This window comes from Grampus griseus (genome assembly GCF_964374135.1).
Source record: "Grampus griseus genome assembly, chromosome: X".
Classification (NCBI taxonomy): domain Eukaryota; kingdom Metazoa; phylum Chordata; class Mammalia; order Artiodactyla; family Delphinidae; genus Grampus; species Grampus griseus.
Window position 1 is genome coordinate 31,019,478 of NC_138999.1, and position 72,089 is coordinate 31,091,566.

The following is a 72,089-nucleotide window of genomic DNA, read 5'->3' on the forward strand; positions in this document are numbered from 1 at the left end:
AAAACAGTCAGCAAGAACATTTAAGGAGGAAAGCAATTTTTTTTCTTAAAATAATGTATAGAAAAACTGTTGATAAAAGAATAAAGCTGGATAATTTATTTTAGAAAATCTAAGCCTTTTAATAAGAACTTTTGCAAATAAGAACACTGACATATGAAGGGAAACAGAATACACCACCCCCAAAATATGCCACTTTGGCATGGGGATTATTTTGAGCTGAAAGCAATCAAGACACTGCAGGTTCAGGAAGAGGTTTTTAGCTCTCCTTTAACATCCTAAAAGTATTTAAATAGGTGGCCTGTACCAGAAAGAGAACTATTACCAGAGATTTTTTTTTTTTTTTTTTAGAAATACTTACCTGCATGGCATGGCAAACATTTGTATACCAAACATTTACTCCTCTCATCTTCTTGTGAATTGTCTTCCTCTCCTTTGAAGTTCTAAAACCCTACCCCCCTTCTCCATAGCTCAGGATGGTATGTAGGCTTCAATTACCAGACTTCCTGGGGGTCTTATATCTTTGTGGGGCTCCCATAGGTACATAGTTAAATTTATTTTTCTCCTGTTAACCTTTCTTATGTCAATTTCATTATTAGACCAGCCAATGAACCTAGAAGGGAGGAAGGGAAAATATTTCCTCCCCAACACATGTTATAAAATCCACAAAAGCATTTTGGGGCAAGGGGAGTTAGTCTGGAAAATAACTCCTTTCAGTTTGACAGTTCTCCTAGCTCAGCTCTAGAAACAACTGCAAAATTCTTCTCTCTCTGACTGGCTCTACCAAATCCTTATACTGGTGGAAATTTTGACTAACCTATGAAGGCCTAATATTCACACATGATTTGAATGGGCAAATGACTATTGAATCTGCTGGCTTTCCCTTCTTTGTCATTCATTTTTCAGATGATACACTCCAAAACCTCATAGTAGTTCTTATCCATTCTCTTTGTTGTTACAAAAGCCTTTCTTGGTCACAGTGTTTCCTCATCAAAGGGCTGTGACATGGACTTAAAAAGTCTTAAAAGGCACAGGAAGGCATCTAGAAGCAACTGGTACCTAAATAACTTAATCACTTCTGTGGAATTAGGACTCACGAGCATCCCTGAAAAGTGTACTTTAAAACCCTCCTCTTCAGCTTTTCCTTACAAAGGACTGCTTATTGTGGAATGTGGGTTGTCATGGTGACTGAATGAGGTAGGATTTAAAGATTTTCAAGGCATTGTTAGTAGCTAAGAGCACTGACTTCTGACTTCAGAGCCAAGTTCCCTGAGTTTGAATCCAGGCTTAGCCATTTACTAGTTGTGTGACACTGATCAAATCACTTAATTTCCCTGTGCCCCAGTTTTCTCATCTGTAAAATGAGGATAACGGTATTACCTCAAAGGGTTATTGTAAGAATTAAATGAGTTACTATTTGTAAAACATTTAGAATAGTGTTTGGCATATAGTTAGTGCTGTATAAATACATATTAAATATTGATAAAAACTAAAAATTGGAAAAAACATACAAATATACAAAATAAATTGGAAAAAATATACCAAACTAAAAATTGGAAAAAATATACAAAGTTATATTCCTTCTCTGAATGTAACTTGAAATGGGGCAGAGCTTGATTTCATGGTCCTGGAGAGCATTGAGAGCAATAAAGCATCCTAAAATTCAGTGTGCCTAATGTCCGTTGTTTTTTTATTGGATATCATAGAACATTAAATGATGATGGCAAGGTGGGGATTGAGGAAATGATTTGGTCTTATTAAAAATTTATACCTTAGATTAGATAATAATATTTTTACAGAGAACATAAATTTCACTCCTACATTTACAAGTTATCACAAAGCATAAATTAATGGAGTCCAAATTAATGAGGTTTAGCTGAAATATTTTAAGCTAGCAAGATCTGACACATTAAATTGAAATTACACATAAAATTAAAGCACACAGAACTCCTTTGGGAAATGATTCATTCTTTTTTTGTGTGTTGCCAAGGTTCTATTTAGCACATCAAAGACGACTTTGCCAATTATTAGACTTTGGGAGAATTACTCAGATTATCTAAAGTCTTTTCTTCATCAGTAAAATGGAGTTGACAACAACTCCAGAGCTTGTCCCTCAATCCCCACCACACCCTACATCTCTCAGAGGGCAATTAGGAGCATAAAACAGTAGAACTATATGCATTAAATTGAGTGTGTATCTTAGTTTGGATCTTCCTAACAGCAGAGCATGCAGCAATTTGAGGGAATAGGATATTTATTTGGCAGGTTATCCATGGAAGGATAAAGGAGAGAGCAGGGAATGTAATGTCAGACTGGAAGACCAATAAGGAGCCGGTTTTCCCCATGAACAAATATGCTGTCTCCCTGTGTACCTTATGAGGAATTATATAGAATTCCCTATGGAACTGGCTTCCTGCATAGGAGTGGAGGCTGGAGCATTTCACTACAGACTCCCATCCTACGCTGGTTGATGTGTTTCCTTGAGAGCACTAAAACCCTGATTGGACTTATCATCAGTCAGGAGGAAACCTTGAGGCAGAAAAGCAGAGAGACAATGGTGCCCTTAAATTGGCATCCTGGGAGTTTGTAAAGTGTAGTCCACTATAGCTTTAGATGAGGTGAGAGGTGAGCGGAGGAGATGTGGTCCAGACAGTAACAGTATCTGCCACAGTGTGTATTACTATGCCCTTGTGAGTAGAATTAAATTTGAGGTATGGCATAGGGGGTAATAAGTCACTCTGGTCCATCAGTGCCTTTTTGTTTGCTGGGTTCTATTGCAACAAAGTGCTTACCCACTCTATTCTTCAGAGCAAGGCCAGGCTTCTCTCATCAGTTCTATGATCCTTTAATTCCTCTAACTTCTCAAGACAGATTCTTCCACCCTAACATGCAGGACACCAAATTTAACAAGTCCACGTCTGCTAGCATCTGCCTTGCCCTGGCCACCATTATTAAAACTGGGATTTGGCATTATGTATTTACCTAGCTTTCCTCTGTTTTCATGATATTTATCATATTCTACTGTAGAAAGATATTTGAATTTCTACTTTTTCTTTCCCAACCTCGATCCATATTAGACTGTGAACTATTAGAAAGCAGTATCAATTAATTTTAAATGCAACCAACTAAATTTTCTACAATCTTCAGAATATTTTAAAAATCTATGTGGTGGTTAATTTTAGCTGTCAACTTAACTGAGCCACAAGGTGCCCAGATAGTAGATTAAACATTATTTCTGTGTGTGTCTGTGAGGGGGTTTCTGGATGGGATTAACATTTAAATCAGTAGGCTAAGCAAAGCAGATTGCCCTCCCCAATGTGGGTGGGACCCATCCAATCAGTTTAAGGCCTGAATAGAATACAAGGCTAAGTAAGGAAGAATTCTCTCCCTCTGCCTGACTGTTTCTGAGCTGTAATATCAGTCTTCTCTTGCCTTGGGACTCAGTCTTGCACTCAGCTTGGAATTTGCACTATCAGCTCTCCTGGGTCTGGACTTCTCTGCTTCCATAATCAAGTTAGCCAATTGCTTTAAAAAAAAAAAAATTATACACCCACACACATTCTATAGGTACTGTTCCTCTGGAGAACCCTGACACATGCAGTCTACTTTAATTTCCAATAAGATTGAATAAGTTCCTCACTGACCTATAATCTTTTATGGTCCTGGTTTTATTTTGTGAAAAATACCTATGGGACTCTAAGTAATTCTGCTTTATACCAAAAGGAAATACGTCTATATCTCCTAAATACTCCTTGATTTTATGTTCTTTTTTACCCTCAAAATAGCCCATTCAGGGCTTCTCTGGTGGCGCAATGGTTGAGAGTCCGCCTGCTGATGCATGGGACATGGGTTCGTGCCCCGGTCCGGGAGGATCCCACATGCCACGGAGCGGCTAGGCTCGTGAGCCATGGCCGCTGAGCCTGCGCGTCCAGAGCCTGTGCTCCGCAACGGGAGAGGCCACAACAGTGAGAGGCCCGCGTACAGAAAGGAAAAAAAACAAAAAATAGCCCATTCAAAATGAATGGGGAGTGTTAGAGCTGCTTTTATATATTAGCTAAAATTCCCAGCCAACAACTTCATTTCTTTGAATAAACAAATACCTCTGGGACCTTTAGCAGGAAGATGGAGAATATATTTCTTCTTTTAATATTTTTATAGCACAATATTCTGTTAAAAAAGCATGATAAATATTCAAACAAATACTCTGAAGTTATAAACTCATGATGTAAGTGTAGAAAGAATTAAAATTTGGAAAATTACTAAATAAAATACAGTCATTAGTTGAAATTATTAGTGGACATCTACATAAAAGCAGGGATGCTATTTCGTGTTTCATAAAAAACAAGAGATGTCTGGCTGGTGACTAAATAAATTGAAGGTGAGTTATAGATGACCAGTGTCTTCTTTGTCTAATTTCATATTCATGTTGTATATTTCAAAGTATTACAGGGAAGTGAAACACTTTGGGATCAAAATTGTAAATACTTACCTGGAAATCAAATATTAATTTAAAAAAAATAAATGTCATATTTTAAAAGTATCTTCAAGACATATGGTAATGATTAAGATCACAATGTTAGCTGCATCCAGTCAAGAATTTTTCCTTTGAAAGATTACCAAATATTTCATCATTAAAATATGTTTAAAGGTAGAGCATCTATCTTTTTGTATGCTATATTACCCTCCAACAGATATGCAAAGTTTATAAACACTATAAAGTTTAGATTTATTACTCTTATCTTACCATAAACTGATAATTTTAAGCATATAAACATGAGTGAAAACATGGATTACAAAACCATTCAAATACTATTATCCTGGATGGTGTGGCAAGTGGAGTAATATTCCCCCAAAGATGCCTATGACTTAATCTCCCAAACCTGTGAATATGTTCCTTTATGTGGCATATCTTTCAGATATGATTAAGTAGAGGATTCTGAGATGGGAAGATTATCCTGAATTATCTGACTGGACCCAATGTGATCACAAGTTTCCTTATAAGAGAGAAGCAGAAGAATCAGAGTTAGGGAAGGAGATGTGATGATGGAAGTAGAGATTGAAATGATGCTGCCCATGCCAAGGAATGCAGGCAGCCTCTTGAAACTGGGGGAGGCAAGGGATGGATTCTCCAGAAGGAATGCAGCCCTGCTGACACCTTAATCTTAGTGCTATGAGACCTGTTGTGATTTCTGACCTCCTGAATTGTAAGATAATAAATTTCTGTCGTTTTAAGTAACAAATTTGTGATAATTTGTTACAGCAGCAATAACAAACTACTATAGATAGAGGAATTAAACCTTCCATATTACAGTAGCAGTTTTTAATATTTCTAAAGATATCTTGCTTAGCTTGATTCAGACCCTGTACAGATATGAAATATATAATTGTTAGAATTCTAATTAGCAATCACATGGTTATAAAAAACACTCACTCAAACTACTTAAAATAAATAGGGAATTTATTTTACTCTCTAGTAGGAGGAGAATCTTACAGGGCCCAATATTTGGAAGTGTAGCTGAATTTTACAGAAACTAAAAAATCATCAAGCATATAGTCTTACACTTACTCTTTCACTCTCTGGCTCTTTTTCTTGCTCACACTCCCTTATCATCTTCCCTCTCTCTCATCCACAGTGTGCCATACCTTTGTTTTTATTCTGCAAGCCTACCCCAGCCTCCTTTCTGAACACTGACTTGCCCTGAAGATACTTAGGATTTGCTACCCCATTACTTAGGTTTGTATAGAGCTTTAAACTTCTATACTGCCAAATCTAGTCTTGATTCATTATGGCAGGTCTGATATCTGCAGACACAGCCTAAAATGTTCTTATTCCAAATTCCCCAGAGAGGTATTCCGGTTGTCAAGTGTCCACTCTTGATCCAATCAGCTGTAGCCACAGAGATAGAATCATTTACCCCAAATATGGCTAAGACAGAATCTTTTATAAGAAGGGATGACAGTTGAGCCAATGGTATAAGTTTGACCTACAGATATTTTATAAGCGTATTTACACGGTAAGTATATTTTTATAGGTACAATGTGTATTGTGTTACTCAGCTACAGCTAATTCATTGAACCTTAATTATGTGAATTGATGCTAAGCTATTGTGAATAGCAGCAAGCACTGGCCTGCCAAGAATAGGACAGTAGTACATACCATAAATCTTTTAGTATAGAAGCTAGTCATCAAAACAATGGTGCAACTTTAATTGCTTATCATGTTACAAGTTATTCTAGTTAGATGATCCTCTCACAATGTCTTCTTCACTGGTAACAACATAAAACTATTTTCTAGGACAAAGGTAAAAGAATTATTTGGCAGCCTACAGTAAGCAAACCTTTGCTTCTGCCTGTAAAGTAGGGACATCCCCTGCAGATACAAAGTAATAATAAAATGACTCACTAATTCCATGATGGAAAGAATCTTTGATAATAGTAACACCCAGAACGTATACATCAGTGCCTATCATGGGTCACAACCAAGCAATGGAATCATTTATAAAATCTCTTTTAACATTCTCAACCATTCTTTAAGATAGCTATTTTTTAGTTCACATTTTATAGAGGATAAAACAAAGGCTTGGGAATAAAACAACTTGCTCAAAGCAAAATGAGTAAGAGGTATAACCCAGTTCTGAACAAGATCTGCCTGATTCAAAGCTAATATTCTATCCCGTATATTAAAATACTCAATGTTTGTCACTGTACTGATGAGAACATAATAGATTCTCCTTGTTGGTTATAAAAAATAACATACACAGCTTAAAATGTACAGATTGTCATTCAATGCTATTATAAATGTATTACAAAATGGACTAAAATAAAAAGTAAGATCAAGATCAACATTTTTACAAGATTTACTATGGTATAGTTACGCTACTCTCAAGTCACTTACTTAAATTATAGACTTAAGTACACCATCTCTCTTTGCTTTCAGCCTAGTTCCATCCTTGTCCCAGCAGTGGCAATGAAATGGCTGCGAGATGAAAAGCACAGTATGTATCTAGAAAATTGGCAGTTCTGTTTAGGAGCTTAACTATGCAGCGGATGTTATAACAAAGGTAAGTAAGGCTGTTCTCACACTTGTAATCAGGTGCACTCGGGGAGAAATTCAGGTTTTGTGGCGCTTGAAACTTGTATGATTTGCACAGCTTCTTTAAGAGAAGAGAATATAAAATTGAAACTAAAAAATTAGGTATTAAAAGGACTATGAAAATGGGAAAAGAAATCACAACGAATTATAAATTTTGAAAGGTGATAAATACTGCAAGTACCACAGAGTTCAGAAAAATAATATAACTTGATCAACTACTTGAGATACCTGTGAAATGCTTTTATATTTGTTATTTCTTATCTGTGTACTTTTTGATTCCCATGGCAATGGTTTTGTGGTATCATTTTCTAAACATATTCCACTTGTGCTGGTTAATTTTATATGTCAACTTGAATGGACTAAGAGATGCCCAGATAGCTGTTTCTGTGAGGGTGTTTCTAGAAGAGATCAGCATTTGAATTGGTAGCCTGAGTGAAAGAGATTGCTTTCACCTTTCTATGTGGGCATCATCCAATCCACTGAGGGCCTGAATAGAACTAAAATTTGGAGGAAGGGTGACTTTGGTCTCTGCTTGAGCTGGAACGCCCATCTTTCCTGCCCTCAGAAATTGGTGCTCCTTGTTCTCTGGCATTCCTGGAACTGAGGCATACACCACTGGCTCCTCTGGTTCTCAGGTCTTCGGGTTTGGACTGGAACTACACCGCCAGCCTTCCTGAGTCTCCATTTTGCAGATGGCAGATTGTGGGACTTCTCAGCCTTCATAACTGCATGAGCCAATCCCTCATAATAAATTTCTTTCTGTATATCTATCTATCTATGTATATCCTATTTGTTCTGTTTCTCTAGAGGATCCTGTCTAATACACCAGTCATTCCACTAGCATGACTAACTTGTCAAATATGTTTTAGTCAGGTATATTTCATGAGTATTGAATGCAATAGTGCTCATCTGTTTGGAGCCCCACTGCACTGTGGTGATGGCTTCCTAAGCTTCCATGTAAAGTTTTAAAGTTTCAAAATTGTTGAAGAATCTTCCAACCTTACTGATTCCAATAGGCTATGTTTAATTTCTCATGTATTAGGAAAGCATTTTTGAAGAGTGCTTTGAATTTGAAAGAGTATCTAAAAAAAGGATGATGTATGAATAAAATAGTTTATAATAAACCCCTATATCTGAGATTCTTAAGTAAATGCTTTACATCAGAAAAGTTTATCAAATCACATTTTCATTTAACTGTAAATAACTGGTCACAACATAAAAAATTCTTTTTTTTTTCAGATCGTTTTCTTTTACAGGTTATTACAAGATATTGACTATAGTTCCTTGGGCTACACAGTAAATAGTTGATGCTTATCTATTTTATGTACAGTAGTTTGTATCTGTTAATCCCATACTCCTAATTTTTCCTCCCCCCTTCCTCGTTGATAACCATAAGTTTGTTTTCTATGTCTGTGAGTCTGTTTCTGTTTTGTATAGAGATTCATTTGTATTATTTATTAGATTCCACACATAACTGCTTTCATATAATATTTGTCTTTCTCTGACTTCCTTCACTTAGTATAATATAATCTTAAGTCTAGCCATATTGCTGCAAATAATAATATTTCATATTTTTATGGCTGAATAATATTCCATTGTGTGTGTGTGTGTGTGTGTGTGTGTGTGTGTGTATTTTTTTTTTTTTTTCCGTAAACCAATCACCTGTTGATAGGCACTAGGGTTGTTTTCATGTCTTGCCTATTGTAAACAGTGCTGCTATGAACACTGGGGGTGCATGTATCTTTTCAAATTAGAGGTTTTGTTTTTTCTAGGTACATACCCAGGAGTGGGATTGCTGGATCATATGGTATCCCTATTTTTAGTTTTTTAAGGAACCTCCATACTGTTTTACATACTGGCTGCACCAATTTACACTGCTACCAACAGTGTAGAAATGTAACAGAGGGTTTCCTTTTCTCCACACCCTCTCCAGCATTTATTATTTCTAAAGTTTCTGATGATGGCCATTCTGACCAGTGTGAGGTGATACTTCATTGCAGTTTTGATTTGCATTTCTCTAACAATTAGCGATGTTGAGCATCTTTTCATGAGCCTGTTGGCCATCTGTATGCCTTATTTAGAGAAATGTCTATTTAGGTCTTCTGCCCATTTTTTGATTGGGTTGTTTGTTTTTGTGATATTGAGTTGTATGAGCTGATTATATATTTTGGAAATTAACACCTAGTTGGTTGTATCGTTTGCAGATATTTTCTCCCGGTACGTAGGTTGTCTTTTTGTTTTGTTGACAGTTTCCTTTGCTGTGCAAAAGCTTGTAAGTTTAATTAGGTCCCATTTGTTTATTTTTTGCTTTTATTTCCATTGCCTTGGGAGACTGACCTAAGAAAATGTTGCTATGATTTATGTCAGAAAATGTTTGGCCTATTTTCTCTTCTAGGAGTTTTATGGCATATTGTCTTATATTTAAGTTTTTAAACCATTTTGAGTTTATTTTTGTATATGGTATGAGGGAGTGTTCTAACTTCATTTGTTTCTATGAGGCTGTCCAGCTTTCCTAACACCACTTGCTGAAGAGGCCGCCTTTTCTCCATTGTATATTCTTGCCTCCATTGTCGTAGATTGATTGACTGTAGGTGTATGGGTTTATTTCTGGGCTCTCTATTCTGTTCCATTGATCTGTATGTCTGCTTTTGTGCCAATGTCATGCTGTTTTTTTTTTTTTGCTCTTCTCTTGGCGGTACACGGGCCTCTCAGTGTTGTGGCCTCTCCCGTTGCGGAGCACAGGCTCCGGACGTGCAGGCTCAGCGGCCATGGCTCACGGGCCTAGCCGCTCCGCGGCATGTGGGATCTTCCCGGACAGGGGCACGAACCCATGTCCCCTGCATCGGTAGGCGGACTCTCAACCACTGCGCCACCAGGGAAGCCCCATGCTGTTTTTTTGTTTGTTTTTTTAAAATTTTATTTTAACATCTTTATTGGAGTATAATTGCTTTACAATGGTGTGTTAGTTTCTGCTTTATAACAAAGTGAATCAGCTATATGTATACATATATCCCCATATCTCCTCCCTCTTGCATCTCCCTCCCACCCCCCCAACCCCCCCAGGTGGTCACAAAGCACAGAGTTGATCTCCCTGTGCTATGCGGCTGCTTCCCACTAGCTATCTATTTTACATTTGGTAGTGTATATACGTCCATGCCACTCTCTCACTTTGTCCCAGCTTACACTTCCCCCTCCCCGTGTCCTCAAGTCCATTCTCTATGTCTGTGTCTTTATTCCTGTCCTGCCCATAGGTTCTTCAGAACCTTTTTTTTTTTTTTTAGATTCCATATATATGTGTTAGCATACAGTATTTGTTTTTCTCTTTCTGACTTACTTCACTCTGTACGTCATGCTGTTTTGATTACTGTAGCTTTGTAGCATCATCTGAAGTCTGAGAGGGTTGTGTCTCCACCTTTGTTCTTTTTCCTCGAGATTGCTTTGGCAATTCTGTGTCTTTTGTGGTTCCATATAAATTTTAGTATTATTTGTTTTAGTTCTGTGAAGAATGTCATGGGTGTTTTGATAGAGATTGTATTAAATTTGTAGATTGCTTTAGGTAGTATGGTCATTTTAACAATATTAATTCTTCTGATCCAAGGACATGGGATATCTTTTCATTTCTTTGAATCATCTTCAGTTTCCTTTATCAATGTTTTATAGTTTTCAGTGTATAGGTCTTTATCTCCTTGGTTAAGTTTATTCCTAGGTATTTTAATTTTTTTTGACATGATTTTAAACAGGATTTTTTTTTACTTTCTCTTTTTGATATTTCATTGTTAGTTTAAGAAATGAAACAGATTTTTGTATATTAATCTTGTATACTGCTACGTTGCTGAATTCATTTATTAGTTCTAATAGTTTTTCTGTGGAATTTTTTGGGTCTTCTATATAGAGTATCATGCCATCTGCAAATATAGTGACAATTTTACCTTTTACCTTCCATTTTGGATACCTTTTATTTCTTTTTCTTGTCTGATTGATGTTGCTAAACTTCCAATACTATGTTGAATAGAAGTGATGAGAGTGGGCATCCTTATCTTGTTCCAGAGTTTAGCAGGAAGGCTTATAGCTTTTCACCATTGAGTATTATGTTGGCTGTGGATTTGTCATAACTGGTTTTATTATGTTGAGCTATGTTCCCTCTATACTCATTTTGATGAGAGTTTTTATCATGAATGGATGTTGACTTTTTTTTTTAAAGGTGTTGTTTCTTTTTTTTTTTTTTAATTAATTTATTTATTTATTTGGGGCTGTGTTGGGTCTTCGTTTCTGTGCGAGGGCTTTCTCTAGTCGCGGTGAGCGGGGGCCACTCTTCATCGCGGTGCACAGGCCTCTCACTGTCGCGGCCTCTCTTGTTGCGGAGCACAGGCTCCAGACGCGCAGGCTCAGTAGTCGTGGCTCACAGGCCTAGTCGCTCCGCGGCATGCGGGATCCTCCCAGACCAGGGCTCGAACCCGTGTCCCCTGCATTGGCAGGCAGATACTCAACCACTGCGCCACCAGGGAAGCCCAGATGTTGACTTTTATCAAATGCTTTTTCTGCATCTGTTGAGATGTTCATGTGGTTTTTGTCTTTTCTTTTATTAATGCGGTATATCACATTGATTAATTTGCGTATGTTGAACCATGCTTGCAACCCTGGTATGAGTCTAACTTGATCACGGTGTATGATTCTTTTTATATATTGTTGGATTTCGTTTGCTAATATTTTGTGGAGGATTTTCACATCTACATTCATCAAAGATATTGGCTTGTAATTTTCTGTTTTAGTAGTGTCTTTGTCTGGTTTTGGTACCAGGGTGATGTTGGCTTTGTAGAATGACTTTGGGCGTGTTCCCTACTCTTCAATCTTTTGGAGAAGGATAGGTATAAGTTCTTCTTTGTATGTTTGGTAGAATTGCCCAGTGAAGCCATCCAGTCTTGGACTTTTGTTTGCAGGGAGTTTTTTTTGGGTTTTTTGGGTTTTTTTCAATTACAGATTCTATTTCACTTCTAGTGACCTGTCTGTCTGTTCAAATTATCTGTTTCGTCTTAACTCAATTTTGACAGGCTGTTTTTAGAAACTCGTTCATTTTCTGTAGGTTGTCGGTTTTGTTGGCATATAACTGTTCATAGTATTCTCTTATGATTTTTTGTATTTCTGTGGTATCAGTTATTATTTCTCCTCTTTCATTTCTTATTTTGTTTATCTGGGTCCTCTCTCTTTTCTTCTTGGTAAGCCTGACTAGAAGTTTGTAGATTTTGTTTATATTTCAAAAAAACCAGCACTTGGTTTTATTGATCTTTAGTATTGTTTTCTTGATCTCTATTTTATTTATATCCTCTCTGATATGTATTATTTCCTTCCTTCTGCTGATTGGGTTTTATTTGTTCTTCTTTTTCTAATTCTTTTAGGTGGCAGGTTAGGTTGTTTAGATTTTTCTTGTTTTTTTGAGGAAGGCCTGTATCGCTATGAACTTCCCTCTTAGAACTGCTTTTGCTGCATCCCATAGATTTTGTAAGGTTGTGTTTTCAGTGTTGTTTGTCTCAAGATATTTTCGCATTTCCTCTTTGGTTTCTTTGTTGACCCATTGATTTTTTAGTAGCATGGTGTTAGTCTCCATGTGTTCATTTGGTTTTCCGTTTTTCTTTGTGGTTGATTTCTAGTTTCATACCATTGTGGTCAGAAAAGATGCTTGAAATAAGTCACAATTTTTTTTTGCATTGGCTGTGCAGGACACACACACATACACATATACACACACATGCATGCATGCACACACACACAAACAGTTTTATCTACTCAATATAATTGCAAAACATATATTGGCAGTTCAACATTCTGATATAAAGACTTTAAGCAGAATGTCTAGGATTGAGTCATCAGCCACTAGAACCTTCTTCCTAAAGCAACCTGAATTTATATTCAGTAGAGCATCTACAGCCTGCCTTGCACTCCCAAGATGAACTATGTCCCTAACACATGATCAAGAATTACAAATTAATAGTGTGCCAGTTAAATGTGGGTTTCACAGTAAACACTAGAATTGCAGGACTGTCTTTCCCTTCAGCTGGACAGAGTAGATGCAGTTGTCAAATTTATGCTTTTCTCCAAGTTTACAAATCTTCCTTGATCGTGTTCTTGTATTTTATTGCCCTCCCATTACTGCACTACTGAATACATCTTTTAATATTTAGAAACAATTTTATTTTTGAACTGTATTTTTTCTTTCACTTAATATTGACTGGATACCTGCTGCTGTATGCCAGGTGTTGGTCTAGAGGCCAATGCTGGACTAGTAGATAAAGGACAGATCATCTTATGTAAAAACAGAAACTGCAGGATACATCATCACTCACTGATTTATTAACATGAATGAATTTATCTCTAGCTGGTCATCTGAGCTGAAGTTGGGTTACAGTTGGTATACATCTTGATTTGATGGACAAGGGAAGGAGGAAAAGTTCTAGTGCTCACAAGCTCTGGAGGATAACACCATCATGAAGGTGGCTAGAGCTATCATAAGACATCAGAGCCACCTGAGAAAGAAGAGATGGTGAAAGCAAAGAGGAGGGTCCAGAGGACCGTGGCAGGATCCAAGCATACCTATTCTAGTCTCTCTGAAGTTCTTCAAAGCCCTGCTTTTGCAAACCATTCTTGTCCTCTACAAAAGCATGAAATGGTTTGTACCAACTGATACTTCAAAGAGTAGTGGCACCTGATTGGTTTTTATGCTCCTACATCTATGTGACAGACCACACTGGTAATAGGGACAATACAGCAAAATACAAATTTGATTTCAGCCAAATCTTGACATTATGCTTCCTGGCTTTCTTATTGAGACAAGCTAGGAGAGGGTGGAATACAAACGGAGTCCAAAATCTACCATATACTTATATCATGTTAGAGAGTTTTCATAAAAGGGATGTATAGCCATCTGGCCATACCTTTTAGGTGTTTGCTTGCCAAACTAAGAAGAGAATAGTGAGGAGAAGAAGACAGAAAAAACAGAAGTTTACATTAGATAATACCTTATCATTTTCTGTGGTCTGTGGTCACTAGCTTTCTTTCAACATTAAAGAGAGACAATATGGCACATAGATGCAGAGCAAAGACTGTGGAGACAAACTGCCATGGTTCAAATCTTTTTTCTCCCACTGATGAGTTACGTGAATGTCAACAACTCACTTAAGCTCTTTTGTGCCTCAGTTTCATCCTCTTTAAAACAGTGGAAATAATCTTACCTATATCAAATGTTTGTGGGGATTAGTAAGGTAGATAAGATACAGATATAGTGTTAGTAGTTATTGTTAATAAAGGAGCCATGTGTTGTTCAAATAGTTAGTTATTAGAACACATGAAAAAGTGAAACTGATCATCATAAGCAGATTTCTCATGAGCTTCAAATGATACACAGAGTTTTTTTCAGCGGTACAAGTAAGTGGTAGTTTTACATTTGTACCATTCATCTTCTAAGCCAGTTTCCAAATAGATTTTCTCTAGGGCTTACTTTATTTAAAAATTAAAGAGTAAATTTCAGTTAACCCAGTGTTAGCATGCAAAGGATGTCCCCTACATGATTTTTTTTTCCATGTTGAAAAAGACTGTGTTACCAAATGTGAGGGCCAGAGATGGGGTGGAGATGGGAGTTAGCATGTTAAATAAGAGTGATAAACATTAATTGAGCCCTAGTAGTTGTGTGCATTTCACTTATTCTCATTTACTGCCCATACCCATCCTGAAAGGTTAAATATTATCTGTATTTGACAAGAAACCTGACATTTAGTGAGGTTAATTAGTAACCCAAGGTCACACAACCAGAGAATGATATAATTGGGAACTGAAGTCATGTTTATTTGATGGTGTAAAATAATGAGGAGACCTAGCATTTATTTAGTACCTTCTGCATGTTCTGTGTTAGGGGCTTCATAGCACTATCATCCATTGATGGTATAACAGCTGATTGACGTAGGGAGTATTTATGTTATCATTTATGTTATCAGGTCCCAGAGACAGGAAGTAGTAGGTAGGAGATTCAGAGTCTGTTCTTCACGTAACATGGAATTATAAAAAGCGATCATATTTTGATGATGTCTTTTGATTTTTCAAAAGCTACATCTTTGAGACAATACTATATATTCTTATGATACATAAAACAAACTAAAACTAGATTTTATGTAAAGTGATTCTTTGTTGTTATAATATTGTTGGAAACCTTGAAGTAGCTGTATGTCAATTTAAATGACAGAAATCAAAGGATGGCTTGCTCAAGATATAAAAATTAGTGTGGCTTATATTCAAGAGAGAAATCTCTCATTAAAAAGAAAGTTTACTGATTTATTGATATTTTATAAAATACTTAAAATATATTTTATAAAAGTAAAAATGGAATAAGCCTATTATATATGCTTTATGTTTTTTAAAAAAGCCTTTCTCAGGCCAACTATTTTGGTTATGGAATATTGTCTTAAGAAAAAGAATAAGGCTAAAAATCGATTGGAATATATAACCTTGGCTTTACCTTGAAATGTTTTCAAAGGGATATTTTAAGGCATTGAAAATGAATTATTTGACTTCTGAATAAGTTATTTTTGCAATAACAGTTAAATAGGAAATTGTGAAATACAAGATGTGCAATTTTCCTGTTACAATGTGGTGGATAGAATAAATATTCCTTCCCAAAGTTAAATGAAAATGCAAAATTAAATGGTAATACTTTTGTTGGCATTGCTTTCTAAAAAAGTACAGGGCAAGTAGTACTTCATATCACACATAATACTAGAAATCAAATTTTGAACTGAATTTGTCATTTTAAAGATGGCAACTGGTAATAACTGTGTTTCTGGAAAGTGTATTATTTCAGAGAGTGGCAGAATGTTGACTATAAAAACTATTTCTATCTTGCTTTAATATAGGCCTAACATAAGAACAGCTTTTTTGTGCTCACATTAAACATTTTATTTAGACATTAAACAGAAGTTTTCTGATATCGAGGCTTTACCAAAGCTGAATAAAAGCTTGTTTGCAGTGGTTTGGATGAGGCTTTGTTGTGCTACTGTCATAAAAGATTTCTTTCCAGTGTGCTAATTTCTGAATTGCAAATTTTTAGAAATGTGTCTTAGCTATAATTCACACTTGTAAGAAGTAAATGAATAAAATCACTTTCCAGCAAGTAAAAAAGCACTTATAGCTGCTATTGAGCAGAAATACAGTGTATTTGTTGATGATGTTAAAACATCATTGTTACTTATTTTCTGGAGCTACAAGCTTAATTGACTATTTGTTACTGTCAAAGGTCATGAATAATAGGATTGAACTTCAGACTAGTACATTAAGAATGTTCAGGGTAGAGATTAAATTTACTAATACGACTAGAAACCACCTTAATTGTAAATTCTCAGTATTTAGTTTTCTAATGAGGAGTAAACAGTTAAAGCACCTTGATGACTGCATTGAACTATGTCCATGTAATGTTCTGTAACATCTAAAGATTTGCCCCTGTAAGTAAATGCTATATAAAAATATTCTTGTTGTTCAATGTTTGGAAATTATTTTAGGCCACCAGCCAATATCAACATATTAAATTCTTAGAGTCTGTCCTTTTCCAAAATAATCTACAGGTTCAGTATAATCCCAATCAAACCTAAGCAAGTTATTTTTTGGATATCGACAAACTGATTCTAAAATTTATATGGAGAGGCAAAAATCCAGAATAGCCAACACAATATTGAAGCAGAACAAAGTTGAAAGACTGACACTGTGTAACCTCAAGACTTACTATAAAACTACAGTAATTAAGACAGTATGATATTGGTGAAAGAAAAACAAATAGTTCGATGGAATAGAATACAGAGCCTAGAAATAGACTCATGTAAATATTGTCAACTGATCTCTTATGAAGGAGTAAAGGTAATGCAATGGAGCAAAGACAGTCTTTTCAAAAAATGGTATGGGAACCACTAGACAGTCACACACACAAAAAAGAATCTAGACACAGACCATACACCCTTCAAAAAAATGAACTCAAAATAGATCACAGACCAAAATGTAAAACACAAAACTGTAAATCTAGAAAATAACATTGACAAAAACCTAAATGACCTTAGGTATGGCAATGACTTTTTAGATAAACACCAAATGTATGATAAACTGGACTTCATTAAAATTAAAAACTTCTGCTCTGTGAAAGCAAGTCAAGAGAAAAAGACAAGCCACCGACTGGGAGAAAATATTTGCAAAAGTCACATTAGATGAAGGACTGTTACCAAAAATATAAAAAGAACTCTTAAAACAATACAGTAAGAAAACAACTGAATTGAAAAATGGACCAACGATCATAATAGACACCCCACCGAAACAGAAATACAGGGGGCAAATAAGCATACGAAAAGATACTCCACATCAATTGTCATCTGGGAATGCATATTAAAACAATGAGATATCATTATGCACCTACTAGAATGGCCAAAATTCAGAACACTGACAACACCAAAATACTGGCAAGATTGTGGAGCAACAGGAACTCTCATTGCTGGTGGGAATGCAAAATGGTATGGTCACTTTGGAAGACAATTTGGCAAATTCTTTGTCTTTTTTCCCAGCTTTATTGAGATATAATTGACATATAACATTGTGTCAACGTAAGGTGTACAGTGTGATGATTTGATATACGTATATATTGCAAAATTATTGCCACAATAAGGTTAGTTAACACATCCATCACCTCACATAGTTACCATTATTTATTTTCATGGTGAGAACTTTTAAGATTTACTCTCGGGTAATTTTCATGTATACAATACAGTACTATTAATTATAGTCACCATATTATACATTAGACCCTAGAATTTACTTATAACTGCTTACCTTATGTGAAACTATGCTATTACTTTGTCTCTTGTGTTTTGGGATTTTCTTTCACTACTTCTCTGCTCCTTCTCCACGTAGCACTCCCCCAAAGTTTTGTTTTTACCTCTCTGCTCTTCGCTCACTCTGCACATTGTCCTTCAGACGTCTTACCACACTCACTCACAAATCCAAATATCATCTTGTTCCATATAATTCCCAGTCTCCCACCCAGAACTTCAGTTCAAGACTAACAAGTACCTGTTGGACATTTCCTCAGCCATGATAGCAAATAGTGAACATTTAAAATAAAAGACATAATGTGTCCTCCCCAAATATATTTTGACTGACTTCTCTGCTTCTGTTTACATTGAAATAATTTTCATATTGCCTGACTAGAAAACATTATTAATGAGAACTTTGATTCTTTATCCAAATTCCACATTCATCAAGTCTTGGTAATACATCACACTACCTGGTAATTTACCCCTCCTTCTTAAGGGGGGACAGTGACAGTGATAACGCAACCCATACTTCCTTCTCACGCTTTACTCAACCCCTGCCTCAGTTTCAAGCCATCTTGTTCACCACTAACAGGGTTATAAAGCTAAACCACTGCTCGGATCATACTAGCATGCTATCAGAAAAGTATCAAAGGCTGGAAAATGTCTATGGATTGAAGTCTAAGCTTCTTGTTCTCGAATTTACATTCCTTCACCATCTGGCCTCACTTACATCAAAGAAATGCCCTCAGGGGAAGGATTTCATCAAAGTGGACTGTGCAGAAGAACCACTGGACTGACTTGTCAACACCAAACTCACCACACATGTGGCTCTGGCAGAGGGCAATAGAGCAGGGTGTGCCATGGGTTTCTCACCTAGCAGCCATGGTCCCCCAGAGGTTCCCATGTATAAAATTCAGGGGATGGGGAGGATGAAGAACTGGATGGAAAGAAATGACTTTTATATTTTCATGAATGCCTTACTGAAATGTGTCATTCCCTTCAAGTATGAATATGGGCAACCAACCTAATAGGTAAGAAGTACCTATGACCAGGTCACCAGTAAACATCCCAGGTATTTTTAAACCATGCAACAGTCATATCACACATATTGAGATCATGAAAATTATGAAATCACCCACTATATCTTGTTGCTCAGTGCATTAAGGAGCATATATGCTCCTACATCACAGATGCATTTCATAGTTATTTTGACAGCACTATTTTAAAATTACTGGTTTCCTTTGCTATCTTTTTAAAAAATTTTATTTTATATTGCAGTATAGTTGATTTACAAAGTTGTGTTAGTTTCAGGTGTACAGCAAAGTGAATCAGTTATACATATATATATATTAATTCTTTTTCAGATTCTTTTCCCATATAGGTTATTACAGAGTACTGAGTAGAGTGGGAGCTGTTATACAGTAGGTCCTACTGCTATACAGTAGGTCCTTATTGATCATCTACCCTATATATAGTAGTGTGTATATTGTTAATCTCAGCCTCCTAATTTACCCCTCCCCTACCACCTTTCCCCTTTGATAACCATAAGTTTGTTTTTTAAGTCTGTGAGTCTGTTCCTGTTTTGTAAATAAGTTCATTTGTATTATTTTTTTAGATTCAACATACAAGTGATATCATATGATATTTGTCTTTCTCTGACTTACTTCACTTAGTATGATAATCTCTAGATCAATCCATATTGCTGCAAATGGCATTATTTCATTCATTTTTATGACTGAGTAATATTCCATTGTATATATGTACCATATCTTCTTTATCCATTCATCCACTGATGGACATTTAGGTTGTTTCCATGTCTTGGATATTGTAAATAGTGCTACAATGAACACTGGGGTGCATGTATCTTTTTTTTTTAATAAATTTATTTTTATTTATTTATTTTTGGCTGCATTGGGTCTTCGTTGCTGCACACAGCCTTTCTCTAGTTGCAGTGAGTGGGGGCTACTCTTCGTTGTGGTGCACAGGCTTTCTCATTGTGGTGGCTTCTCTCATTGTGGAGCACAGACTCTAGGCGTGCAAGCTTCAGTAGTTGTAGCACGCGGGCTTAGCTGTTCCATGGCATGTGGGATCTCCCCGGACCAGGGCTCGAACCCATGTCCCCTGCATTGGCAGGTGGATTCTTAACCACTGTGCCACCAGGGAAGGCCACATGTATCTTTCTGAAGTATGGTTGTCTGTGGATATATGCCCAGGAGTGGGATTGCCGTATCATATGATAGCTCTATTTTTAGGGGTTTTTAAGATTTTTTTTTTTTGCTATCTTATATATTATTATTTATATACAAACAGTATTCTGAGTATATTTTTTTAGACTTCCAAAGGTGTCTGTGTCAGAAAATAGGTTCAAAACTGCTACACTCTATACGGCATGGTCTAGAAGTAGGTAACTGATAACACACAAGAGTGGTTCTGGAGGTGGTTCTATAAATTTAAACCCATTAAATTTATCTGATTGTTGTTATTAAAATTTTATTTTTAAGGATATATTATGGACCTGATATTCACAAGCTGGAGGGCCTTGAGCAGATTGGAGTGACATCCTCCTAAGAAATTTAGAACCGTCATGCCAGAGATACACCTCAGACATATGGCTTTTATATATATTATTAAAGAGCAGCTAGAAAAAATTATTAGAAAAATGATGTGCAAGTTATACCACATTATACAACCTTTAACTGGTACAAGTTAATTTTCATAATACTGCATTAGGAGTGAGTTGTCTCTATCTTATGAACATGCATGTTTTATAGCTATCTCTAAATTTTATTTATGAATCGTATTATTGCAATCAAAATAAATTTAAGAATTGCTGTTACTAAAATATAAGTTAACCACTTAGGACAAATTATCTTCATCTAAATTTCAGTCTGTGCAAAACAAACTTCTTCCTGAAGAAAAGTAGAAATGTACTTGCATATTTCACTACTTCATCTAAATAACTGGTCACAGCATTGCATTTCTACACTTTGTTACATATCAATCCTGTAATAATGTATGGTAAAATGAGCTTTTCAAATTATAATTTTTATCCAGACCAGAGAGCTATCTGTGTGGTTATGCAGGAAAGAATCTTAACTTTCATCATGTCTCAAAGCATGATATCATTAACATTATTTCTATCATGACCTTAAGAAAAATAGACTTCACACATAGTGTATTTGTTTGCTTGCTTTTGCTTCTTTTTCTCATGGAGATAATGTTAGGTTTATAAAATTAGTTTCCATATTCTCATGTCTAGATCAACTTACTTAATTTTTTTTCTGAAATGTGTTGGCAAAAAAGGTAATTTTGATCTCAACATTTAACTGGGTTTTTAATCCCTTTTTCCCTCTTTATATTGTGTCACCTTCCTAGGGTTTCTCAATATCATTATCATATTTACCTCTTTTTTCTTCTTCATCTCCCTATATCCAATTATCACCAAATGTACCTGTGGTGGATACTCTCAGCCATCAACCAGGAATTATCTCCTCAGCTGGTGGGGTCCTGTGGAAAGATAGCTTTTGGCTGTCAGTCTTCTCTCAGGGTTTCCTTAGCTGAAGAAAACTGCTTCACCCAAAATCATGCTTCCTTCCAAAGCTAACCAGCTTCCAATAACCAAACAACAGAGGGGTATAAAGACCTGACCCCCTTGCCCCAGCTCAGGATAATCCTGAAGGGTCAGCTCAGCTATAGCATTCCCCATGAGGTTGGCTGAGCCCTTTATTGAGGCTGCATCACAGCTCAACATTTACTTTCTCCAGTTCTATGTTACACCCTTTTCCCCCAACACACATACTTGTTGATACCAGTAGCACTTCCTAATAAACATCCTGAGTGCTAAATTCCCATGGAACCCAACCTGTGACAGAACCATTTTACCTTTTTATTTCTCTTGAAATTCTCTTCCTTTTTCTCACTGATCTAGTTCAATCTACCATTAACTTTCATTTTGAATGGTCATTCTTTAATTTTATTCCTTGCCAAGTGGGCTTTAAAATAAATATTGTTCCCACAGACACATGAATTTTGACTGGAGCTCACTGAAGGCATACATTTCAACTTCACCCTTTTCTTAAAACATTTCCCTACTCACCTATATGGCATTACACCCACTGAAGCATATACAGTTGGTTCTCTCTATCCATGGGTTCTACATCTGTGGGTTCTGCATCTGCAGATTCAACTGACCGTAAATCAAAAGTAAATTTTTTAATCCAGAAAGTTCCAAAAAACAAAACTTTTTGCCACAGGCCACAACTATTTATATAGCATTTACATTGTATTTACAACTATTTACATAGCATTTACATTGTATTAGGTATTATAAGTAATCTGGAGGTGATTTAAAGTATATGGGAAGATGTGCGTAGGTTGATGCAAGTACTATGCCATTTTATATAAGGCACTTGAGCATCCAAGGATTTTGATTTCCATGGGGGTCCTGGAACCAATCCCTTGCAGATACCGAGGGGCAACTGTACTGTTCTTAGCCCATATATCCTCCATGATGGTTCCCATACACACTCATGTCTTCCTGCATCTCTGCTTGAAGGCATTGTTTGTCATGGGAACATACTTAGTCTGTTTATGTCGAAACATCTGGGAGATAATATCTCAAGAGTGTTTCTCAAATAATGAGGCATGGATATAGTGAATACATACTCAGCTTCCTCACCCTACAATGTGACAGTTCTACATAGGGATATTCTACATAGTCTCTAACAAGGTCCTCAGTGAGGTACCCCACGTTTCAGTAGCAATCTGTTTGTAATTCTATCCTTTATTGTCTTTCACTCTTCACTGTCTTAATTTCCCACTTCAAAGGGTTTCCTAAGATTACCTTCCAGATAAACAGATCCTTGTTTCAGAGTTTGCTTTCTGGGGAAACCAAATAAGTTACTTATGTTGATAAATGATGACCTAGGACAGGAGTCAACAGGCCTGTGTGCCAAATCTGACCTGCCACCTATTTTTGTAAGTATTGGAACACAGCCACTCACATTCATTTAGGTACTCTCTGTGGCTGCTTTCACACTATAACAGCAGAGTTCAGTAGTTGCATTAGAGACCAGATGACCCACAAGCATAAAATATTTACTATCTGGGCCTTTACAGGAAAAAAAAAAAAATTGTTACGTGATCTGAATTATTGCCAAAGGGCCCTAAATGATCACCCAGATCTAGCTGCCTTACTTCTCCCAGCCCATTTGTTTTATATATTACCTATAGATTTCTCTTTCAGAAACTATTGACTCATGCCTTTTGCCTCCTCCAAAATCTTCAATGGTTCCCAGTGCAATAAGAAGTAAAACAAAACTTCCCTACAAATTCTGCCTGTATTCCTAACTGTATGTCACTCTGCATTCGCTACCACACACACACTCCAGATGCACCCTTCTAGTCATTATCTATAGAAATTGTCTTCTCTGTAATTGTAATAGAAATTGTCTTATTCTACAATAAGTTTGTTTCATCTGCTAAAATGCTCTCCTCCACCCATATTAGCTCATCATTCAAGGTCCAGATAAAACCCACTATCTCCTAAGAAGCCCTCTCAGACCCCCACTGTTGTGATTAATCTCTTTCCACCATGCTCCACAGCATCATGTTGAAATTTTCAGTCTATCGGAGTGTACTTTGTATTCAGAAGATTTATGGATGTCTGTTTCCACCACCAGATATGAATTCCTGGGAGGCAGGAGCCATATCATATCTATCTTTGTATCCATTGCTAATATTTGAAATAATTAACAAACATAGATTAGAGTTCTTACCAATCTGAAAGGATGCCTGATCAAAGTCCTGAGACTCCCTGATATACTATGTGTTAACTCCTTAGCTGTCACTGAATTATTGGGAGATGCAGGGGGCTCTGGGGGAGGGGACAAAGTAGTTAGAGGGCCAAGGGTTATACTGTAGTAAAAGCCACTGTTACGATATTTTAACAAGCAGAGCATAATGCTTGAATGCCAGCCTTGTTTATAACTGCTATGCTTATCAAGGATTTCCTAATTATAGGCCCTCAGTAAATAACTGTTGTATACTTAAGAACAGAACTGAAAATGAGCACTTTTTTTTAAAGACTGCTCCCCCCCCCACACACACACACAAGCTGATGCATATCTTTGACCAGCATGAATAGGGAAAATTTCACATATGTGTGAAAAATTTATAGTGTAATTTTCCTTATATTATTTCAGATTAGTTAACAGCTGTTCAAAAACAATTACACTTACGGTGTTTAAAAACTTGTACAAGTCTTCCAATGGTAACATCAATAAAAATGGAATTAGCCCTTCCTTGACTAGCTCTCTTTTTCCAGAGCATAATGGCAACATTAATTCAACTCTGAGGGAAAACTCTGGGCACAGCCATCATAAACATGTTTTGCAAATGTTTTTCAAAATGATGAAGCCTGTAAAACCTCTTATGTAACCACCAGCACTTACCCTAATCCACCCTCACTTTGCGTTGGGCCCTGATTCGCCTTTAGTTCCCTAAATTCCTTGTAAAATCTTTCATACAATTATGTTAAAAGAGCACATATTTGCTTACTGTAAATATATCTTGAAATGTATAGCCTCACAATTGCTGGTAAGGCCAATACAAACAAGGTTATACAAAGGAAAAACATATTAAATCCACTTATTTAATTCCTCTATTTATTTCAATAACTCCTAGCCCAGGAGTTTCTTTCAAGGTTGTCATAAACATTCCTAATTCAATAATGTTCCACAGTTCACGATGCCTCTTATGTTTCTTCTCCTAAGTAGCAGACCTTGCTGCCTTATATACAGTAGGATACTGAAGTTCATTCACTATGTTTTGTCTAAAAATAATCATGCCAATTCTGAGGGACATGTTGTTCATTACAAAAGAATAGTTAAATTGCACAGCTGTCATTTGATGATCAAGATTAAAATTGAAATACAGGTTAATTTTTTTTATTCTTATAAAATATTCCTTCATTTTATTTTATTTTATTTTTAATTAAAACATTGGATAAAATATTTCTTTGTAATTAAAAAATACATTGTACTATTTACTAAGTGAAAAATCTTCTGAGGCAGAAAACCAAGTGAAAGAGAGAGCAGTTTCCCTAGAGTCACTTGATGAATTTTCTTTTTTATACAAAAAAGTTTGTTGCATAGTGAACCCTGAGTTTTGAGTTTTGCTTTTTTAAACTTTTTTTTTATTGAAGTATAGTTGATTTACAATATTGTGTTAGTGTCAGGTGTACAGCACAGCAATTCAGTTTTATATATATATTGTTTTTAATTTTTATTTATTTATTTTGGCCACACCTTGCGGCATGTGGGGTCTTAGTTCCCCAACCAGGGATTGAACCCATGTCACCTGCATTGGAAGCACAGAGTCTTAACAACTGGACTGCCAGGGAATTCCCCTATATTGTTTTTTAGATTATTTTCCATTATAGGTTATTACCAGATATTGTAATAATTGCATCTATATTCATCAAAGATATTGGCCTGTAATTTTCTCTTTTGGTAGTGTCTTTGTCTGATTTTTGTATCAGGGTGATGGTGGCTTCATGGAATGACTTTGGGAGTGTTCCCTACTCTTCAGTCTTTTGGAAGAGTTTGAGAAGGATAGGTATAAGTTCTTCTTTGTATGTTTGGTAGGATTCCACAGTGAAGCCATCTAGTCCTGGACTTTTGTTTGCAGGGAGGTTTTCCCCACACACACACAGATTTTATTTCACTTCTAGTGACCTGTCTGTTCAAATTATCTGTTTCTTCTTGACTAAGTTTTGGCAGGTTGTATGTTCCTAGAAACTCGTTCATTTCCTGTAGGTTGTCCATTTTGTTGGCATATAATTGTTCATAGTATTCTCTTATGATTTTTTGTATTTCTGTGGTATCGGTTGTTCTTTCTCCTTTTTTCATTTCTTATTTTGTTTATTTGGGTCCTCTCTTCTTTTTGGTGAGCCTGGCCAGAGGTATGTTGATTTTGTTTATTCTTTCAAAAAAACAGCTCTTAGTTTTATTGATTTTTTTTCTATTTTTTAATCTCTATTTTATTTATATCCTCTTTGATCTTTATTATTTCCTTCCTTCTGCTGATTTTAGGTTTAGTTTGTTCTTCTTTTTCTAATTCTTTTAGGTGGTAGGTTAGGTTGCTTACTTGAGATTTTTCTTGTTTTTTGAGGAAGGCCTGTATTGCTATGAACTTCCATCTTAGGACTGCTTATGCTGCATCCCATAGATTTTGTTTTGTTGCGTTTTCATTGTAATTTGTCTTGAGGTGTTTTTTGATTTCCTCTTTGACCAGTTGTTTTTTTTTTTGGTAGCATGTTGTTTAGTCTCCATGTAATTGTTTTCTTCTTGTTTCTCTTTCTGTGGTCAATTTCTAGTTTAATACTGCTGTGGTCAGAAAAGTTGCCTGAAATAATTTCTATCCTCTTAAATTTGTTGAGGCTTGTTTTGTGTCCTGGTATGTGGTTTTCTTCTTGTTTCTCTTTCTGTGGTCAATTTCTAGTTTAATACTTCTGTGGTCAGAAAAGTTGCCTGAAATAATTTCTATCCTCTTAAATTTGTTGAGGCTTGTTTTGTGTCCTGGTATGTGGTGTCTCCCAGAGAATGCTCCATATGCACTTGAAAAGAATGTGTATTCTGTTTTGGAGGGGATATCGTGTCCTGTAGATGTCAATTAAGTCTACCTGTTCTGTTGTGTCATTTAGGATCTCTTTTGCCTCATTGATTTTCTGTCTTGAAGTTCTGTCCATTGATGTCACTGGGGTCTTAAAGTCTCCTACTATTACTGTATTCCGGTAAATTTCTCCCTTTATGTCTGTTAGTATTTGTTTTATATATTTAGGTGCTCCTATATTGGACGCATATATGTTAATCAGTGTAATATCATCTGCTTGTATTGATACTTTTATCATTATATAGTGTCCTTCTTTGTCTTTCTTTATGACCTTTATTTTGAAGTCTGTTTTGTCAGATATTAGTATTGCTACCCCTGCTTTCTTGTCATTTCCACTTGCATTAAATATCTTTCTTCATCCTCTAACTTTCAATCTATGTGTGTCTTTCACAGTAAAGTGGATCTTTTGTAGGCAGCCTATTGTAGGTTCTTGTGTTATTATCCAGTCTGCCACTCTGTGTCTTTTGATTGGAGCATTTAGTTCATTGACATTTAAAGTAATTATTGGTAAGTATGTATTTACTGCCATTTTAAATTTTGTTTTCCAGTTGATTTTGTGTTTCTTCTTTGTTCCTTTCTTCTTTTTGTTTTTCCTTTTGTGGTTTTATGGTTTTCTTTTGTACTATTCTTGAATTCCTTTCTTTTTGATTTTTGCCTCTTTGTTGTATGTTTTTGATTTGAGGTTACCCTGGTTTCCAAGTATGTTGACCCATTACTATGTCTACTTGTTTTAGACTGGTAGTCATATAACCTCAAGCACATTCTAAAAGGTCTACATTTTCTTACTCTCCTCCCCTGCATTTTGTGATTTCGATGTCCTATTTTACATCTTCATGTTTATCTTTTTGCTGTTCATTGTAGGTATAATCACTTTCACTGAAATGTTTTTTATTGTTTTCTTAATATATGTGCTGGCTTATTTAAGTGATCTTCAATCCTTTTATATATTTGCCTTTACTATTGTGATTTTCCCTTTCCTATAGATTCTTGCTTCTTTTCCATTTAGAGAAGACCTTTCAATATTCTTTTAGGATAGGTTCAGTATTGCTGTATTCTTTTAGTTTTTGCTTATCTGAGAAATTCTTAGTTTCTCCTTCTATTCTAAATGATAATCTTGCTGGGTAGAATATTCTGGGTTGCAGTTTTTTGTCTTTCAGGAATTTGAATATGTCCTGCCACTCCCTTCCGGCCTGCAGAGTTTCTGTAGAGAAATCAGCTGATAGCTGTAAGGGGTTCCCTCGTAACTGACTCTTTGTTTTTCTCTTGCCATCTTCAGAATCCTCTCTTTATCTTTAACTTTTGCCGTTTTAATTATGATATGTCTTGGTGTGGGTCTGTTTGGGTTCATATTGTTTGGGACCCTCTGCGCTTCTCATACCTGGATATCTGTTTCCTTTTTAGGTTTGGGAAGTTTTCAGCCATAATTTCTTCAAGTGCGTTTTTGATCCCCTTTTCTCTTTCTACTCCTTCTGGGATCCCTATTATGTGTAGATTGGCACATTTAATATTATTCCGTAGGTGTTGTATATTGCTTTCTTTTTTTTTTTTTTTTTTTTTAAGTCTTTCTCTCTGCTCTTCTGATTGGGTGATTTTCATTATTCTATCTTCCAGATGAGTTATCCATTCTTCTTCATTATTTAGTTTGCTATTCGTTGCCTTTAGCTAGGATTTATTTCAGCAATTGAGTTGTCTAATTTTGATTGGCTCCTCTTTATAGCTTCTAGTTCCTTGTTCCAGTGATCTGCATTTCCATTGATAATCTTTTCTAATTCTTTAGCATTTTTATTACCTCCGTTTTGAACTCAGCATGTGGTAGACTGGTGAAGTCTATTTGATTGTTTGTTCTTTCAGGGTATTTCTCTTAGTCTTTTAATTGGGAATAGTTACTCTGCTTTTTAATTTAACTTATATTTCTTTGACTCTATGAATTGAGGAAAAACATTTATCTACTGTGGTCTTTTTTTTTTTTTGGCCACACCACACGCAGCTTACGGGATCTCAGTTCCCCGACCAGGGATTGAACCCGGGCCACAGCAGTGAAAGTGTTGAATCCTAACCACTAGACCACCAGGGAACTCCCTACTGTGGTCTTGAAGGGCTGTTTTTATGTGGGAGCATCTCTATGTAGACTGTGTGAGTCTGAAATATTTGGTGTGAGAACTGTTTTTGGTATGGACGCCTCCCATGTCTTTCCTTATCATGTGCTGGCCATTGTCCCCTTGATAGGGGTGTTTATTGTTGTGGTTATTAGAACCTGTACTGGATATTCGGTGGAGCCTCCTCTTTGCTCTGTGCTTGTCACAGCCCTGTTGGGGACAGGATCTGCTTCCCAGTTCTTGAAGTAGAAGCCCCAGATCCAGTTCTAAGCTACAGTTGAGGTAAGCAGGACTGGAGCACTCCCACTGAGAAAGGAGCTGCTGCATATTCCTCCGCAGGAGCTGTCTACAGGGACATGTGCCTCTGTGATATCACCTGCCACCTGGTGTGTGCATCCACAAAGTCCACTGTTGCTGTGGGAGTGCTGGTAATTGGCTCAGGTATGTGTACACTCCCAAAGTCTACTGGTGGGAAAACCCACTGAAACCACGCCCCTGAAGCCACCAGGGGAGCTCTAGTAGTCGGCTGGTATTTCAGCCCCACTTCCACACGTGCACTCCCAAAACCCGCTGCTGTCAGAACCATGCCCTGATGTGAGAATGCTGACAGTGAGACTGCTGTGGTGGATCCATGCCCCTCCCTTCACACGTTGATAATTGGACTTCTGTGACAGACCCATGCTGTGTCCTCTTGTACCCTCAGTTTCAGCCCAGACCACACTCCCAGCCCTTCAGTCTGTCTCCATGCAGCCAAACTGAGTCCTCTCCCCAGGTTTGTCCAGTGAGGCCTGAGTTTCAGCACCCAGCTGTTTTGAACACGAACAGGCTTCCAGTGAAGCCTGAGTTTCAGCACCCAGGCATGTGTTTTGGTCTGGGAAGTGTGGCAATGTGGCAAGGACTGTCGGTACTGGTCTCTTTGTACACTGCCTGGCCAGAAGCCACCTCTCATACTGTCCTCTTAAGCCTCTGAAGCTCCCTATCTATCCCTGCAGACCTCCCAGCCAGTGAAGGAGGTTCCCAGGGTGAGGGGACCTTTCCTCTTTCACAGCTCCTTCCCAGGGGCACAGGTCCCATCCCAATTCTTTCTTTTTTTCTTTTATCCTACCCAATTACATGGGGATCTTTCTTGCAGCTTTGGTTGTATGAAATCCTCTGCCAGCTTTCAGTAAGTATTCTGTAAGAATTGTTCAATGCGTCGATATATTTTTGATGTATTTGTGGGAGGAGGTGAGATTCATGCCCTTCTACTTCACCATCTTGATCTCCTCCCAAAGTATGGGTTAATTTAATTAATTTTATATCCCAGATTATATGCAAAATGGTGAAATATACTACTTCATTGAAATATTTGGAATAGGTTTACTATAATCTATGATGAATTCTTAATGGACTTTGTAAAGCAAAATTCTTAAAAGTGATGGGAAGATTTCAGAAGATGCTAATGACTATTGCTGTGGTGACGTTTGACGTCAAGCACACTAGAAGCTGAGGAATGAGCCAGTGGACTCTTCCATCACAGTATGTTTTGTTGCAGTGGCAGTGAATCATGGAGTCAAGCAGAGCTCCAACTTTATGCCAAGTTTATGCCTTTTAAGAATTTCCTTTCTACTTGCTAATAGTATTTAGATTCAGTCTGCTATCTTTGCACTTCTTTCTTTGCTCTGGTTCTCTACACCTTTTATACCAGGTGTGGACTGTGCCCTCAAACAATCTTTGGTTCTCCCATTCTTACCTAGTTCAGTTCCTCAGTTCTCTGGTATCTTCCTGCTCATCCTGCTCAATACGCCATGTAACTTTGTTCCGAGTCACCCATATCTTCCCACTTAAGCTTGAACTGCTATTTCCTCAAACATTTCCTCAGTCCTCTCGAAAATATAATCTGTTTTCTACCCTTCCAGACTCAAAAGAAGGCAAACAGGATATGCATGGACCTTCATAGATAATTTCAGACCATTATTCTTCCACTGTCATTCATCAAAGACTTTAGAAATTCATAACCTGAGATTATCCCTTTCTTTATCATGTGTTTACTTCTCTACCACTCATTTTTTTAAAAAACACAAAATCCAAGCCCAGAATCAAGGTTTTCCTTGACTTGTCTCTTGCCATCATCCTTGGAAATTCAAGATAATGTAGTAATAAAAATTTCTGACAAGTCGCCTTGATAATTAACATGGATCTCATGGCCAGCTATTCTAAAACTGCCCTTAAATCTCCTACTTATTTGATCTGTTTCATTGATGCCATGGAACTTATCTAGTCTAGGCTGACCTTACCCTCCCATTGATTTTTTCATAATTCCTACAAAATGGTAAGGAAGTCACAAATAGGGGTTAGCCCTAAAATTTGGGGTGCTCTAACTGCCCTTTTTACTCCTGCTTAGCCATATTTTATCAATCTCATATTGCCCTAACATGGCATTTTCCAAAGGGCTCTTCACATCTTTCCCTAAGGCCCTTTAGTTCCCAAGTGCCATCTCTTCTCATCATGTTGAAGAAATGGTTTTGCTACCTATTTTCTGTAGTAATTACAGATATGCAAGATTTTGTACGTGAATGTTTACCTGGCCTTAACTCTGGACAGTTGGTTTAAAGAATAAGAAGTTCCCTTCATACACACACACGTTTCCACAGACTAGACCTGATCTCTCTCAGCATGGGTTGCATTAACCCCCAAGCTGGTGGACCTCTGAGAAACTCTGAAAACCTTGGGGAAATATTTATACTCATATTTGTATCCTCAATCCAGTTTATGTCCTTTGAATTATTTAACTTATGTGAAAGTAAAACAAACTTGGTTTAAGTAATCATTTTGAGAGTCTTTATAACTGGATTAGTGTTTGTAGGCTGGCCTGGCATACAAGTCCTACCAAATATACTTTTATTTATTTATTTGTTTGTTTGTTTGTTTGTTTGCCTCTGCCCCTATTTGTCCATATCTGTCCTCACCACTCTTGTCCATGACTTTGTGACTTCATGGCTAGACTACTGAAAACATCTACCATATCGATTCCATAAACTCAAAATAGTTTCTCTCTAATGTTAGACTGCTATATTAACTTCTGGAAAAATATTTTTATGTTATACTGCCACATAAAAATTTCCTATGACTCCTCACTATTCGTTGAATGATGCAAAAAATCACTGACACAAGCCTACCTTTACAGCCCCAACTCCCCAAGTTTCCCAAAGGCTCAGTGTCCCGGTTAATTGGGAAAACTCCATATTCTGAGAATTTGCTTTGTCGTCCACCTTCCCTGAATTTATAACCACATCCAAGTTTACGTATAAATGTACTACTCATTCTCTAAGTCTCAGTTACGATGGTAGCTTTTTTAGATAGTCTTTCCCTAATAGTCTAACTAAAAGAGATTCATCATCTTATGGATTCTTAACATTTATCACTTCTATGGTACTTGCCTTTTTCTAGGGAGCTTCAACAGAACAGTACTCTAAAGGACTCTTGGCCACTTATTCTGGTGCATAAAAACAATATTTGGACTTTAACAAATATTCAGGCAAGTGGGGATGAAGAGACAGCACTCACCCGGAATTTGCTGCTAGATGTGTGTTTCTCACATTACAAGTTTGCCTCTGTTAACTTTGACCAGCCTTTGATCTCAGTCCCTAAGGCTCTTTCAAGGTTATATGTTTTATTGCATTACTCACCTAACCAACTTGCTTTCCTCTGAAGCCATCAGTGCTTTAATCCAAAGGAAACATGGACATTTTAAGATCTCTAGAAGCTTGTTGGAGAAGTAGATTTATACAAAGATGTTTTGGTAACACTGATATACCTACTTAAGACAGGCTGTAATATTGGCTGGCCAGAAAAGCTCGGTAGTTTGGCACTTGAACTCTCTATTTAGAAATATAGTAATATAGTTTACTGGAGCATGAGCATCCCTGAGAAGCATTTGTTATATTTCTTTAGTTAGCATAAGATAAAAAAATTGCATTACTATTGGAATATTCGAAGTCAGCTCAACCACTGATGCCTGGGGGAAAAGTAACCTGTGAAACTGAGGCTGAGAGAGGGCAAGTAAATTGTTTCAAATTATATAACTAGTATTTCGCTCCAAGGTCAGTGCTTTGAAATCTTTGTGATAAATCAAATACAGCATAGTATCCTTTCTTATATGCTTAGGTGTTTTCTTTTTACTCTGATGAATTAGTAATAATAACAGCAGCAACAACAATAATAACATTGAATTAGCATTTATCATGGTCCAGACGCTGGCTTAAGTGCATTAAGTATATCATCACATGTTCTTCATTGAACAATCCCTGTCCCCATATGAGAAAACGGACTTGTCCCAGGGATAGTAAGTGCTGGTGCTCAGGTTTGAACCTTTTCCTGCTCTGTTCTGCTTTACTGTCTGCCAAGCAAAAGGAAACATCCTGCTGTTAGCTTTTATGAAGTTAATGTTCTCCTTGTTTGCTCTCTCATTACATTATAAACTTGACGCAAATTTAAAAGGAGAACAGTTACATTACTAATATTTCAACTTTATTAGGTTTCACATATTAGGTTTAACTATCTTCGAAATAAATTGCTTTGTTCTCTCATAAGGTCAAGATTAATGATCTGTTAATTTGAAAATTATTATTTTATCTGCTTTTGTTGAGCAAAATGTTATACGTATTGTGGAATGTTATTTTAAGTATGTCGTTTTTTGCACATAATTACTCTTAATTAAAAAATTTACCTTTAACCAAAATTCATGAGTATATTTTCCTGTATGCAGTTTCATCCAATTAGAGTAGTACAGGAAACACTAAACATGAGCACCATACTCAAATTTTGCTTCAGTGTGTGCGTTTCATTTTAAAGAAAAAATTTACGGTGTTATGAAATTCACCATGCGATGACATTGCCCTGTGTTTAAAATTAAGCATATAGTTAAATGTAGTCAGATAAGATAAAGAAAACATGTTTCTCTCGAAGAGGAAGAATAGAAAATGTTATTAAATAGGTACACTAGAAGGGGTGTTTGAAAACTCCAAACAACATTTCCTTCCTCACCAAATATGATCTTTTTTCATCGTCACACTCTTGAGTTTCTTCGTATTCTTCTTCCTAATTGCAGGATGCGCATCACTCAGTTTGCCATCTTCAGTTCTTAGTTCCTTCTTTCCCTAGAGAGAATATGGAGAATTATTGCGTACCTTTATTGCCCCTGGATTAACCTATCATAATTATACAGTTTAGTTTCTTGAAAGTGCTTAAAGTTCAATATGTCTGACTTCTTTTTAATCTCCCATCTGTGCAGCAAAATCTTGGCAATTGCTGTTTTCTCAGACACAATTTCTGATTCCCACCATTTGTCCTCATTGTACATTTTGGCATGTCTAGTGCCAAACACAGACTCTGGCACATATAAGGACTCACCAACATTAATTGAATGAAAGAATAAATAATGAATGAATGAATAGTTGATTTTCAGCATTTTAGCACTGCATTCAGAAATTTCTGCCCCCTGGTCTGATCTTTGTTATACAATTTTCTAATTGGACTGTGGCCCCAAAGGATCCTCCAGCACCTATAAGATAAACCCTTTCTACAATTTCCCAGTGACTTCGGCATTGATCTCCCCCACCCCGCCACTGTCCTACTTTATCTTCACCATAATATCTTAGGAGATTTTACTTTTCCTCCACTCCAGATTCTTGTTTTCCCTCTTATATCTATGCAAACTATACTTTTGAGTATAGCACATAAATAATTTAAAACGCTGGTTTAATCCAACTGAGAGCAGGAGACAAGAACAATTTAATGATCTATTTTTATTAAAGTGTGCTATTATTTATTTTAAGGAGAAACTCTGTCTTCAAGTCTCACTTCTAGACCACTCACAGGATGTCCAGTCTCTGCAGACATGAGTGTATGTATTCTTTCCTCCAAATATATCTTAACTAATACAGAATTTATATCCAGTATGTATCCAGAGATACTCAAATGAAGTTCTTCCTCCTTGATAGTTTTTTATATTTTGTATTATCTAATTCCATACTAAGCAAGGAAACTGTCAAAGAATTTATGGCAAGAAGCCAGTAAGCCTCCTCCATTTAAGTAACTGTTATTCACCATCCTGAAGCACTCAGAAACATGCATACTTGTTAAGCCCAGCTAAGCTGCTGAGCTGAAATATGTTAAATCTTGGATGATAGAGAATGAAGCATATAAATTTGGTCATAAAAAGTGCTTTGTTCACTTTCCAGTTTTCTTCAAGTCTAAGTCTACAACAGACTATCTGAATGTCTCAGATTACTGAATAATGATCCCTTTCCTTTAACGAACATGGAATTTGCCAGAGGGAGCGGAGCATGTTGCTAAAAAGGGTAGAAGGTGTAACAGCTGGACAACATAACTATAAAAAGTTATCTTGCTCTACTGAAGACTTTTTTGTTACCCTGCTGTTTATCCATGGAGAGCTTTCCTGTTTCTTTAAGGCCCTGGAGCTGGTTAGGCAGGCTATCCTTTGTTTCATTTATCTATGCTGGTCTTTTCCTTTCAAGCAATGTCACTTTTCTCTGAAGGTTTCCATTTTTCTAATCTTAATGAAATCAGAGCATAGTTATAAAAACCTTCTCAACCCTAAGGTAGGATACAGTATAAAAGCATAATACAAATTTCACTATTGCACTTATCTTTCCATTTGTTGCCAATATACGTAAGTAATCAATACATAACAGCAAATAAGAAAAAAGTGTCCTAAGGCTTAATTCCATGTAAGGAAATTCTCCAGAAAACTAGAAAAACAAGTCAAGCATATCAGCCAGACAAGTAGCATGACAATGAAACTAAATGGATATGATTTTAATTCACTACTGTGAGAAGCATTTAACAAATCAAATTTTAAAGATGGCACCTTTGTTTTCAAATGCACTGAAGTCTATGTGTCAAGAAAATAAGTCACTCCTGCAAGAATATTAAGTATGTTAAATCCTTTGTAAGACAAATTGAGGGTTTCTGTGTGTTTATGTTTTATATATGTACTATATTTTATCACAAATTAATTACATTATACACATTAATTATACATTATATAGCACATATTATATATGATGTGCTGCTATATACATATTCCACATTATAATTTTATATTATATACTAAAACACATTGGCAGTGGACCATAGTTGAAATTCATACTGTGTCTAATCAAAACCCCAAGACTCTCAGCTGGCTATGGGGCAAAGAAAGAGTTACTCTCAAAGATTGTCAGAATATTGCTATTTTTATTCCATCCTACTCAAGTATAAATATAATTTTAGGATATAATTTTCTCTTGGCAAAAAAGGACTCCAGGTACATTTTGTCATCTTTGTTCACTGATTACTTTCATTCTCAGAGAAGTATTTGGGTTGTGGCAATCTCATTAGAGCAAATCAGGAGAAAGAATTGTTTGATCAAAATGTGTTGTTTTATTAGTAGAAATCTAGGGGAAAAATGCCTGATTTTTCTTGTGCTTGAACAGATTGAAAAAAACATTCAGAATAGGAAATTTAAATAAAATGAAATGTTTAGAATAGGAAATTTAAACAACTCAACAGGAATTATTAATGTTATCAAAGACAAAGAATCACTAGCTTTTTCATAGTATACAAAAATAGAAATGTACAAGTTCAAGTATAAAGTCTCTGTCAAAAGCTTTATGTTATACACTATTTCCTTTTCCCTGAAAATATTCATTTCCTAATGATATGGAATCTGAAAGTGAAAGCCAACGATCTTCTTAAGTGTACATTTTCCAACTCATGAAATGTTCGTGAGCAGAGACCCAAAGGAATGCACAATGCCAGCCCCCTCCGTTACAAGTCCATAAAGAAATCCATCATAATAGTGGAATTCATGGAAAAGATGGTTCTGTCTTTGACGATGTATTGATAAAACAATATTTCTTTTCTTAAAATCCAAAATAATTTGATTCACATAAAAAACATAAGTAGGAAGATTTTCATATGTTATAAATCAGAAGCCACTTCTGGGTTAAGAGGTTCATCAGCCAGTATCCACATCCCCTCAGATGTAAAATAGCAAAGGTAGAAACTATTTTGATCCTTCGAAGCTTGGAAGTTTTTCCTGGCCACATTGTGCCACCATACCATCATCTCTTTTAGGGACATGTTTTCTCAAAGTTCTTTCCAATTCTGATCTGTAGCAGATGTCATCCATGCCCTGCCATGTCCTTTCACATTTAAATCTTCCCTGTAGGTCAGTGGCTTCATGAAAAACTGCTCCTTTCTCCTTGAGGGCTTTCTCTGTTCTCAGGAGGGTGCTCAGTCCTCACAGGCCTCAGGCCAGAAGTTGCAGTTAAAGCCCGTAGGAGCAGTCCTCAACCAATGATGGATGGAAATTGGTGGAAAAATAACCCATCTTCCTTGCCCTTTGGTTGGAATAACTCTGAGGTGAATTATTCCAGAGGTCCACAATGGGAATAAGCCCCAGCTGCCCACGGTGGTAACCTGCTCATTAACACCCATTGAATTAGTCTCTTCTCTTCACTCTTAGTACAGAATGTCTACCAGTTCACATGGCGGAATAAACTTTTATTGTATTAAGCTCTTTATATTTCAAATTTTGTCTATTATATCATTTAGCAGTCACTTTTTCTGGCTAAAACACAGCTACTCTTTCTGGTGTTAGGCTTATTTAATATTTTAATTACTAAGGTAACTGTAAATACATTCTTGTTGCAAGAAATTCTAACAATTGTCTCCCTTTACAATTGTAAATTCTAACAATTGTCTCCCTCAAAAATTCTGTTCCTTCCTCAAAGGTAAACACATTTAACATCTGAAATATATTAATTTAAAGCTCATTCTAGTTATTTGGTTTTTCATACATAGATATGCCATAAAAATATGTTGTGCTGTTTTTCACATACATGGGTTCACTGATCCTTTTTATTGTTTCAGTATCCAAACCAATGTATACTTTTATCTCAGACACAGTAGCTTTACCTCTTCACATTCATTCTGAATCTTCTCGTATCTTCTGTGTCTCCAACCCACTTAATTTTTATGTTTATTGGGCATATGAAATATAGTTACGATAACTGTTTCAATGTCCTTGTCTATGCATTTTATCACGTGTATCATTTCCAGGTCAGTTTTGATTGCTTAATTTTTTCCTAATTATTGGTTATATATTCCTGCTTCTTTGCATGCCTGGCGATATGTGATTGGATGCCAGACCTTGTGCAATTGTGATTTTGCCTTGTTTACACTTGTCCAGAACAAATGCACAGTTTTTTTTTTATTTCAATATATCAGTATTCTTAAGCTCTGTTTTGTAGTGAATATTAAGTTACTTAGAAACAAAATAATCTTGTCAGTTCTTGCTTTCCAGCTTTGTTAGTTGGGACTAGAAGAGCATGAACCGTGGCTTACCTCACCTCACTTCTGAGTACTCTCCCTGATGCCCCATGAATGATAAGGGTTTATCACTTTGACAGGAAGTACTCCCTGCCCTGTGTGGGCTCCACAGTTCTTTCTCTGTGCAGCTCTCTCCTCTCTGGTACTCTTTCTTAGGAGCTCTAGCTGCATCGTCCTCTCACCACTCTCAGCTTTATCTTACCAACTCAGAGATACCACAGGCTCCACTTGAGCTCCAGGCAGCAAGCTGGGGTAATTACAGGCTCAGATCCATTCTTTCTCATGTCTCAGGGATCACTGTTTTCATGGTCTGAAGTCCAGTATATTGAATAATGTTGTCATGTATTTTATCTATTTTTTAAAATTGTTTCAGACAAGTGGGAAAATCCAGTCCCAGTTACTCCATTTTCAGCATACTAGAAGTTGTAAAAGTCATAAGTAAGATCTAAATTGTTGCAGCACACAAATGTCATGAAAAAGTAAACCAGCATTCCAAACACATTAAAATTAAAATTGGAATATGAAAGACTGTGGCAAACACACAAACACATATACCTATATAATTTTAGCCTTTTGAGAATTTTATGTAAATGAAATTATAGAGTAGATAAGGTTGACCTTTAAGATTGGCTTTTTTCATTCAGCATTATTTCTGAAGATTGATTCCCATTGTAATATGTATGTTTGTCCCCTTCTTTTTTGTTGTGGTATAATATGAATCACTGTCTTTTATCAATTCCTCATCATAGGTTGTTTGGCTTGCTTCTGCTTTTTGGCTATTACAAAGCTTCTATAAAAATTCAGATGCTGTTTTTTTTTGTGTGAGTGTAAGTTTTCATTTCTCCATGAAAATATCCAGAAGGGGCCTTTTCAGACTTAAGTAATAAGTTAGTTTTATCAGAAACATCCAAATGGTTTTCCAAAGAGCCTAGCTCATTTTGCATTCCCAAATCAATGTATGAGAGATCTGATAGCTCCACAACCTCACCAGGACTTGGTATTTTTAGTATTGTCTTTTTTAGCCATTCTAATAGATATGTAGTGGCATCTCATAGCAGTTTAAATTTACATTTTCTTTAAATGTAATGATGTTTAATGTATTCTTATCTCCTTATTTGGCAGCCATAAATCCTCTTTGGTAAGCATGTATTCAAGTTTTATGCCAATTTTCTAACCGAACTCTGTCTATTACTGTTGAGTTTAGAGAGTTCTTTCTATTTAGGGAACAAGCCCTTTTTCAGATATGTGATTTGCAAATATTTCTCGCAGCCTTTGTATGGTAATTTCTTTTTCTTATCATTGCTGTTCACAGAGCAAAAAATGTTTTAAATTTGATTAAGTCTAATATAGTGGGATGAATTGGGAGATTGGGATTGACATATATACACTAATAGACAACTAATAAGAACCTGCTGCATAAAAAAATAAATAAAATTCCAAAGTTCAAAAAAAATAAGTCTAATATAGATAGGTTTGATTTTATGGATTAAAGTCAGGTGTGAGAACTTTTCACAATAGATGGACCGGGCATGCTATGCAATTGTGGTGAGTCTGTAATCTACAATAGAAGAGAGAAGACAAGATAGATTAGAGGGAACATTTTAAAGTTCCCCCTTAGTTATTCCATGTGTGACTTGGTTCAGTGGATTTCTGTTGCTTCACTGCAGGAATCTGAGGTGGTACCTGAAACCACAGCTGCCATCAACCATCAGTAAGGTCATTTCAGTAAAGCATAAAAGTTTGAGTTGCTTGAGGCGGTATGACTCCGGAGTGTACAATAACCACCTAAAGCCTCTTTAATGGGTGAGAACTGGCCATTATTTTTATTTTAATAAAATGTAAAGAATAGACTAGGAATAGAATTGAGGATATCAGAGTAAATCGCACACAATAAGGCTAGGTCTTTTTTTATGAAACTCAGATAATGTATGTATACATACACACACAAACTCTTGTTAGACGTTGCTTAATAGTTTATATATATTCTCATTATGAAGGATGGTAAAAAAAAAAAAAAAAAGTCACTACACTAGACAATGCAATGTAAGGTAATGCCCAAAATTTAGGGGCTCACAAAATCCTGACTATCAGATTCTTCCGTATAGTAAGTACATCTTTAAGAACTGAAGGTCCTCAAGAGGCTAATTCTACAGGGTAAATGGAAGGAATAGATCAGCCTGTTTTTTCTCTGACAGCCCATCCTCCATTCTAAGGCTCCTACCCTGTGCTGCAGCTCCTCCATTGTGCTTAGATCCTGATCCATTTTGTGTAAGAGTTGGGCAAAAGTCTCAGAGCAGGCAGGAAGGTAATATTATCAACAGAATAAACTAATTAAGGAGCCGGAATTCCAAATAGAGATATAGACCACCATGAGAAAGATCTGAAAGGACCACGTGCTCCAGAACTTGGGTAGCAAGGAGCAGAGATCTGTTCCTGCTTTCAATCTGGAGAGGCTGTGGGCTGCTCCAGAAGCTGTAGGCTTCCTAGATATAGCTGAAGTGACATGTAGAGTTTGGGGGGCGGGGGCGGGTTTCAGACTACCACTGTAGCTGAAGAAGAGTCCCACTCTTCTGGCTCTTATCTTTTCAAGGGTATTCCCCAGACTTACCTGTTTTGGGGACACCTGTGATTCTCCAGGGCCCTCCGAGAGCCCCCATCCACCATCACTACTGCTGTAGCTGTATCATGCACAAGAAGCAATAAAGGAGCTAACAGAGTCAAGAAAAGGAAAATTCTAGCACTTCATAGGCCCTGCCTGACAATAAGTGCTTGTGTGCAGACCCTGTATCTAACAAGGTGACTTTTTTAGTGTCGTTTCTGTTGCTCATTGATAAAATGAAAGCGCCCATCACAAAGACACATATGCTAACGAATGTCAACAACAGGACCACTTCCCTGAAATCAGGATAGCTTCTGAGTAGATGGAACTGGGTTTTATCACTGATTTGAAGAAAGTTGTCTCCATGGAGTGCTTCCATGCCCTTATTAGCAAAATGGACCTCACCTTTGATAGGAAACTGAGTAATGACAAGGACGTGCCCAAGGCCGGCCACTAGATTACTAAGGACAACTGAGTCACTGAGGAGGAAATCTGGGAAGAGATTAATGTAATGAAGGTATGTGTTGAGAGGAATCACTTCTCTACTAAGAGCCCATGAATCTCATCTGATTCATGGATGGAAGAAAATACCTGATACGCTGGAAGATTCTCAGCAGTGATCTGCATGCTGTTGAATACGTGTGGATTCCAACAGTCCATGCCGAAATCAACACAATGAAAGTCTTGGTATTTTCCACCAGGGCCCATGTTATAGTCCCCACTGCACTCCTTTCCTGATATGAAGAGGCTCTAAGAGATGAGGAGGGGAAATCCCAAGGCAAAATTGCAGCCAGGGTTGGCTCTACTGCCATATAGTCAGTGTACATTACAGGGCAAAGTTCAACAGCTTCTCCTGAGGCAGACTTTTCATTTAGTGTTTAAATACTAAGGTCAATACTCTTAAGTAGCTGAGGTCCAGCATAGGGCTGGAGGAAAATTTTATGTCATTTTTGTATTCCTGATTTATGTGGTAACTTGGAGTTTTTCCTTCCTTCCTTCCTTTCTTTTCACACTTCCTCCCTTTCTTCCTTTTCTCCTCTCTCTCTCCATCCCTACTTCCCATGTAGCCTTGCTTTCTTCTTTCATTTATTTTTCAAGTGCTGTTCTTTTTATACATGTTTAAATAGCTTTAGAACCTATGTTTATGTATAATTTTGGTTGAATATTTACTGCTTTGTATCAAGATTGAGTAGGACTTTTGTGACTGTAAAACGATGTTTGCAATCCAGAACAGGGTAACCTGGTATTGCAGTCCATGTTTCTTAGGAAATCTGAAAGAACTCAGTAGTAAAATCATTTACCCCAAGAAATTGATGCAAATAAATTAAATGTTGGTCAATTCTTGTCTTTCCTAATGCTTTTTACTGTCATTTTGTAAAACCAAAGGTATCTATTTGTATTTAGTTATAAAGAATATTGGAGAAATTAAATATTAATAATTAGATACCAAGTTCATTCGTTCATTTATCTCCAAAACATTGAACATCTGCTCTTTGGGAGACACTGTACCATTGCTTGAGTTGCTCAGATTTTTGTGTGTAGAAGTTGGAAGAAGTGAGGTAGCACGGTAAACCAGAGGGACAATTTTTAAAAAGGAGTTAGGAGGCATGAGTTCAAGTTAGAATAGTCATCTATAAATGTCCCATTGCATGGCCTTTTGCACATTCAGTAAGCTGCATGTCCTTTGTGAGAGCGAAGTTTAAATTTAGCTTTGGAGTGGGCAAATCAAAGGTGTTGGATTGTTCAACAGATAACAGGTCCCTCAGATGGTATCTCACAGTTGAGAGACTAAAGCCTGGAATGCAAAATGGGTCTCAGCAATTAGTCTTGAATCCTGGATACACTAGGGGGGTAGGAGTTTGGCCCCTGTCTCTATACATTTGAGGACAGTTTGCAAAGTAATTGCATTGGATAATCAGTTATAAACACATATTCCCTTCCATAACAAATGAAGGATGACTTCAAGGAGAAACCTAGAACCCAGAGAGTGGCATTTGGAAATTTATCTGAAGGCCTTAAAATCTAATCAAGGAATTCACAATATATGCCCAACAGGCTTTCACAATGCTATGGGCCAGGGAATGTTTATACCTTCCACTTTTCCTGTTTTGAATAAGAATGTCTATAGTTGCTGTCCTTTCCCTGTCCCACTATTATATATAGGGTGTGTTGGGGCCTGATAATTTGTTTCTTTTATTTCACAGGTCCACAGAGAGAGGAGTATTGTGCCCCATTTGGTATACTTAACTGTATGTTCCCCAAGAGCCTCATCTGCATAGGAGCCTATTTTAGGTGATGAGATTTAGATTTTAAATTGCTGTTGTAGTAGATTCAGATTTGGGGGAATCTTGGGAGAATATTAATGTATTTTGGATGGGGAAGAGACTTGGTTCATGGAGTTTAGAAATAAATTGTGGTAGACAGAGTCTAAAGTAGTTACCATGATCCTGACCTTTTGGTATTCACGTATCTGTATACTACTCTTGAGTATGGGCAAGGCCTGGGACTTGACTGTAACCAACAGAATATGGAAAACTGATATGTCACACCCATGATTACATTACATTTGATGCCAAAAAAGATGGGACATCATTCATTTGATTACAGATACCATATATGACTGTGTTTTGCTAAAGACTTGCTCTCACTTTCCGGCTGGCATTGAAGAAGAAATCTGCTATGTTGAGAACTTCCTATGGAGAGGGTCACCGGCCTGGAACTACAGGCTACTTTTAACCATTTAAACTGATTTTGCAAGAGTTTTTTTTTTTTTTTTTTAATTAAGCTGTTAGTTCTTCAGACAAGAGGAAATGAATTCTGCCAACAAACTGAGTGAGCTTGATACTGGATTTTTCTCTAGTCAAGCCTTCAGATTAGAGCAGAGCTCAGTAAATATGTTAATGTCAACTAGGAGAAACCCTGAATCACAGAAGGCAGTTGAGCTATTCTTGGACTCCTGATACACAAAAACCATGAGAGAATTAAATTGTGTGTGTTTTTTTAACTGGTATGTTTGTGGTAATTTGTTACGCAGCAAAACAGAACCAATGCATGAAGAATAGTGTATGATATTCTTCTGGATATAAACTCTTCTTTTTTCTCTTTCTTCATTCCTATATTTCATGTTTCAAACCTAAAGTGGTTATCTCGTGACGAGCAGAAATAGATTCATATAATGTTTGAGTAAGTAAGGATTGTTCCTTGATCTCAAGGGTGAAGGGAGCTGGAATGAAGTGTGTGGAGTAGAGATGGGTGTGTGCCTTGCTCTGGGCTAGTAATTATCATGATTGACGATGATCTAGATGGTGTCCCTCCTCTTCAAGTTCCCCTCAGCTTAGGACTCTGTGGAATTATTTCTTGGAGTCCCCTTTGACATTTCAGCATTGACTGTCAGACTAAACTCTCAAACCAGGAACCCAGAATACCATTTAGATGGTGGAAGTTTCTCATTTAGGCACTTTCAGGACCTAGCCTGTCAGGAGTGGTGATAATTTACTTTATGGATGAAGAGTCCCTCCCTCTGGGTTCACTAAGAGCTGCCTGCCCATTTTGGAATTAGCTCAGGGTTCCTGAGTCCTGCCCTCTCTTAAATCAGACTCTCCTTAACGTCAGCAAGTAGAGAGACCTGTGCCTTTCACATTAAAATACTCCATAGCCCAGTCAGGGGCCTCTATAAGGGGGTCTCTGTGCTAAACAGCAGAATCTTCAGGACACTTTCACTTGGAAAATAAAGGAGAGAAGCCCAGTCCCCCAAATTCCTAACTTCCAGAAGGAACACTCATCCTGGTGGAACAACAGGTGGGATTCTATTCCCATCATATCTGGACACCCTGGCGTGGCACTGCATCTAGGTCAGTAGTGACCTCTTGGTTCTCAGTGTGTCTGTAATCAACAGGCTATCCCCTGGTGTCTCTTCTCTGGAACAGTACAGTTCAGAGCATATAATTCTTGGAGGTGCAGAGCAACACAAGTCAGCATGGGGGATGATGTAGTGGGAGGTGAAATGAACATATCATTGGCTCAGATAGCATTCTCCCAATGCAGCATTCTCCCAAGTCCCAGTTGTCACATTTTGAAAGTAAAGGCCCAAGAAGAAAAACTACGTGTGGCACATGAGGAAGGAGAGCTGGCATTTCTTCTTCTGTCCAACTCATGTCATCTCACGTGCTTATGTTACTGACTTGATAGATGTTCCCAGACTTTTCATTCTTTCTCCTCCAGATTTATTGATGTGCTCAATGACCAATGTTGCCGGCTCTTTACTTGATAGAACATGTGAAGATTTTGTATGTTGTTTCTTCTGTTATGTAAGATCTATATGACCAATAATTTATAAGTATTACCAATTACAAAAGAAACAGAAATAAGTAATAATAGTTAAAAATAGTGTATGAAATATAGGTGCAGAGAGTTAAGTATTTTAAGAGAACACTAACAGTATTTTAAAACAATACCTCAGCAAAAAGTGGCAACAAGGAAAGGTTTATGCCTATAGAAAATTTCTGTTAATAATTTAAAGATATGGTAGAATGAGAAAATTACCATGCTAGCCCATAGTGGAGAATGGAGAATGGTCATAATTATCAGAGTGTGAAGATCACAAAAAAGGAAGACACATAGACATTATATATCTCCTAATGGAAGTATAAAGTATCACCTGTGGAGTGCTCTTGCCAAAAAAACAAACACATTGACCAAAAAAATACTGATATGATCAGACTTATAACTGTTGATGATGGTTATGATGAGTGTCAGGGAAACAGGGTTCATAGTACTGTTTTGTGTAGTACACTAAATGTCAGAGAATTTCTATGCAAAATTATTTATTATAAATATCATGCCTTTAACTTTGAATACCCAAGAGAAATGAAGAGAAATGCTGTTTTTCAGCAAAACATATACTGCAAGGGAGGCCCATTAATAATAGAAAATTGAAATCAGCAATCACAAACTGAAACAGTAGGCTAAAGCCACACAGATCACATAAGGCTTAGAGGCTACTTGCACCATATAATCAGGGAAAACTAATCAGCATGTTCTGTAAACTTTTGCAAATCACACAAAAATATTTGAAATTACTCCACACATTTTAACAAGCAGGCTCCCCTTGATACAAAAACCAAATAGATGAGGAGACTCAAGAAAAGAATATTTAAGCCACTGTTTTAAACTGGACTAGAAAACAAAGCCACAGAGATAAGAATAGAAAAATAAACCAGAAGTATAAAAATGCAAATAGATAACATTCATCATCTTCATATGATTACTGCATGTTACAGGTGTGGAACAGCGTCATAAAACAGGGGCTTTCAAAATCATTCGTCTCAGTTCCTCCATGTACAAAGTAAACTTTTTAGTGGATAACCTATGAAAGTGGCTAAGTCTGCCTGGTGAAAGCAGGAATAGATGGCTATGACTTTTCTCTGACAGCTCACCCCCCTGTCCTGCCGCCTTCCTGCCTTGTGCTCCAACTTCTCCATTTTCCATTTAGGCTGGAACATGACCCATTCTAAGCGCTGCAAGGATTGCAGTAAGTGAACTCATCAAGGCTTTGCTGGGATCAGGCATTTCCCTGAAAGCCTGAAGTCATGAAAAAGGAGCCAAAAGAGAACCCCATAAATGAGGACCCAGGAGAACAACAACAAAGAATAAAGGGGTGGGGGTGGGGGTCACACGAAGATGGGCTAGCGGCTGCTTTTCACCTTAAAGGCCAGGCAGGTCTGTCTGGTTGAGATACGCCCTCAGTTACTCTTCAGGGTTCTCAGTGGCAAGAGGACCTTGGCATGAGCGTCAAGACCTCAGCTCAACAGAGGGAGGCAGCTAGAGCTTGGCAACCGAAGTGAGGGCTGGGAGCCGGACCAGCAGGCACCACCCCTCTGAAACTGAGCGCTACGTGCACAGCGTGACCTCGCTACTGGTGACCCCGGAAAGACCCAAGCAGTCCTCACTGGATGCCACGCCCCCTGACTTCCGCCTCCGGAGCTAACGGCTGCGAGGGCTTCAGTTTGAGGCGCAGACTCCAGTCAGCAGTGGGAGCAGCCCCAGGTGCCGCTCGGTGTCAGGTGAGACTCTAAATGAAGACTGAGGGGGACCGCCGGCCCCAGAAAGGGGGATGCCCACCTGGTCAGAGCCCCACCCCGACCCCGGGAGGCGCGGACAGGTTCAGGCTGACTTACCACACGCTACCTGTTGGGCCGTCTGATTGAGGTGGTGGCCTTTGTGCGTGGGGCTCAGGGTCCCCGACCTACGAGTCTTCAAGCAAAGGCCCGTGAGTGAGATCTGAGGGGACTGTCTCCCACAATAGTAGCGACTCACTGAGCCTCGGCCGGGAGGTCGGCCTTGGGAGGCCCCGGCCAGGAGCGGCCGGAAGTGGTGCTAATGACCGCGGCCACTGGAGTGTGAGGGAGGGGAGGCCTTAGTCTGGGACAGGCGTTGTCATGTCACCAAAGGAAGGCATCTCAGGCCCTGCAGGAGTCCTGGTGAGGACCCCGAGTGAAGCCTTAGGAATCCTCAGACCCCAGGACGGAGGGTGTGCACAGCATTCGTCCCTGTTGTCAGCCGTGGATTTCCCGTCATGAGGTTCTCCTCACTTCCATTTTGGGGGTCTCACAGAGATGCGGCCTTGACTGGAGGGGGGCCTCAGGCAATAGATGGCGGCGGGCACCTTACCAACCAGAATCTAATTTGAGAAGCGTATGTGAGGATTGTGGGGCTAACCAACCCATGGCAGAGGGGGCTCCACAGCCCTGAGAGGTCCAGGGAGTGAAGCTGGCAGAGGCCACCCTTCCCTTCCTCCTCTGGGTCTCAGGAAGAGCCGCCACAGTTAAGTTTACTAGCTGAAGCCACTCACATATGCCCTGTTTATCTTAGGTGGTGAATCTCATTGCCCACCCTCCTGTCCACGTACTGCTACCCACAAGAGTCATCATGTCTCAGCGTCAGAAGCGTCCTCAGCACTCATATGATCAATGCCATCAAACCTTCAGAAAGTCCCAGGGCCTGGAGGTTGAACAGGTCTCCAAGGCTCTGGAGGAGACCCATCTCTCCTGCCATCCTCTAATGCCTGGCGATTTGAAGGAGGCTCCTGGGGCTAGTATATCCAGCACTCCTGAGGGTCCTCAGTGTTTCTACTCCTCTTCCATTGCTATCAAAGCCACCTCACCCACCAAATCGGATGAGGGGTCCAATAGCCAAGAAAGAGAGTATACTCTGAGCACCTCACAGGCTGTGCTAGGCCCCAAGAATGCGCCTATAGATGCTCTAGATAAGAAAGTATCTATGTTGGTAAATTTCTTGCTATTCAAGTATCAAATGAAAGAGCCAATAACAAAGGCAGATATGTTGAAGATTGTCATCAAAGAGTGTGAAGTCCACTTTCCTGAGATCTTCCTGAGAGCCTCTGAGTGCATGGAGATGGTCTTTGGCCTTGATTTGATGGAAGTGGATCACACCAATCACCACTATGGCCTCTTCATCAAATTGGGCCTCACCTATGATGGGATGCTGCACCGTGAAGTGGGCATGCCCAAGACCGGCATCCTGATACTTATCCTGGGTGTGATCTTCATGAAGGGCAACTGTGCTACCGAAGACGAAGTCTGGAAAGTTCTGAATGTGAGCGGGATATATGCCGGGATGAAGCACTTCATCTCTGGGGAGCCCAGGGAGCTCATCACCAAAGAATTCGTGAAGGAAAAATACCTGGAGTACCGGAAGGTGACCAACACTGATCCTGCGCAGTTTAAGTTCCTGTGGGGCCCCAGAGCCCACGCTGAAACCACCAAGATGAAGGTCCTGGAGTTTCTGGCCAAGGTTCATGGGACTGACCCAAGTTCTTTCCCATCTCAGTATGAGGAGGCTCTGCAAGATGAAGAAGAGAGAGCCCGAGCCAGAATTTCAGGCAGGGCTGTCTCTCCTTCTATAGCCACTGCCAGTTCTAGTGCCAAGGCTAGCAGCTTCTCCCACACCTAGGGGAGTCAGGGATACTTTCTTCATGCATTGTTGGAAGACGCAGTTAGTGCTGGTAGAATTTAGTTCTGAGGTGGGGGCAGAAAGGAAGACAGTGTATTTGCCTGTGTGTTCCTGTTTTGTATGTATAACTTGTAAGTTTATTCTCTTTTTTGATGTATGTATTACTCATATTTTTTAATATGAATTTAACTGTTTCAAAATATAAAGATTTATGAATGATACTGATCATACATTTACTACTCATGATGTTTAAAGCAAGAACTTTGTTGTTTTGTGAAACAAATTGTGAAACTATCCATTTTATCTTCTGGAATAAGAAGATGGCATTGCTATAGGCGTTTATTTCCTTGCACACGTGAAAGGTCAGCTTTAAGATAGCTGGGATCAATAGAAAAAATCAAGAATCTCTAAAAGATATTCAAAATTTGCCTTTCGTATTCTTTTTAGTTCTTGTTCTGTAAAATTAAATGATATATGCGTGGATTTGCTTAAGCTCTTTAAAGAATGTATCACATGTTAATGAATTAGACCTCATATTCACTGGATCATTTATTCCACAAACCTTTATTGAACAGCTGCTCTTTGAAAAGAACTGTAGATAGTATCGGGAATGCTAGGATTAATAACTCAGGGCCTGCTCATAGCGTTTTAACATATAGGAGGAAGAATCCTTCATGGACAATAATGAGATCTTCTAATTCCTACGGGACAAGTAAAATGAAGAAGTGAGTAGGTAGAGGTGGACAGTCCTGTGAGACTGTCAGCGTGGTAATGCAGTTAGGCGTGGCCATTTGGGGCTTTGGGAAACTTCAAGTCTTTCAGTGGGAGTTAATTTTACATGAAACTGGGTGGTGAGCAACATGAGGCTGAGGGCATTATGAGAGGGACCAGACCCTCTAATGGTCTGTCTGAGTTGAAACCCAAATGTCTGGAGTGGTAAACTGCTGTTAGCTGTTACTTTTGGATCACAAGTAAACCAGAGAGAAATTCTCACCTGGAACAGGAATGGAAGGTTACCTGAATCTTATTCCTGTGCAGCTGAACGCATGCACAAAGTTTTTTTGTATATGTCACCTCTAAGGAGTTTCTGAGAAAGATAAATACTTCTTTGAGATCAGACACCCAGAAGCTACTGGGCTGACAGTTGGCCATCGCCTAGGAGAGCCAGCGCTTACTTCATTCAAAAGAAAATTTAATTAAGCTGTCTTCAGTCTAATTTGGAAAAAAATAAGCTAAAGCTTAATTTTTGGTGGGGATGAAATGAATGAAAAAGTGGGGCAGGGTTGCAAGCAAGGTGTAAGGGAGGAAAAGTAATTTTCCCTCTATCCTTCTTGTTCTTGGCTGAGACCCTCTTGTAATAAAAAGAGTAACAGGGGAAAAACAAATTTAGTTTTCTATGTCTGTATGGGAGCCCCACAAATATATGAGACTCAAAGAAGTACCAGAGCAGGAAGCCTTTTATACCTTTTAGACAAAGAAACAATGAATTGAAAAGAACTGACAAAGGGGTTTAAACCGGGGCAAGTCAAGAGTGAAACAGTAAGAGGGTTTGTTTATATAGCCCTATTGGCCCTAAATTCTCTGTTTCTGGTGGTAAGAATGCCTTCTACCCTCTTGGTGCAGGGAGGGTACCTTTCACATGGGATATTTATCTCCTGCTTTCAGGGGAACAAAGGAGGGTCAGAGTGTCCTCCTTTCACTAACTGTTTCTCAAGTACCTTTAATTCAAAGCAACCTTGTATGCCAAAGTGGCATATTTGAGGGTGACATACAGTAGCCCTTCCTTACCCCAGTTTTGCTGTCCAAAGTTTTACTTACTGCAGTCCACCATGGTTTGAAAATATTAAATGGAAAATTCCAGAAATAACAATTCACACATTTAAAATTTTATGCTGTTCTAAGTGCTGTGATTAAGTTTCTTGTGGTCCTGCTCCATCCAGCCTGAGATGTGAATCATCCCTTTGTCCAGCGTATCCCATCTGTTAGTCACTTAGTAGCTTTCTCTTTTATGAGATTGATCAAGGTTTTTCAGCACTTGTGTTCAAGTAACACTTATTTTATTTAATAACAGCCCCAAAGTACAAGAGAAGTGATGCTGGCAATTTGGATAGTCTCTTACTGTGCCTGATTTATAAATGAAACTTGATCATAGGTATGAATGTATAGGAAGAAACGTAGTATATATGGGGTTCAGTTCTATCCACAGTTTCAGTCATCCACTGAGGTCTTGGAACATATCCCACTCTGAGAAGGGGGGACTGCTGTATTATGAACCCCTACAAACAGCAGCTGGGAGGGAGGCAAGGAGTTTGTCCTTGACACGGTATCTAGGACATTTGAATTACATCCAGATGGGGAAGACATTCCAACACCCAAATTCAAGAACATAAACTCTGAGGGTAAATTTTTACAATTTTTTTTTTTTTTGCTGAGGAACATTTTTGTCTGATTTGATATACCATAGCACTGTATGTTTTCTGAGAAAGTGTAGATTTAGAGAAACACTCATACACACACATACACAGGTGAGGGGGTAGGATTTGGAATCAACAGTCACAGCAATAACTCTCATTCATTAAAGCCCTGTGATATGCCAGACACTGTGCCATGTGTTTTGTATACTTAATACACATTACAATAGTCCCAGAAGACAGGACTTACCAAACCAAATTCACATAAAAGAAGATCCTCAGGCTCAAAGACTTTGTGATCGTACCTGATTTCACATGACTAGACTGTGACAGAGCTGCCACTAAACCTCTTCTCTGAATTCATCTGGAACTCACTAGGTTCCACTCTTCCCAGCCTGAGTCAGACCTTCTGACCCTTTATCTGTCTTCTCACTACTCCTTAATACCTCTCAGGATACAGAAAGAATGTAGGCAGGAACTTAAAGCAGGTATAAAGAAGGAAGTTTGAAATAAGAAACACAATTTGGGGATTGTCTCTGAGCTTCATTTACCAATGTCTTGAGAGCTGACTCTGCCTAGGGGCTGGCATTTCTATCAGCTTCTGCTCTCTGTGCAACATAGTGCCTTTCCCCTGGGTCTTCTCCAGTGAGCCTTCTTGTTCACACTGGAACCTGACCCGCTGGCTAGCTCTGCAGTCCTCCTCTGAAAGCTGTACCTGCTCCCATTGGAACAAATAGGGCAAAATTCACCTGCCTCCCCCTGACTTGGAGCATTCCAGTTCCCTGGTGGTCCCCTCCCTCACCTGTACCCCTGTGATAGCAACATCCTGTTCCACATAAAAGGTAAACTGATGTTGAAAGTTAGACCTGGCCACCAGTTTTGAGCATCTCTGCCTCAGTCTCAAAACGTTTTCCAAAGTGCTGGTGGATTTAGTCCAATTTGTCATAAAATCTACTAATTTGGGGGATAGAACCCTGAAGTTGGAGAAGGAATTTTGAAAGTACCTTTATATTGCAAAAGAATTTTGATGAGTATATATTTTTTTGCGACTGGCCATTGAACACATACACATATGTAGTTACCTATGTGGTTAATAATCAAAGCTTTCTTGGGACTTCCTTGGTGGTCCAGTGGTTAAGACTTTGCCTTCCAATGCAGAGGGTGCGTATTCGATCCCTGGTCAGGGAGCTAAGAACCCACATGCCTCGTGGCCAAAAAACCAAAACATAAAACAAGCAATATTGTAACAAATTCAATAAAAACTTAAAAAATTGTCCATATCAAAAAAAAAAGCTCTCTTCGTAAGTGAGAAGTGCAAGAGAATTAAAGACCATGGAAATCACCGCAAAGCAAGCATCTACTGAGGATTAACTTCCTTAAAGACCTGCAGTCCTTCCAGGAGGTGAAAAATTGTTTATTGACAGACGTGCTAACTTTGGGTGGCAGAGATAAAAATAATTCAGCATCCTTCTACTGCCTCTTGTCTAACTGCATGATCCGCGAGAAAATTATGGTTTTTCCTTGCGCCTAATGACACTTGTACAGTGTTGAGCTATATTCAGTCATCTTGAAGGTGGCAGAAATTCATAGATTTTGACCAGGCACCAACAGGAAGAAGAAAACTCTCATCCCATTAAGATTTTAAAAGTTAAGTTTTATAGAGCCTGTCATACAGAGTGAAGTAAGTCAGAAAGCGAAAGACAAATACCGTATGCTAACACATATATATGGAATTTAAGGGAAAAAAAATGTCATGAAGAACCTAGGGGTAAGACAGGAATAAAGACACAGACCTACTAGAGAATGGACTTGAGGATATGGGGAGGGGGAAGGGTAAGCTGTGACAAAGCGAGGGAGTGGCATGGACATACATACACTACCAAACGTAAAATAGCTAGTGGGAAGCAGCCGCATAGCACAGGGAGATCAGCTCCGTGCTTTGTGACCACCTAGAGGGGTGGGATAGGGAGGGTGGGATGGAGGGAGATGCAAGAGGGAAGAGATATGGGAACATATGTATATGTATAACTGATTCACTTTGTTATAAAGCAGAAACTAACACACCATTGTAAAGCAATTATACTCCAATAAAGATGTAAAAACAAACAAACAAACAAAAAAGTTAAGGTTTAGGTCAGTGCAGGAAGGTACTACTGAGTGAAGAAGGCAAAATCTTTCTTCTGGTATTCTACAGGATCCGTTTTGAAAATTTGATGTGAGTCTGTGTCTGGAAGCAACTGTCACATAGTAGGACCTCAAAAAAGTTGAAGAATTTCAAGGAAATTGGGCCTCCTCAGAAACTCTAACAGGAAATGAAGAGGGCCGTTGCATAAATTTTACTAGTTGCATTTCTTCTATTGAGCACTTACTTTGTAACACTTAATGGGGGAGACTACAAGTGCTTATCCATATTTTGCCTTCCTCTCCTTCCTGGGCTCCTCAGGAGATTATATTACCAAGTGCACTTGTAGTTATAAAGGATCATGTGCCCTAGCTCTTGCCATTGATCTGTGAGCAGAAGCAGTATTTGTCAATTTCAGGCCAAACATTTGATATCCACTTTACCACTTTCCATGTTTTTCCTTGCATTCATCAGTAAACGTGGAAATCATGGGTTTATGGGTGAACGTACAAGAAGGACACAGCCTGGACCCCTGCATCACCTGTTAGTACAGAACGTCTGCTAGTCTACATGGAGAGAGAAATGTTTATTGTATTAAGTTCATATTTCAGGCTCTGTTATTTATCAGTCACTTTCCTGGCTAAGACACAGCTACTCTTTCTGGCGTTGGGCTTATTCAAATATTTTAATTACTGCAATAACTGCATATGTTGTTATTGCAAGAAATTCTAACAATACTGAGAAATCACAGTTGTCCCTCTTTATAACTCAGAAATTCTGCCCCTTCCTCAAAGGTAAATATAACTAACATCTGGTATATATTATTTTAAACCTGATCCTAGTTTTTATTCCATACATATGTGTACTATAAAAATATGTTGAGTATTTTCACATACATGTCTTCACTAATCTTTTTTATTGTTTCAATATCCAACATAAAAACATATCTGAGACGTTGTTTTCACCTCTTTAGGTTCACTTTGAGTCTTTTTATATCTTCTATGTCTCTAACCAGTTGAAGTCTTTTTGTTTTTTGAACATATGAAGTACAGTTATAATAACTGTTTTGATGTCTTTATTTACTCATTCTGTCAACTGTGTTATTTCCAGGTCAATTATGAGAGATTAATTTTCTCCTAATTTTTGGTTACATACTGCTGCTTCTTTGCATGCCTGGTAATATTTGATAGGATGCCAGAGATTGTGAAATTGTGATTCACCCTGTTCACATTTGTCGAGAACTAATACACATTAAACATTTTTTTTAATCTGAAATATGGTTTACATACAATATTATGTTAGTTTGAGGTGAACTACATAGTGAGTTGACATTTACATATGTTAGGAGGTGATCACCATGAAAAGTCTAGTAACCTTGTGTCCTGATAGAAAATTATTACAATATTGTTGACCATACTCCTTATGTTGTAGATTATATCTCTGAGGCTTACTTATTTTGTATTTGTTTTTTTTGTTTTTTTGTTTTTTTTAACAAGATGTTGGGGGCTTAGAGGGCTTAGAGGGCTTAGAAGACGTTTTTCCAAAGACATACCTATGGCCAAGAAGTATAGGAAAAGGTGCTTAATGTCCCTAATCATCAGGGAAATACAAATAAAAACCACAATGAGATATTACCTTACCCCTGTTAAAATAGCTATTATCATAAAGACAATAGGTAGCAAGTATTGGTGAGGATGTGGAGAAAAGGCAACCCTTGTGCAATGTTCGTAAGAACGTAAATTAGTATAGTCACTAGGGAAAAAAGTATGCAAATTCCTCAAAAATTAAAAATAGGACTACTATATGATTGAGCAATCCCACTTCTCGGTATATACCTGAAGGAAATGAAAACACTTATCTCGAAGAGAAATATCTGTACTCCAATGTTTATTGCAGCATTATTTACAAGAGTCAAAATGTGGGAACTACCTAAGTGTCCATCAGTGCGTGAGTGGATAAAGATGTGGTGTGTATACACACATACATATATACACACACAATGGAATATTATTCAACCTCGAGAAAGAAGGAAATCCTGCCTTTTGCGACAACATGGATGGACCTTGAATACACTATGCTAAGTGAAATAAAGAGTAGAATAGTGGTTGCCAGGAGCTGGGGGTGTGGAGGAAGTGGGGAGATGTTGGTCAAAGGGTACAAACTCCCAGCTATAAGATGAATAAGATCTGGGGCTTTAATGCATAGCATGGTCACTATAGTAACTGGTGCTGTGTTATTTACTTGAATGTTGTTAAGAGGGTAGATCTTAAATGTTATCACCACACACACAAGAAAACTGGCAATTATGTGATGGGATGGAGGTGTTAGCCAATTATTTTAGTAATCATTTTGCAATATATACATGTAACTAATCATCACATTGTACACCTTTAACTTACATATGTTATCAATATCTCAATAATCTGAAAAAAATAAAGAATATAAGAGGAGGTGGGATCGGTCAGAAATAGAAGTTGGGATGAGGCATGGGAATGATTGAGCTTTTCAATCAGTGGTATCTCAGTGTCACCCTCATCTCTGTTGTTAGCTGTCTTAAATATAACTGAACCAAGTAGGGACAATCAAGGCTACTGACTTTTTGACTCTTGTGAGTCCTGGAAACAGAAATGCAGACGTATTGTCTGAATTATGGCTTTCACCTGCGGGCTTCCAGAGCAACTTCTATTTGAGGATACTGTTGGTCACAAGGTATAATCCCATACTTCCTAAGACTTCCTGCTGCCTTCAAGTCACCTGTACTGGTTACTCCACTAACGTGGCAGCCCATGCTGAAAGTACAGACCAGAATTCTGTTCTCAACTCTTTGTTGCTCTCACCACAGGGGCACATGTGGATGTCAAAGGGAAGAAAGTGGAGCTCCAGTCTTGAAGTCCCTTTCACTCCCAGGTAAAGAGTATGTATGGAACAGATGAACTGTCTGATCAAATTGGACTTAACTTCTGGACAAAACATGAAGCAGAGCTTGTCTGAATGTCATTTCGTAAGTACTGTTTAAATAAAGCAGCTGTTTCAATTAGTGATGAACATTTGGGGATCAATAAAATTGCTCAAAGCATTAGCACACAAGATTAAAAGATGATACGTACATTTGGTAAAGGAAGTATCGGTGACCCCAGCTCAACTTTTAAAAGAATGCATAATGGCTACCCTTATTAAAGAATTTCATTACAAAGAGAGCTTGACTGTGGTTAAAAATTAGCCAGTTAAATACATAGCAAAGGAGTCACCAATGAATCTTCAATTTTTTTATGTACTATAATAGTTCATAGTACAAGATATAATGGAAAATTTGAACTGGAAATAAAGGACTGTTCTATGTCTTAGTATATACATACACATCTTTGGAGTGGTTTGAAAATATATCCACAATTTCTTTAATACTGCCTTGAATGTGGTGATATGCTGGGCCAGCTTTAGTGACAAATAGTATGCTAGAACATCCTAACAAATAGTATGCTAGAATTCAGCAGAAGTGAAGCAATGTGATTTCTGGTACTAGGTCAGGAAATTTTACAAAATTTCTGCCTAGTCTTCTATCTTTTTGGCTTACTTGACTTTAGAACCAAATTGCCATCCTGTGAAATAGCCCCGGCTACATGGAGAGGCCACCTGTAAGTATCCAGGCAAACAATCCCTGCTTGAGATAATTTGCTAAGTAGCCATAGGAGACTGATAAAATCTCCAAAGCTCAGTTTGTTCAACACTTGCGATCTCCATTACTTCAATCTTTTTTATCATAGTGAGTAGAAAACCAGACTAACTTAAGCTTTATCTCCATTACTTTTCTTTACCTATTTTGTTGGCAAGCAGCTAATGAAAGTGGTTTTTTAAATAAATCAAAAAATTGCTTCATCCCCAAAGGAGCCTCTCAAACCCAGGAAACAGAATTAAGTGTACTATAGCAAAAAACAGGTTAGAAAATCTTTGAGAACCTAAGAATTTGTATTTACCTGTTTACAAAGCTAATTATTATCATTAGTGTTACTTAAGAGATGCCAGAATAAAACTTGATGAAATATTTTGTTTTGGGAAAATTCTGTTTTTACTTGATTAATGTTCCTGGGTCTAGAATGTCAGTAATGAACATATCTTGTTTATAAAGCCAGTATCATATGTACCCTGAAGGTGAAACAGAAAACACCTTCTTGAATAGTGATATGAGATGAAGTTTTAGATTCATCCCATCTTTTACGTGTCCAAGAGTTCAGAAAAGAGACAAGTAGCCATCTAGAGGACAGTAAAAATGGATGTTTCCTGCATTTTGTACTGCTTTACCTCTAGGAAATTGAGGAGTATCTTAAGCAAGGAGCCCTAACCTGTAGTCTAAGAACAAAGTGGATATGTGAAATTCCAACTTTATTTTTACTGACTTTTAATTGCATTATAGCATTCCCAAACCACAGTATTATTAGTTGTACCTGTAACTTGGCCACCGTTTATATCACATTTCTGTTGTTTGAAATATTGTTTATATTCATCACTACTTTGAAAGTACGACAGTCATTAGATCCACCATTAGATCTTATGCATTGTGTTAATGAAGAAGTCTACATTTTATATATTTTTTTACTTTTTGATAGTCTATTGGAATATTAGCTTCTTCCATAATTCTTGCCTCTTATTTTATGTATTTTAAACACCCTATACTGTGAAGAAGCATAGGCTTCATCAAACTACCAAAGAGGCTGATGGCATAAAAAATAATTAAGTAACTCTGATCTGGAGTGAGAGGATCAAGGCAGCTTACCACTTAGTATATACACTTGCCTGTGATTTGTTCTGGTTAACTTAGAGACTTGCCTAATTCAAATTGCTAACTCAGTGCAATAGAATGAAATATTTTAAAATTGTGGCTCTCCAGGATCCAGCTTTTGGTGAGGCTTTAGTGAGGATCAGGGCCCACGAAAATATCTCCATGAGGGCCTTTTTTCAGTTGACTGAGTATTCTGGATCAACCTACTCTGGGATACAAGCCTGAATGATGAAGCCCCTAAGTTCATGTACCATACTGTCTGCCATAAAATGCAGGCCTGCAAGAAATAATTACAATGCAGAATGATAAATACTTTAATATCTTTTCAACCTTCATTCACTCTCTCCTATGTTGACCCTGTGGTCCATATGTACACACATATGGCTTGTGCTTCCCTTTGGCTACCCCCAATGCTTCTGTCATCCCCTCTTTCCATGTTCCCTTTTATTGTATGGAACTTATTCCCCTTCTCTAGACTATGACCATCAAGAGCTTATTTGTTTTTTGGAGCCCGATTTGTATATGATAAATAAAAGGAACAGAGTACAGTGTATATGTGAGAAAAAGGCTTAGTACCTCTTAATTCTTCTTAAATGTCCTCTCCTCTTCCATGAAGTTCTCTATCAGATCTAAATAGTGATATTCTTCTCCTGTCAACCCATAGAGCATTTTTTTTTCATATAACGTATGATACCAAATGCATCCTGCCTTGTACAAGTGCAAACATTGTGTAATTGTTTTTCTACTTGATGGTGGGCTATTTGAGGACCAGATCTGACTTATTCATCACACTATATGTTTCCAGTACTAAAAAGAGTGCTTGGGGTGCCAACTAGTATGTATCTGTTGAATGAGTACATAACTCAATATTGCTGTTAAGAACAGCAGATCGTATCAATATGGGAAATAATTTTCAAAGGATTCATTTCTGAGAACAGCTCATCCATCGATCAATTTTAAATTGTGGCTAAAACCAGTCTTTTATACTGATCCTTGCCAGCCAGTTCTTTGGGGATTAATTAGAATAAGAATTTGCTAACTGTTCTTGCTTATGCTAATGCTTCATATTCTCATAAAGTAAAATGTGTGATGACTATAAAGTTTACCTCTCACACCATTTAATAAAGAACAGGTTACAGATACTTTAAAATTTTTCTTAATAATGGCTTCTATTATATTTGTAACAGCACCTGAAAAATAACTTCAATACCATAAGGCTCATTTGGGAAGAGAAAATTTATTCTTTTGAGACACATTATGTTGCAGTAACAAACAACACCCCAAATCAGTGGATTTGCATAAAAGTTGATTTCTTCCTCATACTACATGTCCATTATAGATGGAGAGGGTACAATCGGAGACCTATGCTGAGGGAGACTCAATTTCTGCATGTGCTTCAAAACTCATTACAGCTGGGGAAAGGAATCTGAAAAATTGCCCAGTGGCACTTAAACGTGGAAAATAATGTACAGCACTTCTCACATGTTTTTGGCCAAATAAATTTTATGTTCACACATAACTTGAGCATTGGTGAGGAAATGCAATATTACCATGTGCCTAAAAAGAGAAGAACATGAATATTTTTTAAAAGCACCAGAAGCAATCCAGTCAGTTTGTGGGGAATTTTTTTTTTAACCTTTTCTTGTCTCCCAGCGTAACCCTGCTGGTTAAACCTAGAGACCAGACCTGGGGTTATTAATGAGACAATGTCATGTTATTACATTTTAGATTACATAAGAAAGTTAACTATAGAGGTACTATGCAGGACTTCCATTCTAATTATGATTTTAAATGTACGTTCTTATATTTTATTTGTGCCTGGAATTCTCTTCAAAAATAATAATGAGAGCTTTGAGAAAAATGTGATATTGTAACATTACTGTTATTTTATTAAGAAATATTTAAATATCAGAAGGTCTCATTATGCCTACATGACCAGATACCCCACTAATCATTTTACCTTTCCTCCTCACTGACAAAACTTTGACTTTATTTAGGCATGTGAGCATAGGTTCAGTCATCTGATTAAGATTTAGCCCATGGGCTACAAGCAGAAGGGCTGTGTTGTGTTTCTAGAGAGAAGGCACACTCTTTTCACTGCCCTTCCTATTTTTCTGCTGTCTAAAAGGTGGGTATTATTGTTGGAGTTCTGGAAAGTTTCACTGAGCCTTGAGTAGGTGCATAGGACTTTTCCTGTTACATGATCCAGAGCCTGGAGGTGCCGTAAAAAAATAGTCAGGATCCCAGAAAAAAAAAGAGACTCTTTAGCCAGCCTTTTTAGTGAACTTGTGACTACTCTATTTTAATTCATCATATGGATTTCGGGCTCAGCAATCTATGCCAGTTGCCAAATCAAGGATTTGTATAAATTGACCAATGCCTTTTCCTTGAGAAATCCTCCTGTGGCTTTTGCCTTTGTAAGTCCCACCCTTGCCTTTGATCTGGGGGACAGTCTTCACAAAGGTATATGGAATAAATCCTCAATCCTTTAAACTAATGGCTCTGACTTATTCTCTGGGGGTTATTTTGCAGAATAATGACTCCTCTGTGTTGGATCATGTTCTTTCTGACTTCTGTTAGATCATGACTCCTTCACTCAGTGTTTCAGCAACTTTATGTTTCTTTTGTCTCAGGGAGGGTTGAGAGAAGAACTGAGATATTCAGTATTATCACTGTAAATGGAAGAGACTATATGAGAAAGAATAATCAATAAATCTTGAGACCATAGTAGATGCACTTCTTAACCTGTACTTTAAACTGAGTTTGTAATTATTTTAGATAAATACTTCTAAGGTTTCCTTTCCTGCCAAAATTACATTATAAATGTTTTTATACTCCATTTTGGTTTTGACTTGGCACATATGCCATAAAAAGAAACATACCTCTGCCTGTAACTTTACTGTCTATAGTTTCAATAACTTTGGACTTTGGATCTAGTCAAACACATTCCAGAACATTATGTAAAGAAAAAAAAAAGTTACAGTCTGTGAGACAGAATTCTTATATTGCATTCCAAATTTTGAAAGTAGACTCAATTTTGCTGTTCATTAAACTGAGTCAATTTTTTTGTTACTTGTGCTCACAGATACCTACAGCGTTGCTTTGAAGTTCACCTCTAGTTTAATAAGTGATATCATAAATTATTCAAAATAAAAAGTAAAGAAAATCTTTTGAGACAATTCAGGCAAAATCTACATGACAAAGCAACTGTTTAATCAAGAAGATGCAAGGGACTAAAAAGTTAGATTTCTAGAAGAACTGTTTACTAGTGTTTGGGAATAATAATATTTGATATCTACAAATAAGTTAACATAAGATGCCTAGAATTGCCTGGTATGATATGGTATGGTATGGTATGGTATGGTATGGTATGGTATTATAGGGGTGGAAGGCAGGCTGCCCCACATGTTGCCTCAGTGGCATATTAATCATTTTGAATTAAAGTTACTTAAGAAATGGCCAATGTGAGAGGGACACTTTGACCCTCCTCTTTGTCTCCCTGAAAGCAGGAGATGACTCTATCAGGTGAAAGGTGCTCTCCCTGCATTTGGAGGTAGAAGGACACCCTTATCACCAGAGACAGGGAATTCAGGCCAAGAATCCTGTATAAACAAACCTTGTTACTTCTTTGACTACTCAAAGCCCAAACTCTATTTAGATCCTTCACTAATTAAGCACCCAAAGCCTAAGTTTCTTTGTCCTTTGGGTTTCTTTGTCCTGTAAATTCCTCACTGTATCATTGCTTTGTCTAAAAAGTATAAAAGTTGCCTACTTTGGCCACTTCTTAGGTCCTGTTTCTATGAGACCTCAGTGTGCACAAATGAAAATTTGTTTCTTTTTTCTCCTGTTAATCTGTCTTGTGTTAATTTTATTGTTAGTTAGTCCAGTCACAAGGACTCAAGAGGGGTAGAGGGGGAAATTTCCTCCTCCCCAGCAATGTGGTATAGTATTAAAGGTCAGCTCATCAATTAGTGTTGTACTGATTATTAAAGCTGAGTGAGAAAACAAGGCTTTGAATGCCCAAGTTAAGCATAACATGACCATTGATAAAACAAATACAGTGAGACCAAATGGCATCTTCTTTCACAACTTTTCTCACGGAACAACCAATAAGGAAATCAAACATAATATATATAATTTTTTTTTTTTTTTTTGCGGTACGCGGGCCTCACTGCTGTGACCTCTCCCGTTGCGGAGCACAGGCTCCGGACGCGCAGGCTCAGCGGCCATGGCTCACGGGCCCAGCCGCTCCGCAGCATGTGGGATCCTCCCAGACCAGGGCACGAATCCACGTCCCCTGCATCGGCAGGCAGACTCTCAACCACTGCACCACCAGGGAAGCCCTATATATAATTTTTATACTTTCTTAAAAATATTGGCTTGAGTACACTTCACTTTCGGAAATTAAAATACATTTATTTCAATCTTAGCAAGATTGGCCCAAGCATTGTAATGATTTCAGATAACTTTCACAACCCATGTTGTCAAAATTGCCCCAATTTTTACCTGCTGAGCCTTCTTTACACCTAAAAGGATCACACAGACAGAGGCAAACAAAAGTGTAATGTAAACTAACAGTATAGCAGTAAAGGTTAATATATAAATCCATTTCATTAATATAAATCTGCATTATTTTCTTTTGCCCTGACATTCCTTAACTGTTATAGCACTACTTTTTATTGCTTTACTGTCAATAGATTTCTGTAGTTTAAAAGATGTTAGAATTAAAAGCAATCTAAGTTTTAAAAACTTTGCTTCTATATCCTGAATTCAGACTCTTTAAAAAAATCTATAAACATTGACCTCACAAATTAGATGGAAGAAATTTAAATATTAATGCTGTCGAGTGCATATTTATTCAATTACCATGCACATGAACCTAGTAACACATAAAGAGATATATTTGAATAAAAATGTGAATAATATAAATTAACCATTTTGAATAAATTAAAACAAATATGCAAATTTATAGTAAATTTATTCAGTGCAAATTATAGTGAATTCCCTCTGATAATTAAGAATTTATAAAATACAAATATTTACAGTGGTTCATGTGGTTAACTAATTGGCCAGGTTTAGTTAATTGTTATAGTAAAGTTAAAAACGTTGAGGATTCCACCAAAATGACACCAAAATAAACGAAACAAGATTAGACGCAAGAGGGAAGAGATATGGGAACATATGTATATGTATAACTGATTCACTTTGTTATAAAGCAGAAACTAACACACCATTGTAAAGCAATTATACTCCAATAAAGATGTTAAAAAAATTTTAAAAAGAATTATTTAGAATTCTGCTTCACAGAAATCCACACAACCACAAAAAAATTCTTCCCTTTTTTTCCACCATTCATGAAAATTAATTATAGTCAGAATAAATTACAGTTTAAGGAGTCTAAGTCTTCTCATTCTACCACTCAAAACTTATGTTAGAAGAAGAGAAAGCACAGATTCCCAGGCCCCTCTTCTGGGAAGTCTGATTCAATTGGTGGAGAACGGGACCTAGAAATTTTTTTAAAAATAGACATCAGGACTTCCCTGGTGGCGCAGTGGTTAAGAATCCGCCTGCCAATGCAGGGGACATAGGTTCGAGCCCTGGTCTGGGAAGATCCCACATGCCGCGCAGCAGCTAAGCCCGGGCACCACAACTACTGAGCCTGCACTCCAGAGCCTGTGAACCACAGCTACTGAGCCCACGTGCCACAACTACTGAAGCCCGTGTGCCTAGAGCCCGTGATCCGCAACAAGTAAAGTCACCGCAATGAGAAGCCCGCGCACCGTGACGAAGAGTAGGCCCCACTCGCAGCAATGAAGACCCTATGCAGCCCAAAATTAATTAATTAATTATTTGTTTAAAAAGCCATATCAGCTTCTTTAAAAAAAAAAAAAGAAGTAAAAATAAAAGATATATCGTAAAATAGCCTTATCAGAGAAAGTTAAGAAAAAACGAGCCAGCCTCAAGAGGACGTTCTGGGAAAACCCATAATCTACCTGACCCAGGATTCCAAAAGACAAGCTCCCCCTGTGCTTAGAATGCCAAAGCCACCTCTGTGCCTCAGACAATCACTCCTCGCCTTGTTCACTCCTGCCAGAAGAAAGATCTAAGGGTAAGTGGAGAAAGTTGCTTTTTCCAGCCAAGTTTCTCATAGTCATTTCACTATTCCTCAAGCCAGTATTCAAAGAAAAAGAAAAAAGAAAAGAAAACGGGGAAGGAGAAGCAGTAACATATATATACATGATGTTATGCTATACCAAGACGCTTAAATGTTGAATTACTCATATCACCAGTTTATATTGTATATTATTTAATAGCTGTACTAGCAAACATTTAGAATAAGTAATATGATGACTTCTGAATGTAGAAAAATTGAATCAAAAACCAAGCCAGTAATAAGGTTAAAGATTTTTTCACCCTTCTTAACACACACATGTGCACGCACACCCACACCTGCACAACTGCAATATTTTTGTATATCCTGACACTTGAAAACTAACATCAGATTCTCTCCTTTTGTTTTAACTTGATATTTCTAATGCTTTCCTATTTGACTTGTAAGATGTACCAATAGTGTATACCAGAAAATGTCCAATATATAAAATTAATCATAGTAAAAGGCAAGCTATGAATGATGCAAGACACATGACAGAATTTCAGAGGTACCTATATCACTGTAAAGTTACAGTTAGGCAAATATATAAGGAAGTGATCCTCTCCACAGAGTAATTTAAATTTAAAACCAGGCACTGAATTCTCATTTAAATTTCATAAAATTATGAGGCAAAAAAAGTCTCCAATGCTTCTCTTGATTTAAAAAAAAAACTACTTGATGACTGCAGTTTCTAAGGCAGTAGTTCTCACATTTCAATGTACATAATAATCACCTGGGCTGCTTGTTTAAAGTTCAGATTCCCAAGGTTTTACCTGACAGGATTCTGATCAGATAAATCTGACATGGGTCCCAGGACCCTGCATTTAAAACAAGCTCTCTAGGTGCTTCTTTTTTTTCTTTTTTAACATCTTTATTGGAGTATAATTGCTTTACAATCGTGTGTTAGTTTCTGCTTTATAATAAAGTGAATCAGCTATATGTATAAATATATCTCCATATCTCCTCCCTCTTGCTTCTCCCTCTCACACCCCCATGGCACCCCTCTAGGTGGTCACAAAGCACCGAGTTGATCTCCCTGTGCTATGCGGCTGCTTCCCACTAGCTGTCTGTTTTACATTTGGTAGTGTATATATGTCCATGCCACTCTCTCACTTCGTCCCCGCTTACCCTTCCCCTCCCCGTGTCGTCAAGTCCATTTTCTATGTCTGCGTCTCTATTCCTGTCCTGCCCCTAGGTTCATCAGAACCTTTTTTTTTTTTTTAGATTCCATATATATGTGTTAGCATATGGTATTTGTTTTTCTCTTTCTGACTTACTTCACTCTGTATGACAGACTCTAGGTCCATCCACCATCACTACAAATCACTCAATTTCATTTCTTTTTATGGCCGAGTAATATTGCATTGTATATATGTGCCACATCTTCTTTATCCATTCATCTGTGGATGGACACTTAGGTTACTTCCATGTCCTGGCTATTGTAAATAGTGCTGCAATAAACGTTGTGGTCCATGTCTCTTTCTGAATTATGGTTTTCTCAGGGTACATGCCCAATAGTGGGATTGCTGGGTCATATGGTAGTTCTATTTTTAGTTTTTTAAGGAACCTCTATACTGTCCTCCATAGTGGCTGTATCTATTTACATTCCTGCCAACAGTGCAAGAGGGTTTCCTTTTCTCCACACCCTCTCTAGCATTTATTGTTTGTAGATTTTTTGATGATGGCCATTCTGACTGGTGTGAGGTGATACCTCATTGTGGTTTTGATTTGCATTTCTCTAATAATTAGTGATGTTGAGCATCCTTTCATGTGTTTGTTGGCAGTCTGTATATCTTCTTTGGAGAAATGTCTATGTAGGTCTTCAGCCCATTTTTGTATTGGGTTGTTTGTTTTTTTGATATTGAGTTGCATGAGCCGCTTGTAAATTTTGGAGATTAATCCTTTGTCAGTTGCTTCATTTGCAAATATTTTCTCCCATTCTGAGGGTTGTCTTTTCATGTTGTTTATGGTTTCCTTTGCTGTGCAAAAGCTTTGAAGTTTCATTAGGTCCCATTTGTTTATTTTTGTTTTTATTTCCATTTCTCTAGGAGGTGGGTCAAAAAGGATCTTTCTGTGATGTATGGCATAGAGTGTTCTGCCCGTGTTTTCCTCTAAGAGTTTTATAGTGTCTGGCCTTGCATTTAGGTCTTTAATCCATTTTGAGTTTATTTTTGTGTATGGTGTTAGGGAGTGTTCTAATTTCATTCTTTTACATGTAGCTGTCCAGTTTTCCCAGCACCACTTATTGAAGAGACTGTCTTTTCTTCACTGTATATTCTTGCCTTCTTTGTCAAAGAGTGACCATATGTGCATGGGTTTATCTCTGAGCTTTCTATCCTGTTCCATTGATCTATATTTCTGTTTTTGTGCCAGTACTCTTCAGGTGCTTTTGATGTTACTTGTCCACGGATTCACCCCTGATAAATCCTGCCCTCGACCTGCCCCTCTCTAACTTAATTCTGCATAAAAATCCCCTGGGGATGTTGTTATTGTGCAAGTTCTGATTCAGTAGTTCTTGGGGGAAGTGTCTGAGGATTCTAACATGTTCCCAGGTGAGATCAATGCTTATGGTCCGTGGACCACACTTTGAGAAGCAAGATTTTAAAACCTAAACCTTTGTGAAACATAAACCAAGACTCTCAGAGATATGAGATATGACAGCTATAATACTTACCAGTAAGTAAATTAACAAAGTACTGGTGGTGGTGGTGGAGGTGATTTGGAGGTTTTTAGCTAGAAAGGGGGTTACTTAGTGATTATGCTAATTAAGGATTGAAAACTAACACTTTAGAGAGGACTTGAATTGTCCATAGGTCTGTATGTATTTTGGGTAAAAAATAAATCCTGCTATTTGTTGAACAGAAAAGCCCCTTCAGTTAGGTCCAGTAAGAGTCATTAAAAGATAATGGTATTTTTTCAGCTTCAGCTGGTTAGAACATTTTTGATGAACCACAGTGTTCAGTTTTATACCACCTAGACAAATGCTGCTACAGGTAGGGATTTTTCCTTTTAACACTACTAGTGGAGAATTTGCCCAGCAAAACAGGGCAGATAGATGATTATGAAGTCATAAAAGTTTGGTTAGCAGATTTATTTTCTCAAGTGCCTTTTTTCCAGCATTATTAATTCTGTTTTCATCTTACATTAAGTAATAGATTCAACAGTTGCTAGAATTCAGTGTCAGTCCCCGGATTCAAACAACAAACAGACTTAATGCTGAGTATTATGTGTACGGTAGAGAAGGAACTCTCAGCTTACCGTTAATTTCCTTAAGTTGCACCAAGCAGACATGTTTAAAAGACACTTAAGTCTTTTAAACATGTTCCGTTGCCAGAGTATGTGAAATCCATGGTTCTTTTGGAAATCCATGAAATACAGATGCTAAGTTTAACTAATAATTTTTTTTTTTAACTAATAATTTTATGCAATACCAAGGACTTTAGCAAATGTTAGTAAACATAAGTTTTGTTGTGTAGTGATAGTTTTTCAGCAAAGTGTTCTGCTGACTCTCTTAGCCAATATCAATCCTGGAAAAACTATAAAGAGTAGAAACATGTATTTTAGGAAATTAGCCATCACAATAAACCTGGAGAGAGGGAAGGTTGTTTGGGACTGTTTGGGGATGGAGGGTCAGGTGAGAGGCTGCAGGTAGGAAGGAGGAGGCCATGAGAGGAAAGGTTGGAAAATCATATTAAGTTGTGTTCTTTGTCTGTCCCCTGAGTTGTCTAGGCACAAATGCTCCTGGTGAATGTAAGGTTCTTGTGCCATCACAGAAAGAATTCAGAAACGAGACAGGGAGGTCAAGAAAGTAAAGTGAGGATTTATTTAAGCAAGAATACACTCTCAGAAGGAGAGTGGGCAGACAGGTGAGTAGCTGCCCTGGGTTTCTTTGGCAAGCCGGGTATGTGGGGCATATAAATGAAGGGATGGAAAATGTCAAATACCAAGTATTAGATATATGTGTAACTTCCAGGTCTCAACAAAAGTATTGATCTGAGGATCTGATTTCTGAAGCTGAGTGAAATAGAGTTTATAGTATTAACATTTGATATTTTCACTTATAATCTATCTTCTCCCTCAGCATGTAAAACTGTAGGAATTTTGACAAATTCATTAAGAATAGATAAGTTATTTTCTACATTGTGTCCATAAATAATATTCAAGCGTTTTATTGTTTTTTCATCTCAAATCTATTGTTTTGTTGTTGTTGTTAATCTCAAGACAGGCACATGTACATTGAATTAATCATGATGCCCTAAGTAAAAGTTCATTTCCTGTTTAAATCAATATTTCAGTTTTCATGTTTAACAGATGAAGTAAAATTAGAAGAAAAAAGGCTATTAGTTATAAAATTTTAAATATTGACAGAACGCTGAATCTCAGTTAGCAGAAAGACACGATTTATAAATCTGAAGTAGTCTGCTTTGTACAGATCAAACAGCATTTCAAGGAAAATTGATTTGCCATGATTGTTTATTCATTTTTATCTGATGATGCTTATAAGTTTATAGAGCTATAAATACATATAATTTCTTTTCAAAGAGATGAAGAAAATTACATATTTCTCTTAAGAGTGAAGAATGCTAATTTCAGTGAGTTTATACCAAGACAACTTAAGTCCTCAGCAGTTTGGAAGGGGTTTTGACATTCACAGTGATTTCTTTCCATTGTGGTGTTTTGCATTTTATAACTTCCCAAATAACAAATGATTTCTCCCAAATTGACGTTCTTTAAAACTGATTTTGTTAATGAATGAACATGATTTTGAATTTGTAATTAATCAAGCATCTATATCTATATATCCCTAATATGTATGACATAAAAAAGAAGCTGATGTGTGTGTGTATGTGTATGAATACCTCTGTGTGTGAGCATGGCATGCCCGTGCTTATAATGTGGCTACACTGGCGTATTTGTACTGTAATAAAAGCACAGATATAAAATTAAAACTTCAGATTACCCAAATGACTTCCATGGAGGGAAACCTTTGAGGAATTCTGTATTTTTAGACTGATCATGTCTAAAATCTTCAGGTGTCATCTTCAGGTGTCAGCTTTTCTGCCCCAGAACCATGTTAATGACAGGCTAAAATCAGCTATGTCTCTTAGCCACATGTTGCAAAGCAACGTCTTGTTTCAGAGAATTTCTTAGAGAGGGTTGAGAAGTATAAGTGTTCATTATTCAGGAGGAAATCAGAAGATCACAACACATATCTCAGTAACAATCAAATGCCCACTTCCGGTTCTGTCATTATCTAATCAGACAGTCTGCTCACATGAGCATTTTGACACTTTCCTCACACATCTGGCCTACTCAACCCTCCCAGTGTCATCCTCTCTGTTTCCCATTCTTGCACCTGCCTACCTAAAATTCTTTATAAATCTATATGAGAATCCAGTAACATAATGAATTTACTTGTTTTTTACCGTACACATCCATGGTAGAAGATAATATTTAGACAAGATAATGGCTACAAAAGTCAATCATGATAATGTCACAGTAATTTTATTAAGATTTTAAAATCCACCCCTCCTTGAGCTATAAACATTAGAACTCTGCCTGGAACATCATCACTTCTGCCTAAATGCCAGCATTAGCATTATATTTATAATGGATTTGCTCTACAGGACACTCAAGATAAATTGATGAACGCTCCTGTCAAAGAAGAGAAAAGTCTTCTTTTCTGCGTAAACCTCCAACTCTTAATCCAAACAAAAACACAGACAGGCTCAGGGACTGCTTTAACTTAAATCATAAGTCTCCATGACAAAAGGAAATATAAGTTGCTATGTGTATAGTGAAAGACTCCTTCATGAAAAGCACAAATGTAATCCTAAAAAGCTGACTTTAAAATAACACTCAATGCAAGTTCTTTTTTTTTTAGTATTTATTTATTTGGCTGCACCAGGTCTTAGTTGTGGCATGTGGACTCTCTTAGCTGCAGCACACGGGATCTAGTTCCCTGACCAGGGATCGAACCCAGGCCCCCTGCATTGGGAGCGCAGAGTCTTAACCACTGGACCACAAGGGAAGTCCCTCAGTGCAAGTTCTTTCAACTTCTTTTATAAAACTGGAGACTTATTTCCACAGGAAGAGTAGCAGAGTAAGAATATCAGAGACACAAAAGCCAAGAATTGTGCACATGTAGGTATGTACTCATCTATGTGTCTGTACACACAGACACACACACACAGACACACACACACACATACATCACATCTTTATCCATTCATCTGCAGACAGACACTTAGGTCACTTCCATATTTGCCTGTTGTGAATAATGATGTGATGAACAAGGGAATGCAGACATCTCTTCAAGATAGTGATTCCATTTCTTTACATATGTGCCCAGAAGTTGAATTGCTGGATCATATGTTAGTTCTATTGTTATTTTTTTCTCAGGAATCTTCATACTGTTTTCCATAGTGGCTGCACCAAAGTATATTTCCACCAACAGTACACAAGCGTTCCTTTTTCTCCACACCTTTGCCAACACTTTTATGCCTTGTCTTTTTGATGTTAGCCATTCTAACAGGTGTGAGGTGATACCTGATTGTGATTTGTATTTCCCTGATAATTAGTGATGTTCAGCACCTTTTCATGTACCTGTTGGCCATGTGTATGTCTTCAGGCCTATTCAGGTCCTCTGCCCATTTTTTAATTGGAGTGTTTGTTCATTTGCTATTGAGTTGTATGAGGTGATTTGTTGTTAAGCTGGGTGGTGGAGAAGATACAGCTATGAGAGAGGTGAGCGGGAGCCACATTCTCAGATAGTATAACTCAGCGTTCAGAGATAAAAACCTGGAGGGAGAATTTCTAGCCGTTACTTTGAGATCATGAAGAAAGGCAAAAATGGAAGGTGTCCTGTGCTTTTGTCCCAGCACAGTTGAACACATTGCAACCTAAATGTTTTATGCACATTATCTCCAAGGAGTGTTTGAGAAATAAGTATGATAGTCCCTTGAGATGATATGTGCAGAACACACTGGGCTGGCACTGTATATGTAGGGCTTGGAGGGCCAGAGTCCACTACATTCATAGAACATTTTAATCAGGTTATCTTGAATGTATGTTGGCAAATCTAATCCGGGGCTAGATTTTTGGTAAGGGTGAAATGAATGAAAACGGTGGTTTGCATGGCATGCAGGGAAGGAGTTAGTCCTTGACACAAATTCTAGGATCACTGAGTTTCATCCAGTTGGGATGACACCTCCACACCTAAATTATATAATAGACTATTTGAGGGGAAATTTTTATTTGATTTTTACTTGCCAAGTAACAATTTTTATCTGATTCAATATTTCATGTCCTACAGCGATTCATGTACTCTGATACATCTTTGACTAATTTTTTAATTAAAAAAATAGGTAAAGTTGGTTCCGTTTGTGGTCAAAATAACCAGAGTAATAATTCCCATTCATAAAGATTTAAGATATATCAAGCACTGTGCCAGGCGTTTTACATACATTACATGCATTCCAACAGACTTTTGACATATTATTAGACCAACTTCAGAGATGAAGAAACTGAGGTTCATAGAGCTTGGGATGTGCCTGAATTAACAGAATAGTTTGTGACTATACTGGGACTAAACCCCTGATCTGAACTGGTGTACAGCCCACACTCTTCCACTCCTGCCAGCCAGAGGTAAACCTTCTGTCTTTTATCAATAATTCATTTATCTTCCCACTATTCCATAATGTGTCCCAGGTGATAAAAAGAAGGACTCTATCACCAAAGTACTTTATGCAGGCTTAAAATAGGAAGATGAAAATGAGAATAAAGTATAATTTAATGGTATGTATAGTTTTTGTCCCCATCACATGTCATTGGACTAGCCCTTGCTGCTGACATATGAGAAAAAGCAGTTTGCCACTTTCAGGCCAAAGAATATGGGAGTCAGTATGCCACCTCTATGCTTTCTCTTTCATTCAGCAACATCCCGGAGAGTTTGTGTTGTGATGGTGGAACTAGAAGGTGGAACAGCCTGGATCC

General features: G+C 37.6%; 1 protein-coding gene across 1 annotated transcript; it reads left to right on the top strand.

Annotated features, from left to right (window-relative positions):
* Window positions 1-47,592: 47,592 nt before the first annotated feature.
* MAGEB16 (MAGE family member B16) lies at window positions 47,593-48,636 on the top strand (the record flags this gene model as incomplete). The annotated part of the gene is made up of 1 exon (XM_082682020.1): window positions 47,593-48,636. The coding sequence occupies one exon, from the start codon at window positions 47,593-47,595 to the stop codon at window positions 48,634-48,636; it is 1,044 nt and encodes a 347-aa protein (XP_082538146.1).
* Between the last annotated feature and the right edge of the window lie 23,453 nt (window positions 48,637-72,089).